Here is a 72,089-nt window from a genome sequence, read left to right on the forward strand (position 1 = left end):
CGTGACAACAACATGGACAGTGATACACCAGCGGGCGATCAATGGCAAAATTTCCACAACAAATATGTATTTTTATTAGGGGTCATTTTTATGCGTCTTAAAGGGAAACTGTCAAAAATGTGCCCTACTGGAGCCTACATTTTTATTTTTTTTAGACCACGGAGTACAGGCCACAGACATTAGGCATTCACCGGACAGAAAACATCAAGTGATTATGTGGCTGGAGGTATATTAGACGGTCATTGGATATCAATTTTACTGCAGGCCAGTGGACTATAGGCCACAAAAATAATTAATTCAATATAAAGAAAAGAACATTTGAGAATGTGGCTGGAGGTACGTTAGGCAGTCACCGTATAACAATTTTACTGTTGGCCAGTTAGTTTACAGGCCCCAAACATTATGCATTCACGGCACAGAAAAGACCAAGTGATTATGTGGCTAGAGGTATATTAGACGGTCAATGAATATCAATTTTACTGCAGGCCAGTACAAATACATGTTAAATACATATGTTTATACAAACCAGATTCCAAAAAAGTTGGGACACTAAACAAATTGTGAATAAAAACTGAATGCAATGATGTGGAGATGGCAAATGTCAATATTTTATTTGTAATAGAACGTAGATGACAGATCAAACGTTTAATCCGAGTAAATGTATCATTTTAAAGGAAAAATCCGTTGATTCAAATTTTCACGGTGTTAACAAATCCCCAAAAAGTTGGGACAAGTAGCAATAAGAGGCTGGAAAAACTAAATTTGAGCATAACGAAGAGCTGGAAGACCAATTAACACTAATTAGGTCAATTGGCAACATGATTGGGTATAAAAAGAGCTTCTCAGAGTGGCAGTGTCTCTCAGAAGCCAAGATGGGTAGAGGATCACCAATTCCCACAATGTTGCGCAGAAAGATAGTGGAGCAATATCAGAAAGGTGTTACCCAGCGGAAAATTGCAAAGACTTTGCATCTATCATCATCAACTGTGCATAACATCATCCGAAGATTCAGAGAATCTGGAACAATCTCTGTGCGTAAGGGTCAAGGCCGTAAAACCATACTGGATGCCTGTGATCTCCGGGCCCTTAAACGACACTGCACCACAAACAGGAATGCTACTGTAAAGGAAATCACAGAATGGGCTCAGGAATACTTCCAGAAACCATTGTCAGTGAACACAATCCACTGTGCCATCCGCCGTTGCCAGCTGAAACTCTACAGTGCAAAGAAGAAGCCATTTCTAAGCAAGATCCACAAGCTCAGGCGTTTTCACTGGGCCAGGGATCATTTAAAATGGAGTGTGGCAAAATGGAAGACTGTTCTGTGGTCAGACGAGTAACGATTCGAAGTTCTTTTTGGAAATCTGGGACGCCATGTCACCCGGACCAAAGAGGACAAGGACAACCCAAGTTGTTATCAATGCTCAGTTCAGAAGCCTGCATCTCTGATGGTATGGGGTTTTATGAGTGCGTGTGGCATGGGCAGCTTGCATGTCTGGAAAGGCACCATCAATGCAGAAAAATATATTCAGGTTCTAGAACAACATATGCTCCCATCCAGACGTCATCTCTTTCAGGGAAAGACCCTGCATTTTTCAACAAGATAATGCCAGACCACATTCTGCATCAATCACAACATCATGGCTGCGTAGGAGAAGGATCCTGGTACTGAAATGGCCAGTCTGCAGTCCAGATCTTTCACCTATAGAGAACATTTGGCGCATCATAAAGAGGAAGGTGCAACAAAGAAGGCCCAAGACGATTGAACATTTAGAGGCCTGTATTAGACAAGAATGCATTCCTATTTCTAAACTTGAGAAACTGGTCTCCTCGGTCCCCAGACGTCTGTTGAGTGTTGTAAGAAGAAGGGGAGATGCCACACAGTGGTGAAAATGGCCTTGTCCCAACTTTTTGGGGAATTGTTGACACCATGAAATTCTGATTCAACATATTTTTCCCTTAAAATGGTACATTTTCTCAGTTTAAACTTTTGTTCCGTGATTTATGCTCTATTCTGAATAAAATATTAGAAGTTGGCACCTCCACATCATTGCATTCAGTTTTTATTCACGATTTGTATAGTGTCTCAACTTTTTTGGAATCCGGTTTGTAAGAACTAAAAATATAAAATTGGATTAAAAACATGGCTAACGAAATCCCCCCTCTTGAGATAAAAAACTAATGGTAATAGTTGAAATTCGATAACACGTGGTTGTCACAGGTGTTGAATTCCTCCGTGGCCCCAAATATTAGGCATTCAACAGACAGAAAACGCTTTTTATGCTGCTCTATTTAAATAAGACAGGGACCATTATTTGTTCTAGGTAGTGGCGGATATGTGTGGCCTGGCATGAGGAAATTCAATTAAACGTGGTCGTCACAGACGTTGATTTCCTCCGAGATTCATGCTTCATTCATTTTTAGAAATGTGAGGTAATCAACACTGTCGTGAGCTACAGATGTAGCAGGGTTGACACACATGCTTTATGAGACATGTTATCTAAACGAAAAGCAGCTAAATGCGTTAAGCAATTGCTTTTTAATGGATTTTGTTTCAAGATAATGCGATGAGTTAAGAAATTTGAGTTAAGAGAGTGTGTGTTACCCCTGCTACATCTGTTGGTGAATGTGTTTATCGGTCACAATCCCCCCTGCTGTGCTGAATGTCCTTTCGGACAGGACACTCGACAAGGGGCAAGCCAAGAATTCCATGGCAAATTGTGCCAGCTCTGGCCACATGTCAAGCCTGCACACCCAGTAGTCAAGGGGTTCCTCACATCTCAGAGCATCCACATCGGCCGTTAAACCGATGTAGTCGGACACCTGTCGGTCTAGGGTTCCTTGAGGCTGGTTCAGGAGGGCAGCTGTCAATGGGTTGGCTGCAAGAATGTTCTCATATCCGAAGTGACTAATGCGTCTTCAAACCGCCCTCTTCTTGCATGCGCTGTAGGATTGGTACCCGCAACTGTTTCTCTGTGGGTGGAAATTCCTCTGCCAGTGCCTGCAAAAGCAGAATGCAGCATTTCTCGAAGCAAGGCCTGGAAATGCTGCATTCTGATAGCCCTCTGTGATGCTGGTAACATGTCCACCATTTTGTGTTTGTACCGGGGTCTAAGTACTTTGCCACCCAGTACTGGTCCTTTCCCTTTATGCTTTTTATACGGGGGTCCCACTTCAAACATTGGAGCATGAAGGCCCCCATTTGCACTAAATTGGAAGCGGTGGAGTGGCCTGGCTCCTGCTCATCGCCCAGGAGAATGTCGTCCTCTGTATCCTCCCCCCAGCCATGGACAACAATAGGGATCCAAGAAAAGTGTAAAGCCTGCATTTCTTGCTCCTCCTCCTCCCCCATGCACCATCTTTCTCTGACTCTTCTTCAGACTCCTGCTGACTTGTCTCAGATGGAGTAGCCTCCCCTTGAAATTTATTCAGCAATGCGACTACCTCATCTTCCTGCTCCTGCTCCTCAACGGCTTGATCAATGATACAACGCATTGCACGCTCCAGAAAGAAGGTGTAAGGTATGATGTCACTGATGGTGCCCTGGCTGCGACTGACCAGTTTGGTGATCTCATCAAATGGTTGCAGAAGTCTGCATGAGCAGCCACTGGTGTGGTGAAAAAAAACAAGCTCCCCAGAACCTGCTCTGCCGCAGAGTTCGTACAGGTAGTCATTAACTGCACGTTTCTGCTGGAGAAACCTATCTAGCATATACAAGGTGGAGTTCAAACACGTCGGGCAGTCACAAATCAGACGTCTGACGGGCAGGTAGTGTTGCCACTGAATGTCAGCAAGGCAAGCCATGGCCATGTGAGATCTTCTAAAATGGCCAGAGATTTTCCTGGCTTGCCGCAAGACGTACTGGCAGCGTATTTAGCAACGAATCTCTGCACGACTAAGTTCAGGAAGTGTGCCATGCACGGCACATGTGTCATTTTGACTTGTTTGAGCACGCTCAGCAGATTGACACCATTGCCGCACCACTTTATCAACTGTCAAATTGAGCAGGGTTAGCCACTGATCGGCCTGTGACCGCAAAGCTGAAAGGAGTGCAAGACTGGTGTGGCTCTTGGTTTCCAGGCACAAAAGACGCAGCACAGCATGGCAACGTTTCATCTGCACGTCAAATAGGTTCTGGGGAGCTAGGGGGTTGCAGAGGAAGAGGTGGTAGCAGTGGAAAAGGAGGAGTCAGCCGAGGAGGAGGTGGAGGATGGAGTAGGAGAAGAAGAGGCAAGCCTGCATGCAATCTGTGGAGGTGACATGCTTGACAGCCTTTAGACGGTTCATTCAGTGAGCAGTAAAAGTTATGTACCTTCCCTGCACGTTTTTGCTAGACCACGTGTTTGTGGTCAGATGTATCTTGGCACAGACACTGTGTGCCAGAGATACATTCACTTGCCGCTGACGGTGTTGCTCCCACTGGGCTCGGTAATGGGAGGCCAGGTGCCTTCTTATGGCGGCCATCTCAAGGTTTGTGTTGGGCTTACTGCGACTTATGAGTTGAAAGCACAGGTTGCAGATGGCAACGCTATTGTCAGCAGCTGAGACATAAAAAAAAAAAGCCCACACTGCGGAGCCATGTGCCGGCGTCCTGGGAGCGCTAGATGTGACCATGCAGGGTGGATGGCTCGCTCCAGAAACATTTCCAATCAGCTTTTTGCCTCTTGTGCATTGCAAGTTCTGCCTGCTTCTCCTCCTTCTCCTCTCTTTCTGCTGCTCTGTCTCTCCCTCTGAACTCCCCTCCTCTTCCTCTCTTGTGGGCACCCACGTGACGTCAATCGACACATCATCATCGTCACCTTCCCCACCACTGACATTAGAGATCTCGGAATAGGCACCCTACTTGGGCTCATCTGGGTACTGTCGTCAGACCGCTGTGTGGTGGCCATTGCTACCTCCTCTTCCTCATCCGATGCCAAGAATGGCTGCACATCGGTAATGTCTGAGAAAGGATGGGAAAATAATTCCTCTGACTTGAATGGAGAGGCTATGGTGGTGGTGGTGTCTTTGGGGGTGCACACAGCAGAGAGTGAGGAGGTTGCAGATACAGAGGATGAGGAGGGTGCAGAAGCAGAAGGCTGTGTGAGCCACTCAACCAAGTCTGGTGCGTCCTTTGACATAATTGCATGCACCTTCTCCAACTTCCCACTTAGGCTCGAGCCTGGTGCACCTGCCTGATCCCCTACAACCCCTACTGAATGGCCTGCCTCTTCTTCTGACTGTCATTTTCAAAATTACCCTGTGACAAAGTCCCTATAGAAGAGCAGTATTTCTGAAAGCAGGTATATCACAGGCCTCAAACAATATTTTGTGGAAGCTGATATAACAATCCCCTCTAGCAGTATTTTGTGGAAACCGGTATATAGAACCCAATAATGAGTATTTGCTGGAAGCTGGTATATCAAACCCCTAAATCAATATTTGGTGGAAGCTGATGTATCGCAGGCCTTAATCAATATTTGTTGGAAGCCGGTATATCAATACCAGTGATGGATGAACATCAGCCAGGGAACAGTGTCCGAACGCTATTGCGCAAACACGATAAAATGTTCGTAAACCGCATGTTTGCGCGGGCCCCATTCTCTTTAATGGCATGCAAAACTGAAAAACCTTCAGCTCATACTTGCAGCCATCAAACACTTACTAGAAGTAGACAAATAGTCCCACAACATGGACAGTGAAATACCAGAGAGGGATCATTGTCAAAAATTCCCACAAAAAATATGTATTTTAATGAGGGGCCATTTTTATGCTTCTTAAAGGGAAACTCTCATAAATGTGCACTGCTGGAGCCTCGAAAATGTTATTTCCTATCAGTTTGATGTATACAATTGTGCAGCACTCCACTACTCCTACTATGGAACTGTATGGTAAACGGACGCAACTGTACTGCATCAGTCTGAGGCATCTGTTAACACATACATTTTTGGTATGCATTAAATGGATGGCAAAAATAGGATGTGAACCCAGCTCTGGTGTCAGAATAAGCACCAATACATAGTGGAGCAGCGTTGCGGAGAGGGGAGGCCACCATGTACTGACAGAGCGCTACCTGGTCCTGGTGGTCAGGGATGAGGACTGTGTTTCCCAACCATCAGTTTCTACTGGAAAATACAGGGCACAGTATAATATACTAGAATCTAAACAATATATAGATATTCGCCCTACCTCCGAATAATAATACAATTAGGTGATCATTTATTATATAGAAAAAAGTCTTATGTTATGCGTATTTCTGACACAGATTGTGGCGCAAAGGTACTTAGCACCGCAATCTGCATATTTTTCCTGTTCATGCTAGGTCTAAAAAAGGATGGTGTCGGCAAGAAAAGGGATACAGTTATGACCATCCAGATATTGGCTACCACCACCATAAATTGACCGGATAACACCTCTACACAATGATCGGATAACAACGTCATACCATGTCCGGATAAAAGAGTATAAAGAGGGCACAATACTGGGAATGACTAGGGGCACTGCACAGGTTGTGGCAAGAGGGCACAATGCAGGGTATAAGAGGGCACAGCACGGGGTGAGGGGCACATTACGGGGTGGGGGCACAGTCACATGTCCCTGTGACATTAGAAGGTCCTTATGGTGAATGCGGTTCATACGCCACCATAATGAAAGGTAAAGGAGTGAGACAGGGGTGTGATTATGTGGCTAGAGATAAAATCTAACTGTTGGCCAGTACATGCCCCAAAAATTAGGCAATATGCAATCACCTGACAGCAAAGAACTTTGAATTTTGTGGCTGGAGGTACATTAGGCAGTCACAGGATAAAAATGTTATGGTCGTCCAGTACAGGCCCCAAAAATTAGGCAATAGGCATTCACCTGACAGCAAAGAACTTTGGATTCTGTAGCTGAATGTATATTAGGCGGTCACAGGATAAAAATATAACTGTCAGCCAGTGCAGGCATAAAAGGTCCTTTATGCCGCTGTCTTTACCTAAGACAGGGACCATGATTTGTTCTGGGTGGTGACGGATATTTCTGGGCTGTCATGAAGAAATTGAATCAAAAGTGGTCGACTCGTCACATGTGTTAAATTCCTCCGAGATCCATGCCTCATTCATTTTTAGAAATGTGAGGTAGTCCACACTGTCGTGAGCTAGGCGAGTGCGCTTATTGGTCACGATCCCCCCTGCTGCGCTTAACATCCAGGACACTCGACGAGTGGGAAGCCAACAGTTCCATGGTAAATTGTGCCAGCTCTGGCCACTGGTCAAGCCTGCACACTCAGTAGTACAGGAGTTATCGCTTCTCAGAGTGTCCACATCGGCCGTTAACCAGATGTTGTCAGACACTTGTCGCTATAGGCGTTCCCTGAGGCTGGATCTGGAGGACGCCTGTCGATGGGTTGGCTGCAAGAAGGATCTCATATCCGAAGTGACCAACACATCTTCAAACGGCCCTCTTCTTGCATGCGCTGTAGGATTGGTACCCCAACTTTTTCTCTATAAGTGGAAATTCCTCTGCCAGTGCCCACAAAAGCAGAATGCAGCATTTCTCGAAGCAAGGCCTGGAAGTGCTGCATTCTGACAGCCCTCTTTGATGGTGGCAACATTTCCGCCATTTTGTGTTTGTACCGGTGGTCTAAGTACTGGTCCTTGCCCTTTATGCTTTTTGTACGGGGGTCCTTCTTCAAATTCTGGAGTGTGAAGGCCCCCATTTGCACTAAACTGGAAGCGGTGGATTGGCCTGGATCCTGCTCATCATCCAGGATAATGTTGTCCTCCTTCTACTTCCCCCAGCCACGGACAACACCAGGGATCCCAGAAATGTTCAAAGCATGATAATCTTGCTCCTCCTCCGCCCCACCTCTATCCTCCTCTAACCCCTCTTCAGACTCCTGTTGTTGACTTGTCTCAGAGGGAGTAGCCCCCCCTGGGAATTCGTCCAGCATTGCGACTTCCTCATCTTCCTGCTCCTCGACGACTTGATCAACGACACAGCGCATTGTATGCTCCAGAAAGAAGGCGTAAGGTGCAATGTCACTGAAGGCGCCCTGGCTGCTAACCAGTTTGGTGATCTCATCAAATGGCCGCAGAAGTCTGCATGCGTCGCGCTTGAGCAGCCACTGGCATGCTGGAAAAAAAAAAAAGATCCCCAGAACCTGCCCTGCCGCAGAGTTCGTACAGGTAGTGCACGATTCTGCTGTAGAAACCGATCAAGCATATACAAGGTGGAGTTCCATCGATTCGGGCAGTCACAAATCAGACGTCTGACGGGCAGGTGGTGTCGCTGCTGAATGTTAGCAAATTGAGCCATGACCATGTAAGATCTTCTAAAATGGCCAGAGATTTTCCTTGTCTGCCGCAAGACATCCTTGACTCCGGGGTATTTGGCAATGAATTGCTGCACGACTAAGTTCAGGACGTGTGCCATGTCATTTTGCCTTGTTTCAGCACACTCAGCAGATTAGCACCGTTGTCACACACCACTTTACCAACTGTTAAATTGAGCGGCGTTAGCAACTGATCGGCCTGTGACCGCAAAGCTGAAAGTAGTGCAGGACCAGTATGGCTCTTGGCTTACAGGCATAACAGACGCAGCACAGAATGGCAACGTCTTACCTGGTACGTCGAATAGGTTCTGGGGAGCTTGGGGGTCACAGCGGAAGAGACTGTAGCAGCGGAAAAGAGTCAGCCGAGGAGAAGAGGGAGGATGGAGTAGCAGGAGGAGAAGAAGAGGCAGGCCTGCATTCAATCTGTGGTGGTAACACTAAATATACACTTGTGCCACAGGTTGCATGCTTGACGGCCGTCAGAAGGTTCACCCAGTGAGCAGTAAAAGTTATGTACCTTCTCTGCCCGTGTTTGCTAGACCACGTGTCTGTGGTCATATGTATCTTGGCACCGACGCTGAGTGCCAGAGATACATTCACTTGCCGCTGAACGTGACCATATACTGTAGCTCTGGAATGTCTTTCTGGGAGAAATATTTCCTTCCGTGGACCTTCCATTGCGGTGTGCCAATGGCCACAAATTTTCGAAAGACCTCCGAGTCCACCAGTTTATATGGAAGTAGTTGGCGGGCTAGCAGTTCTGATAAGCCAGGGGTCAGCCTTTTGGCAAGGGGGTTATCGGGCATCATCATCTTTTTTCCAGTCAAAATTATTGGTTTCCATAGCGTATGTCAACTTGTGTTTCTGCGGTAACGCAGCAAAACCGCAAACAAATTCTGCACTACCTAAATGCTCTCTATATAAACTATATTATTGATATAAAACACCCCTGCTTCAATTAATTTTTGGTGGGGCAACTGTTAAATCACACTAGTAGAAATTATTGGTTCCAATAGCGTTTGTCACTCTGTGTAGATGCGGTAACACAGCAAAACCGCAAGCAAATGCTGCGCTACCTAAATACACTATATAGAAAGTATATTATTGCTATATAACACCCTTGCTTCAATCAGTTTTTTTTTGGGGGGCAACTGGTATATCACACCAGTAGGAATTTTTGGTTCCAATAGTGTTTGTCACTCTGTGTAGATGCGGTAACGCAGCAAAGCCACAGCCAAATGCTGCAACTACCTAAATGCACTATATAGAAAATATATTACTGGTATATAACACCCCTGCTTCAATCTTTTTTTTTTTGGGGGGGGGGGGCAACTGGTAAATCACACTAGTAGAAATTATTTGTTCCAATAGTGTTTGTTATTCTGCGTAGATGCGGTAACGCAGCAAAACCGCAAACAAATGCTGCACTACCTAAATGTACTATATAGAAAGTATTTTATTGGTATATAACACCCCTGCCTCAATCAGTTTTGGGGGGGGGGGGCAACTGGTAAATCACACCAGTAGAAATTATTTTTTCCAATAGCGTTTGGCACTGGTCTCTTGCCTCATCCTACACTGGCAAAAACAAATTGTAAAATGGCTGCCAGATCGGGTTTATTTATAGGGTGGGGGGTGTCCATGTGCTGAAACGTCTCAATTGACTGTCCTGTCCCACCTGATGGATGTGTAATGGGTCAAGGTTATGCAAAATGCAAAACATATGGCGCCGACAGACATCGCCATATGTTCGCCTGTTCGGCGAACTGCGAACGAGCAAGGTTTGCAACGAAACGACCACCAGGCCATTTCTACTACTAAGTCATTTTTTAAGCAATCGATCACCGAAGCGATTGCCAAGAGACAACAGTATGCATGCACTCATCCAACGGCGCGGAAGCTGAACGTACTCCTGGTTAAGTTGCTGGTGCTGCAGTCACTCCCTTTTCAAGTGGTAGACTCTGCACCTTTCAGAGAACTGATATCTTGTGCCGAGCCGAGGTGGAGAGTCCCAAACCGTCATTTATTTGCCAAAAAGGCAGTAACAGTCCTGCACACATATGTAGAACAGAAGGTGGGCTAGTCCTTGAGCCTGTCAGTGTCTGCCAAAGTGCACAGCAGCACCGATATGTGGAGCTGTAACTACGGTCAAGGACAATGTATGTCCTTTACGACCCACTGGGTAAATGTGGTTCCTGCCCAGCCAAACCAGCAAATTGGTCAGGTGACGCCGCTTCTGTCTCCACGTTCTCACGTTTTTGGTCCTGCGACAATATCTGCCTTTGCCCCCTCATCCCCCACCTTGTCGTTAGCCTCAACTGCAAGGACAATTCACAGGGGCCCTGCAGCACACCACATGTGCAGGGCACGACAGTGTCACGCTGTTCTGCACCTCATTTCCCTGGGCGAACTTAGTCCCACAGGAGAGGAACTGCTTCCTGTCCTTCGTCAAGAAATTGAATCCTGGCTTTCTCCACAACAACTTAAAATTGGAACCATGTTGACCGACAACGGGAAGAACATTGTGTCGGTGCTGCGTCAAGGATGGCTGAGCCATGCGCCCTGCATGGCACATGAGTTTAATCTGGTTGTCAATGGTTCCTGAAGTCTTCCACCCATCTGCAAGACATCCTAAAAATGGACAGGAAACTTTGCATGCACTTCAGCCACTCGTACACCGCCAAGTACACCCTCCTTGAACTACAGCGGCAGAATGGCATCCCCCATAATAGGCTGATATGCAACGTTTTCACCCGTTGGAATTCCACAATCCATATGTTGGACCGACTGTACGAACAGATAAAGGCCATAAATTATTTATTGATGATACAGGCGGACAGAGGAACTCTCCTGTGTAACTTCGATGCTAGCCAGTGGCATCTTATGTGTGACACCTGCCGTTTGCTCTTGCCCTTTGAGGAGGCCACTTTATTTGTCAGTCGCCAGGACTACGGGATGAACAACGTCATTCCATTGATTCATAGCCTGGAAATTATGCTTGTAACTCTTGCTGTTCAGGGGACTGGAGACGTGGTGTCTATATCTCAGTGCGACATGAGCCCTGTGGCGGCTGAACTGGAGGAGGAGGACATTAGAGCACAAGCAATGTTTAGCGAAATCAGTGGTTTTTCTACACCGGTGACACGGTAGAGGAGGAGCAGGAGCAGCCGGAGGAGCAAGAGGGAGATGAGGAAGATGAAGCAGATGACCCAGACACACCGTGGCAGTATGCAGTGGAAATGGAGGCAGCGAGTCACTTGTGCAAATGGCCCGATGCATGGTCACTTGTTTGCATTGTCACCATTCGGCAGAGGGATGACCACTGGCTCTCCACAATGTTAAACCCTCACTACTGATCCAAAATGGGGGCCTTTTTTACCCCCGCTGAGAGGGAGGACAAACTGAACTAATATAGAGACATCCTATTTAGTCAGTTGGCTGTTGCCTATCTGTGCCATCGTCCATCCTCTCGCAGGTCTGACCGGGAGGGGGGGCCCTCTATGCTCACGTTGCCATGGCTGCTTGAGGGGGTGGCAGGAGCAGTACCAGCTCCATCAGCAGCAGCCTGAGTCTAGAGTCGCTGATGAGCAGCTTTCTTCACCTCCATAGTGAAGAAACTTCTCACCAGCAGCTATACATAGAGTAGGACCTAAACCAGCAGGTTGTGGCATTTTTGGAGTGCACCTTGCCAGCCATCATTGAAGATCCACTGGAGTACTGGGCAGCCAAACTGGATTTGTGGCCATAGCTGGAAAAACTATCCTGCCTGACCAGTAGTGTGGCATCAGAGCGGGTGTTTAGTGTGGCAGAGGCCATAGTTACCCCAAAGAGAACTCTCATGCGAACCCAAAATGTGGAAAGACTGAGCTTTGTCAAGATGAATCAGGTGTGAATCAGCCAGGATTTCCCCCAACCAATGCCTGAGGCATCAGAATAGATCATCCATGCTGCCTCACCCAAACCTTGACAAAAGAGACCAGTTTCTTCTAGATACCTGCCTCAGCTACTATTCTGATGCTGCCAACCGCCTGATGCCACACATCTGATCTTAAGTGCACCTTCTTACACCCACAATCGTCAGTGGGTACTGTTAGTGCCACACACATCCCTACTCTGTCACCGGGGCTTTGGTCTCCTGATTCTGCTGCCACCTCCGCAATATGTAACCTTGCCACTCAGTGGACTCCTGATGATGATGCTGCAACCTCCACACTATGTCACCTTGCCACTCTGTGGTCTCCTCATGCTGCTGCCAACTCTACACTATGTCACCTTGCGACTCTGTGGTCTCCTGATGCTGCTGCCACCTCTACACTACATCACATTGCCACTCTGTGGTCTCCTAATGATGCTGCTGCCACCTCCACACTATGTCACTTTGACACTCTGTGGTCTCCTCCTGCTACTGCCACCTGCCCACTATGTCATCTTGCCACTCTGTGGTCTCCTCATGCTGCTGCCACCTCCACACTATGTCACCTTGTCACCCTGTGGTCTCCTGATGCTGCTGCCACCTCCACACTATGTCACCTTGCCACTCTGTGGTCTCCTCATGCTGCTTACACCTCCACATCATGTCACCTTGCCACTCTGTGGTCTCCTAATGCTGGTGTCACCTCACCACTGAGTTCTCCTCATGCTGCTGTTGCCAATCCATACTTTGTCATTGTGCCACTTTGTGGCCTCCTCATGCTGCTCCCACCTCCACACTCTGTAAATGTGCCACATTGATCTCCTGACAGACCGGCTGACAGATGCTGCTGCTACCACACATTATGTCAACTTGCCACTCTCTGGTATCCTGATGCTGCTGCTGTCAACTTTACACTATGTCACCTTGCCACTCTGTGGTCTTTTGATGCTGCTGCCACCTCCACACTATGTCATTGGGCCACTCGGTGGACTTCTCATGCTGTTCCTATCCTCCTCACTTCATGACTGGGCTACTTTTTGGCCTTTTTGGCCTGGTTGACATCATCATTTGTTTGACCCTTCTTCTGATCTGTCAGAAGAAAGGAAAAATGAGACACACAACGGATCCTGTCTGCGTAGCAACTGTAAGGCCTGTATGGTCCCATCAGAATTGGCTAATGATTTGGTAGCCAAAAGCAAAAGTAGCCAAAATATTCCATTCTCTTGTCATCTCTGTTTTGGATCCACTCCAGTTTTTTTGGGGCATTAGCAATACTGATAGATTTATGACCAAATACTGACCAAGTGAAGGCGGATGCTTAACAGACAGGATACGTTTTTTGGGGGGTTATTGTTCTGACGGATTAGATGAAGGGCAAAATAATTAGTAGCGTCAACACAAACTTACTTCTGGCACCCTCTCCACTGTGTCAGGGGGGTTCTACTTGTATAAGTGTTTAATAGAACAGGTTCTGTAGACATCTATTTGGAATCAGCTTATGAAGGTGTAAAAGAATGCGCTCTTTCATGCTATAGTAGGATCTTGGACCTCTGAACGGTACCTGACTCTAACATCGACCTGTAAGGTTGAGTTTACACTTGAGTTATTTGGACAGATTTGGCCCCGTAACTGCCCAAATAATTGAAGTGTTAAGTGATTTTAAGAGTGACGCCTGTTATCTGCGTATCATACTGACTCACAGTATTGTTTTACTATCTCACAGTATTGTATTACTATCACAGCAGACTCACTATGCGTGTTGCTGCAAGGCACAGTGTTCTACAGCACTATATAGGCTCCCTGCAGCCAGGAAATAGCAGTTTTTTAATGTGATTTGCCACAAATTTGTTTTGGATCGAATCAAATCTTTTCGGAAAATTCAGCGAACCGAGCAAATCAAATTTTTTTGAAATTCACTCATCTCTACTTATGACAAGGCTGTTGTAAACATTACATTCTTATATACCCCACCTATCAATCACAACACATGTGAAGATAGGGAGACCTTTGGAATTATACAAAATACAGAATAAAAAATATAGAATAACATGAGAATTTATTGTATTACAGAATCAGGCTATATTTTTTATTAAGACCAGTCGGAAGAGTAGCCTACACTTTTCCATGGTTCATAAAGGAGATACTATATTGGTTGTAGCCCAAGGGGGAAACCACCGTAAAAAAAATACTCAGCCATGAATTATTTTGGATTTTCCGGGTGGATAGTTGAATTCCAACTACAACTGTTTTGGATTATACTCAGTGCCTGGTTCCAGGCTGATCTGTGCCTCCCCAAGTGATTGTAAGTGAGCTGAGCCATTTACTAATGTTGAACTTTGTAATGCTGTAAAAATATCTGTCTCTGTACAGCATTAAAAAATACGGCTCTAATGAACGGAAGTCAGTTATTTGCGAAGTCGTGGAATTACTTTGATGGTTGTTTTTTAATGTGGAAAACCACTTTAAAACTCAGAACTGAACTTGGCTTTGTTTCTGAGTTACCATTCGGGACTAAAGCCAAGTTTGGTTCCAAGTTTTAAAGTGGTTTTCCACTTTAAAACTCAACTACCGAAGTTATTCAGTCTTGCGCGACTTCGCAAATGACTGACTATGGCTCTTTGGAGCCTGTACATTCTAACGCTGTACTGAGACAGATCTCTGTACAGCATTAATCAGAATTTTTGAAAAAAAAAAAACTTTGGATGTAGGATCCGAAGCTCGCTTTGCTCATCACTAGATATGAGATGGTGTGGAAAAGGAGGAAAGGCAGATGGCAGAAGAAGGGCTCCTACCTGTAGGGCAGGAGAGAGCTGGGGTTGGAGAAGTGGGTATAACAAAGCTGATTAACATTCTCTGTTTGCTGTCAAATAACCTGCAGGAGATTGCAGGACAGAACAGCAATATTATGCATTTTTCAAAACTTCACTTATCTCTACATTACATATGCATTCTGCTACTTTTTCATTTAAGAATGTAGAGGCTGTGTACTCCTCATTAAATTCTAAAATGGATAGTAGTGCTATTGTTTGCTCAATTAAGAATATGGGATGTCACATGCCATTAATAGTTTTCAGTGTTTTCTGGTAATTACTGTTATCATTGCCAGGAATACTAAACTCAAAAGTGACTCCATAAAAGAATTGTAATGATGATATAACACACATTTTCCTTTTGCTGATTAAACATGAAAAACAGCAAATGTATTAAAAATGACCAATCATTCATAAACAGTGTTCATGTTCTCAACTTTTGTACAACATTATCTTACGTGCCTTCTTTCAATGTAAGAATTGCATGAGACCTTCCTCTTACCAAGCCTAGAAATATGATTAAGTATAATAATGATTTTGGTTCATGACCTTTCACTCTAACTGAAAACAGGAAATCTAAAAATTTATGTCATTAGGATACTTGGCATAATATAAAAATAGAGATATGTTTAATTAAATTGTATGCTATTGTTAAAAAGAAAGGTCATAACAAGAAAATGACATTTTGGAAGTATATTAGTATCAACCATCCAGTGTTATTTGCATCTAAAATGTATACTTTGTACTTGACATTTAGAGAGGAAATTGGAACTACTTATTATGGATGACTGAATGCTTTATTTCCCTGTGTACAGCTTGTTAACATCATATGTACAGTAATCAGATAGCTGTTACATGCAATTGTTGCTATGCACAAGCAAACATCTCATCTGAAGATCAGCAGAATAAATACAAAAAAACACACAAACTTGTCAAAGTCATTTATTATGAGAAAAGTCACATTTCATTAAAATATGTATATTTTAGAGTGTAAAAAGTATAATGTGTATACAACAGTGGTTAAACAACATGTTAAAGTTTTTTTGTCAATTACATTGATGACTTATTCTTACAATGTGATATCAAAGTAAAATTGGATGTGGCCCAATGCACCAGAGCTTCCAACAATAAGCAGAATTTAGGAGGCAGCAGTACATTTGGGCATTCAGCTGTGTTGGGTGCTGTTGATCACTCAGAACATAGCCCAATCCACTTGTACAGGGATGAGATGCAGTACTAGGCACATCCTCATCTAAAAAAAAATAAGCTTTCTGATACAACAGCGAAGAGACAGAGGCGCTTGAAAAAATTATATGTGAGGGCCTGCTGGTGAGCTGACCCTGTAAAACATTGTAGGTGAGGGTCTGCTGGTGAGCTGACCCTCAAAAAAATTATATGTGAGGGCCTTCAGGTGAGCTGACCCTCTAAAAAATTATATGAGAGGATCTGCTAGTGAGCTGACCCTGTAAAAGATTTTAGGTGCGGGCCTGCAGGTGAGCTGACCCTGTACAATGTTTTAGGTGCGAGCCTGCTGGTGAGCTGACTCTCTAAAAAATTATATATGAAGGCCTGCAGGTGATCTGACCCTGTAAAACATTATATGTGATGGCCTACTGGTGAGCTGACCCTCTAAATAATTATATGCAAGGTCCTTCAGGTGAGCTGACCCTGTAAAAGATTGTAGGTGAAGGACTGGTGGTGAGCTGACCCTGGAAAACTTTATATGCGAGGGCCTTCAGGTGAGCTGACCCTGTAAAAAATTATATGTGAGGGCCTGCTAGTGAGCTGACCCTGTAAAACATTATATGCGAGGGTCTGCTGGTGAGCTGACCCTGTAAAAAATTATATGTGAGGGCCTGCTGGTGAGCTGACCCTGTAAAACATTATATGCGAGGGCCAGTTGGTGAGCTGACCCTCTAAAAAATTATATGTGAGGGTCTGCTGGTGAACTGACCCTGTAAAACATTGTAGGTGAGGGCCTGTAGGTTAGCTGACCCTCTAAAAAATTATATGCGAGGGACTGCAGGTGAATTGACCCTGTAAAACATTGTAGGTGAATGGCCGCTAGTAAGCTGACCCTCTAAAAAATTATATACGAGGGCCTTTAGGTGAGCTGACACTGTAAAACATTTTATGCGAGGGCCTGCTGGTGACCTGACCATCTAAAAATTATATGTGAGGGCCTGCTGGTGAGCTGACCCTATAAAACATTATATGTGAGGGCCTGCTGGTGAGCTGACCCTCTAAAAAATTATATGTGAGGGGCTGCTGGTGAGCTCACCTGTAAAACATTATATGCGAGGGCCTGCTGGTGGGCTGACCCTATAAAACATTGTAGATGAGGGCCTGCTGGTGAGCTGACTCTCTAAAAAATTATATGCGAGGGTCTGCTGGTGAGCTGACCCTTTAAAACATTGTAGGTGAGGGCCTGCTGGTGAGCTGACCCCATAAAAAATTATATGCAAGGGCCTTCAGGTGAGCTGACCCTGTAAAAGCTTGTAGGTGAAGGCCTGCTGGTGAGCTGACCCTGTTAGAAATTATATGCAAGGGCCTGCAGGTGAGCTGACCCTGGAAAACTTTATATGTTAGGGGGTTTTCAGGTGAGCTGACCCTGTAAAAGATTGTAGGTGAAGGCTTGCTGGTGCTGACCCTGTAAATAATTATGAGAGGGCCTGCTGGTGAGCTTGCCCTGTAAAACATTATATGCAAGGGCCTGCTGGTGAGCTGACCCTCTAAAAGATTATATGTGAGGGCCAAATTATCTGCTGCCAGCGTTGTCAGATGGAAATTGTTCAATAAGGATCTTCTGGTATTGCACCGTTTTGCTTGTCCTCTCCACTGAAAGTTTTCTTTGTAGCGGGGGTCGAGAAGGGTGAACAAGCAGTAATCCATGTTGTCTAAAATGCGTATAGCGCACTGGTCACGGGAAAATGAAAATTACTTACGGGTAATTGGATTTTCCTGAACCCATGACAGCACCATGAGAGAGGATGGATCCGCCCCTAAAGACAGGAAACCTGCAGCACAAAAAGGCGGAGACTCCTCTCTACCCTCAGTATGACATTCCCACGGATTTGAGGAACTCCGCCGTATGCATTAGTTTACTTTTCTATTTTATTTTTATTTTATTTTTTGCGACACCCGTGAAAACACTCCACCACCCAGGATAACAAAAAAAGGGAGGGAAAATATAAGGGTGCTGTCGTGGGTTCAGGAAAATCCAATTACCCGTAAGTAATTTTCATTTTACCCCTCCCCCATGACAGCACCATGAGAGAGAGAGCCAAGGAAAACTAGGGTGGGATGACAGCAGATAGCACTGAAGCTCCAAAGAATAAATCAGAAGGAGAGTTCAATTGTAACTGGTAGTGGTTAAAGAAGGTAGAAATAGAAGACCAAACTGCCGCTTCACAGATGTCCTCAATAGAGACCACGGCTCTTTCAGCCCATGGTGTAGATACAGCCCTTGTGGTGTGCGCACACAGACCCTCAGGAGGTTTCTTCCCCAAGGAAGAGTATGCCAGAGTAATAGCTGACGTGATCCATCTTGCCAGAGTCTTCTTTGTCCCCTGAAAAAGAACAAATAGCGAGGTAGATTTCCTCCACTCCCTAGTCTCATTCAGGTACTGAATGAAAAATCTTCTGACATCAAGGGAATAGAAAACCTCCTCACTTTCTGAAGATGGATTATCATAAAAGGAAGGAAGAATAATTTCTTGTGATCTATGGAATTTTGTAGCTACTTTAGGTAAGAAAGCAGGGTCAGATTTTAAAATGACTTTGTCCTGAAGGATAGTTGTGTATGGGGGATTTATGGAAATCACCTGGATTTCGGAGACTCTACATACAGAAGTTAAGGCCACTAATAAACATAGCTTTAGAGAATTTTATATAAATCTGATGGATAGGCTCAAAGGGAGGGGCTGTCAGGGCCTGCAGAACCAGATTTAGGTCCCAAGGGGCTATTCTCTGGGAAACATTAAGGGAAGATCTGGAAACGGCTTTAAAGAAAAGCATAACCCAAGGGTTAGACACTAAGTGTTCATTAAAGAGGGCCGACAAGGCAGACATCTGGACTTTCAGAGTGCTTGGAGAGAGACCCATTTCTAGCCCCTTTTGAAGGAACTCTAGTACCTTATTTAAGGGTGGAGAGCCTGGAAGGTTTTTAAACTGAAGACCTACGAAAGACAAACTTCTGCAAGGTTCTGGCATAAATATACATAGTTATCTTTTGTTCTGCTACTTAAAAGGGTGTTTGTTAGGTTGACAGAAAATCCCTTACTCCTCAACAACTACCTCTCAAGTTCCATGCTGTCAGGTGGAGGTTGCCACCTGAGGATGGAAAATCAGACCCTGAAAAAGAAGATCCTGAGTTGCCGGGAGCACCCAAGGATCTGAAATCGATAACTTCCTCAGCCATGTAAACCATGGCCTCTTCGGCCAAAATGGGGCGATTAGTATTACTCTTGCCTGATCTTCCCTGATTTTCTTCAGTACTCGGGGAATCAGAGGGAAAGGAGAAAAAGCATAGGCCAGAGAAAAATCCCACACTGTGGAGGTAAGAATCCAGCCCACAAGGGGATCCCTCTGGAGACAGGGAAAAAACTTTTCACCTTTTTGTTCTGAGCCGTGTCAAACAGGTCTATATATAGAAGACACCATATTTTCGAGATCTGGGTGTACATCTTGTGGTCCAGACCCCACTCCCCTGGGAAATCTGATGACTACTCAGAAAGTTTGCCTGGATATTTTCCTTCCCCTTGATGTGAACTGCTGAAATAGACCTGCATTTGCCTTCTACCATCTGGAGGATGTTACTTAGTACTAGAATTGGGTCCTGACTCCTGACACCTGTTCCCCCCCTGCTTGTTTATGTAGGACATAATTCTTAGATCCTTGCCTACACATAGTGGAAGAGCTTCCTGAATTGCTTCTTTCACCGCCATGTTGGAGGAAGCCTTTATTAAGCTTCCCTCCTAAAGTTTCTGAAAAGATAACTTCTGAATGTGGGCCCCCAGCCCCACGGACTTGCGTCTGTTGGCAAACAAGCAATCTTGTTCTTTAGCCAATGAAGACCTTGATTTAAATTGTCTGTCTTTAGCCACCACCTTAGGTTGAGTAAGGTCTGGGAAGATATTGTGAATTTCATATCTAGAGGAAGACTCCCCTTCTGCCAAGTCTCTAGAATCTCCCACTGCAGCTCGCTTGTATGGAACTGTGCCCAAGTGATGGCTGGGATGCAGGAAGTTTAAACTCTCCAAGATCGACATACCTTTTCTCAAGGTGATCCGGGTATGATCTATTAAATTTTGTATCCCGGCTACCTTCTCTTCTGTCAAAAAACACTTTTGGTGTCTGGAGTCCAAGATTAGGCCCAGGAACTGCTGACGTTGAATAGGCCTAGACTTTGACTTCTTGTCATTCAGAATCCAACACAGCTTCTTCAAGGTGCAGATTACTTCCAAAACTGCCAACTCGCAAGCTTTCTCTGTTTCTGCCACAATCAAGAAATTGTCAAGATAAGGTATAAACAATTTGTCCTTTTCCCAGATGTGAGCTGACATTTCCGCTATCACCTTGGTGAAGACTCTGGGGGCCATTGCTAATTTAAATGGAAGCGCCTGGAACTGCCAGTATTTCAATACCCCTTCCATCTGAACTGCAAATCTCAGGTATTTCTGATAATCCTGATGGATCAGAACATGGAGATAGGCATCCTTCGAGTCCAGAACCGCCATGAAACATCCTGGGAAGAATAGATTTATAGTTGAATTGATGGTCTCCATTCTGAACTTTTTCTCTAAGAGAAAATGGTTCAGTTTCTTTAAATTGATTATGGTTCTGTAGGAACCATCTGGCTTTTTTTTTAACCAAAAATAGAGAGGAATAAAACCCCTCTCTTTCTTGATGCTTTGGGACTGCCCCTAGGACCTTTTTTTCTACTAATGACTGCACTTCTGACCTGATAGCCCCTCCATATTTTTGTGCTGCTTCCGTAACCACGAACCTTGAAGGAGGACTTAAACAAAATTCCAGCTTTAATCCCTCTTTTAATGTCTCCAGAATCTGAGGGCTGCTGGAAATCTGGGTCCATGCAGGCAGAAAGTGTTTTAACCTTCCCCCTACAAGGTCCCTGGCGTCATTGCTGTTGAGATTTCTTATCTCCTCTGGTCTGTTTGTTGAAGAAAAAAGCTCTTGCTGCTTCTCTCCGGGATCTTGGTTTGTAAGACTTTTTTTCCTTTGCAATTTCTCTGTTACTCCAAAAGGAACGGAAGGAGCAAAAGGATCGGTTGGACCTTTCCATGGAAAAAAAGGCGCCCTGTGTAGGAAATGTTTTCTTTTTGTCAGCAGCCTTATCTAGCAGGTCATACAGAGCTGGTCAGAAAATATACTCTCCTTCACAAGGTACCGCACATAGACTTTTCTTAGACTGTAGGTCACCCTTCCAATTTTTTTAGCCATAAGGCCCTGCGAGCGGAGTTAGCTAGTCATGCCAGGCGGGCGGACAATCTGATAGTGTCCGCAGATGCATCCACAAAAAAATCTACCGCCTTTTTAATAGTAGGAAGACTAGCTAAAAAGTCCTCTCTAGGGCTCTTCTTCTTTATTTGTTCCTCTAGATCTGACAACCACATAATAAGGGATCTGGCAGTACAGGTTGAAGCGATGGAAGGTCTGAAGGAAGACGTTGAGGCTTCCCAAGCTCTTTTCAGGAACCCCTCAGCTTTTTTATCTAAGGGATCTTTTAAGGACCTCATGTCTTCGAATGGAAGAGCCGACTTCCTTAGAAATGGCAACTTCAATCTTTGTCGTTTTATTCCACATAGCGGCTACGTCCTCAGAAAAAGGATATTTCCTCTTTAAATTTTTTTGAAATAAAGACTCTTTTGTTTGGTTTACGCCATTCTTCATTAATTAGGCTGATACATTTTTATGCAAAGGGAACGACCTAGACAGTTTTGTCTGCAGCCCCCCAAACATAATATCCTGCACCAATCTAGCCTCTTTTACGTCTTCTATTCCCATGGTTGCTTTGATCGCTTTCAAGAGTTTATCCACATCCTCCACGGGAAATAAAGCTCTCTTAATTTCATTATTATCGGAATCTGAGGAGAGGGATTAAGCGTCCAAGTTCAAACCGAAAGACTGGACCTCCTCCCCCTCATCTGAGTCCGAAGAAACCGCCTTAAACTCTTTTTCCTTTTTCTTAGATTTAGCTTCTCTGGAGGCTAAAGAAGCATTAATTTCACCTCTAGACAACTATAAAAGGATGGAGTCTCCTCAGCCACCGTTTTAACCTCTTGTTATATTCAGAAGCCAGAGAACATTTGCATAAGGCACATTCTTTGTGACTTCTCTTAGAAACAGCTTTTTTAGGTTTCCTGCAAGACACATATACATTTATACATCAAAAGATGGTCATAAAACATGTAGCTACACAAGCCTCTCACACCTCCCTGGTACCGAGGTTGGGTTGGCCGCCGGGTCCTCCATAGTCTCTTTTCTTTCTTCCTCCATGCTGCAGCTCTTGTTTCCAAACACTGTCAGCCCTCCGTATATTGCAAACGCTGGCAGCCATTTCCGGGTTCCAGTGGCTCCTTAATCCACACCCCCCACACGTGATGCACCAGCGCATCCGTGCGCTCCAGGCCTGAATCTCAACCCAGAAGCGGCGGATCAAGTGAGCAGAGCCAAAACTCCTCCCCCTGGCGAGATCTTCTGTCCTCTGCGCCGATGGATGCTTACTGGTGCTTGCTATCACACCAAGGCATTGTGCCCTCCTGCGCTCAGGAACACCGAACCATCGCACCTCCACTTGCCCCCCCGCGCACAGCATGCTGCACAAGAAAGGGGGCCACAGGTAACAGGGCAGCCTAGGGAGAGGAGGACGAACCACAGGCTTCCCCTCAAAGACAGGAAACCATACTGAGGGCAGAGAGGAGTCTCCGCCTTTTTTTTGCCACAGGTCTTTGGGGGCGGATCCATCCTCTCTCATGGTGCTGTCTTGGGTGAGGGGTAAAGGCAGCCTAACATGAAGTCAGCCATGTGTGCTAGAGTACCAACAGGCAAGACTTCACGGTCGTCATCAGGAGGATCACTCTCAATCTTCTCATCAACTTTCTCCTCTTCTGCCCACTCACACTGAACAGATGCAATTAAACTTTAATGGGAACTATGCTCTGTAGCGGAGGCAACCATCTCCTGCTCCTCCTTTCCGCCTTTTTATCATCCAATTCCCACTGAGAAGACGAACTGAGTGCTATCACCCTGTGTAATGTCTTCCCCCATTTCCACCTTTTCCACATGCAAAGCGTCGTCCTTAATTGTGAGCAGCGAGCGTTTGAGTAGACACAGAAGTGGGATGGTTACGCTGATAATAGCGTTATCGCCGCTCACCATCTGTGTTGATTCCTCAAAGTTTTTTGAAACCTCACAGAAGTCAGGCATTCATGCCCACACCTCGCTTGTGAACTGCGGAAGCTGAATGGAAAGGCAATGACCATGTTGCAGCTGGTATTCCACTACTGCCCTCTGCTACTTACAAAGCCTGGCCAACATGGAAAACGTGGATGTTCCAGCGCGTTCTCACATCGCAAAACACCCGGTGAGGTGGTAATTTCCAGCGCTGCTGCAGCATTGACAGACCAGCTAAAGCTGTCGTTGACTTCCGGAAATGTACACACACACGGCACACCTTCACCAGTAGATCAGGCAAATTGGGCTAGGTTTTGAGAAACCGCTGAGCCACTAAGTTTAAGACATGGGCTAGGCATAGGATGTGTCTGAGCTTGCCGATCTCCAAAGCCACCATCAGACACAACCATGCCTGGTTCTAGGTTGAGTGGCGAGAGCCACAGCTCAGTCTGGTCACTTATCCCCTGCCACAGCGCTACAGCGGTGGGTTGTTTGTCCCCTAAGCATATCAGCTTCAGCACGGCCTGTTGCCGCTTCCCCACTGCAGTGCTACACTGCTTCCAGCTACCGACTGATGACTGACTGGTGCTGCATGCAGATAATTCGAAGGTGGGAGTGGAGGAGGAGGCGGAGGAGAAGTGGGGGTTGGAGCCACTAACGTAGGATGGAATTAGGGCCCGCAATCCTTGGTGTCGGTAGCACCTGTGCCATCCCAGGGTACGACTCGCTCCCGGCCTCCACAACATTCACCCAGTGTGCCGTCAAGGAAATGTAGAGTCCCTGGCCGAATGCACTTGTCCATGTGTCCGTGGTTACGTGGACCTTCCCAGTAACTGTGTTGGTCCGGGCACGTGTGATGTTGCGGGACACATGTAGGTGAAATGGCACACCTTTAAAAATTGTGGCGGCTAGGGACTGTGTAACTCGGGCCGGCCGCCGACATCAGGCCGTGGAAGGCCTCAGTGTCTACAAGCCTAAATGGCAAAATTTCCAGTGCTAGTAATTTGGAAAGATGCACATTTAGTGCTATGGCCTGTGGGTGGGTGGATATTTGTGCTTGCATTCAAATTTCTGGGGTAAGGATATTTGTATGCTGCGCTGGGACACGGAAGTGGATGTGGTCGCTGATGGTGCTTGCGAAGGTCCAGGTGCAGGGTGGGAGGCATCCAGGCCTGCGTCTTCGACATGGGATTGGCCAGCACGTTACACAGGGGAAGAGGAGGCAGTGGTGTGACACAAAGACACAGATTGTGGACCCAGGCGTTCGTCCCACCTATTACAGTGCTTTGATGCTCATGTGGCGGATCATGCTGGTGATGGTGAGGTTGCTAATGTTCACGCCCCTGCTCATTTTTTCATGGCACAAGTTGCAAATTACAATTATTTTGTCATCCTCAAAAAAGAGCCATACTGCAGAACACCTATCCCTTGGCAAGGGAGATTTCTGCAAGGGTGTGCTACGGGGAACAGTTAGCTGTTTGGTGTGGCCCGCCTGCTCCCTTTTGCACACCCCACTGCCTCTTCCAGACTGTAGTAGGAATAAAAAAAATATAAAAAAAGGAGGAAGTTACTTTAAACCTGGAAGGATCACCAAATCCCACTGAAGAATGAAATAAAACTGGGCACCGACAGGGGTGTGGACTGGATTGTGAGGAGGTGGAAGAAGGTAGAGTTCCGGAAGGCAGCTCTGTAAGAAGTGTTCTAAATAATCAAGAACACTCTCAAATGGCAATGTCAGGAGTGAGGAAATTGGGTGGTGTTAGTGTGAGGGATTTCACAGTAGAATGTCACCCACCGCTAAAGTGAAAAGGAAAAAAGCAGAGAGAAGGAAAGGAGGGGGAGAAAATGAGCGCCACTCCGTCAATAGTACAGATATAAAAAATTGGCAATAGTACAATTAGGCAGGTACACGTGCAGTGACCAGGATGCGGGTATAATAGTCTATAGTTTGTTTGAGATGCCAATTGCAGTGTGTGCAGGATATTGTCACAGGGCCCTTCAAAGATGTTATAATAAATGTTCACTATATGTTCGTGTATGGTGGGTATGTTAGATACCTCCACCTGTACTAATATATAGAGATGCTTATAGACCTAAGCCCAGTATGGGTGAAAGCACGTCATCCTAATGAGATTCCTTGGAGGGAGAGATAAAAAGAACAAAAGGGCCTCAGAATACATTAAAAGTTGTGTGTCTCTACTGAGGCCTCATCCAATCTTTGTTTTGTGTATTCCTCTTAGGGTCTTAAAAATTGACGTACTCTAGTGACTCATTAAGGCTAAAAGGAACTAGAGTATTGAGTTTGTAGATCCAGATCATTTCTTTGCGGCACAGTGTCTGGTATGAGTGGGGCACCCACTCAAGGGGAGTTACTCTGAGAGAGCTAGGATCCCCGTCATGATGTGCAAAATAAATGGCAGGAGACGCTGTGGGTGGTGACTTTTCTGTTTTTGTTAGACCCATGTTCATTCATGCCTTCACACAATGTTTGGGTAGTGCGTCCCACATTGTAAATATTGCAAGAGCAGTGTAACAGGTATATCACATAAGAGGTGTTACAATTCATATTGTGTCTTAAGCAGTTGGGGTCCTTTAGGGTGATGACAGCCACTTCCTTGGTGTTATGGGAGATCATGGCGCAACACTTGCATCTTGACTTTCTGTACCTAAAGGATCCCCTTTTGCAATTGGTTTTGGGGCATTTGAGAATGGTAGTTTATCTCGGATTCCCTCTAATTTCAGGCAAGATGGTGCTAGTGTCTCCTTCAGAGTATTGAAGAATGTAGTGGATGGCACTCCTTATGTGTCGCGGTTGGTGCTCAGTGGGAAAGGTCAAATGGAATATATATAGACCACGGCACTCAAAATAAGGTTATCAAAAATTAATTCATTTATTAATTGTCCATCCCAGGTAGGATCATTTATAGTGCAAATGGCCAACAATATTGTTTCGGTCCAGCAGGACCTTGTTCACGGCCTAGGATAAGTACATCATAATTTAGTATTTCGATACATCATAAGTAGGGGCATATTGCATAACAAGGATGGGTAAAATAGTAAATTGACAAGGTAGATAAACAAGACGGTAAGGAGATGTCGAACATATACATATACATAAATCAATTGACATATAATCATATAGTCTAGGTGTCGTATATGGAGCAGATGAGAGGACAATGGCAAGAAAAGAGGATGACACGTGATTCCAAGATCATTATCTTCATATTGAGACTAGAACAAATGGGAGACCATATTCATATAAACGGTAATTAGTAAATGGTGGTTAACATGAGAAGTAAATATACGTAGAGGTATAAGGTATAATGTATAGGGTGGAGATAATGCCAGCGGACCAAAGAGATGGTGTAATATAGTCAAGTCATTAAATCAATTTGGACAAGTTTGCTATATGTATTTATCAAAATATCAGCACTGTAATATATGTAATATACAGTCAATGTAATATAATATAATGCACCATCTCTTAATAGTATTCCGGCACCATCTCACATAAAATGTCATTCTTAGAAATGGCAGTCGTAGGGTTAAAAATCATAATCCTGGTATACATAGAGTAAGATAGTTTTACAATATAGCAGACCTATAGGGGGTGGTGTCTCGTGGTTAAGAAGGATAAGTAGTAAAAGCGAGTACTAGTGATAGAAGATTTGCGCGCAAAAATATCAGAGCAGGCATAGATTATGCATAGAATATAGCGGTGGTAATTGGGAGCGCTGTAAACAAACCTTAGTGCGGTAGATCTGGAGGCATCGGGAGGACTCGTGGGCAAAGCGCGGCTTCCGGGTTTATATGGAGATCCCGGATGATTATGCGCATGCGCATAGATATGCGCAAGCGGTGGATGTCGTAGTCTCGCGAGGACCGCTACGTCACTCGCGCATGCGCAATGGAGCTTAGTATCGGGCATGGAGTGTACGGAGATCAGAGTCTGATGCGCAGACGCTTTACATAGTTCTAGAGTCGCTGCAATATAGGGTCAATGTAAAGATAGATCAAAAGCTAGATGAATCATATATTTTGTAAAGTATTATCAGCTAGATGGTTAATATGCTACATGGAACTCTATAATGGAAACCTATAGAAAAAAGCGCTAGTACTACTAATACTACTTGTATTGGCTCTATGTATGATGGTATACTACCTGTAGGGTACGACTATAATGGTCATTTGGTCTGTGAAAATAGGAAAAAGAAAGGAATTAGTACACGCATTTAGATATGCTTCTATTACATATAGCGTTACAACACTGTCAACAGATAACAAAGATTAACAAACAGCCAGAAAATAGACATAAGGATTTCAACATATGGAGGTAAAAATACGGAGGTAAAATTACGGAGAGAACGGTCCCAGTTTATTAGAGGCATGAGAAATCAAATATGAAAGTCAAAGTCCCTATTCATTCCGTAAGGTGAAAGAGTTTTTAACTCAAAAATCCAGAAGGCTTCGCGTTCCTTTAGACGTTTAATCCGATTACCGCCTCTTCTTGTTTGCGGTACATGTTCTAAAATCTGGAATTTTAACTGATTGATTTGATGGTTATTGGATAGAAAATGATGTGGAACCGGAAGCTCGGTTCTGTTACATCGGATGTCAGATTTGTGTTTTGATATACGATCACGTACACACTGTGTGGTTTCGCCCACATAGGCCAAACCGCAGGGGCATTTGATGAGATATACCACGAAGGATGAGTTACAGGTATAGAAGTCTCTGGCTTGATAGATTTTGCCCGAGTGGGGGTGTACAATCCTGTTTCCTTTGATAATGTTAGTACACTGGGCGCAATGGAGACATGGGTAACTACCTGTCTTACGGGGAGCTAGAGTAGTTTGTCTAAATTGTGGTGTGGAGGGGCCAATGTCAGCGCGTACTAGCTGATCTTTGAGATTAGTCGGACGTTTATAACACATGCGAATCGGATTTCTGAATTCAGGCACGTTGGGATATGATCTTGTTAATATGGACCAGTGTTTTTTAATAATGTTTTGAATTTTTGATACAAACGGATGGTATGTGGTAACAAACGGAATACGAACAGAGGGTGACATTCTATTGGAACGTTGGGGAATCTGTTGTGCTAAGGTAAGCTCTTCTTGAAGTAACTTGGTGGGATAGCCCCTAGCAGTGAATTTACTTGCCATCTCTTTAAGGCGTTGTTCCCGAAGAGAAGGGTCTGGTACTATTCTGGTTACTCGAGTGAATTGAGATCTTGGTAAGGAATGTTTGGTGTTCTGAGGATGACAACTAGAGTAGTGTAATAATGTGTTTCGATCAGTCGGTTTACGAAAGAGATCAGTGGTTAATGAGCCGCTATGAGTTTTGAATACCAGTGTATCTAGAAAGCTTATTTTATCTGGATCTGTATGAGAGGTAAAAGAAAGGTCTGGATCTTGCTTGTTAATATGGTCAATGAAACGAGAGAATGAGTCACAATCACCGGTCCAAACACAGAAGATATCATCGATGTATCGATGCCAAGTTAATGCAAACCGTTGAAAGAGGTCATTGGGATATATATTATCCTCCTCGAATTTTGCCATAAAGGCATTTGCATAAGGGGGCGCCACATTTGCCCCCATTGCTGTACCCCGTTTCTGAATGTAGAAGTCGTCACTGAACATAAAATAATTGTTATGGAGGACTAGTCGTAAAAGTGCGAGGCAAAAGGTTTGTGCATTAGGTGAGTAATTGGAGGTTGAGAGAAGTGAGGAAACGGCTTCTATGCCCTTCTCGTGAGCAATAGAAGTATATAGGCTATTAACATCTAATGTTACTAATATGCTGTCTTCCGGAATGTTTTGTAGTGAGGAAATAGTTGATAAAAAATGGGTCGTGTCAAGTAGAAAAGAGCGGGTATTTTTGATTAATGGCGTAAGTATTCGTTCTAGGAAGATAGAAAGTGGAGAAAGGATAGAATCCGTTGATGCGACTATAGGTCTACCTGGTGGATTTGTTAAATTTTTATGAATTTTTGGTAATGTGTAGAGAACGGGAGTAACGGGATGTTCATTGAGAAGGAAAGAGTAGGTTGATTTATCGATGGTGCCTAGCTGGAGGTAAGTGTCGAGTAGGGAGATAATTTCTTTTCTAATACGGAAAATAGGATTATTGGGCACCTTACAATAGGTTGCAGCGTCAGATAGTTGTCGTTTTATCTCCCCGACATATGCTGTGGTATCCATGACTACAATGGCTCCACCTTTGTCGGCTGGTTTTATTGTAATGTTTTTATCCTCCCTCAATGTGTTAAGTGCAATCCGTTCCTCACTTTTAAGATTCTGAGGTGTGTATAAAGATTTATCTTTTGGTTCTTTCAAGGTACTGTCTACGTCCCTTTTAACCAGGTCAATAAAGGCCTCGGCTGCATGGTGATTTTTAGGGGGCATGAATGTGCTCTTGGTCCTCAAGTTAAGGGATTTAATCGATAGGTCCGAGGCTATGGCCGTAGTTTGGGATATTGACTCCGGTGATTGCTGTTCAAAGTGGGCTTTTAATCGGATGGACCTATAAAACCGTTGTAAATCCTGCTCCAAGGAAAAGGAATGTAAAGAGTCGGATGGGCAAAAAGAGAGTCCCTTAGATAAAGTGTTTAGTTCTGCGGGGGATAGTGTACGGGATGAGATATTAACTATTATGTCCGTACCTGTGATCGGGTCTGTATTCCTGACGGATTCCGATTGACGTTTTCCCCTTCCTCGGCGTATGCGGCTGCTCTTCTCCTTCCTGGGCGATATCCGCGCTTGTGAAAAAAACGTTGATTTCGGTATCCCGATCCTCGTTCGCTCCCCGATGAGGATGAAGCGTAGCCGGTGTAGGTAGAGTAGTCGTTTCCCGTCGTAGAACTTTGCCACTGCCATCTATAGACTCGTTGTAATTGGTAATCCTCTGAATCACGGAAGAACTTGTTGCGTTTGGTAGTTTCAAGGAATTTTTGATGGTCGTTCAAGATTTGTTCTGTCTTCTGTTTAAGGGCAGCCCACTCTTCTGTCGGAATTGTGGAAACCAGTTGTGTCTCGATAGCTGTTAACTTTTCTTTGGAATCAGTGATGGATTTCTGTAAAAATTCTATGCTTAAGACAATAATGTCTAGAGAGCACTTGTTGATAATAGATTCAAACTTATTACAGTATTCGCTGTTATTCGGAAAAAGTGTTGGGCGAAGATGGACCCGAAGGCCCCTTGGAATTTTCTTCTGTTTGTAATATTCTGCCAAGGTAGTGCAGTGCAGTTCTGTTGCGATCAGCTTCTTTGACTCACGTTCCCAATCCCGTGACCGGAATTCACTGGGAAGTATGTGTAGAAAATCGCTCGAAATGTGCACCTTTGACACAATTTCTTCTGCAGTCGAATTTTCGTATGAGAAGGTGGATGTCGACATCTGGAGGGTGCTCAATCACACAGGAAACAAATCCAGAATATGAAGAATGTAGTGGATGGCACTCCTTATGTGTCGCGGTTGGTGCTCAGTGGGAAAGGTCAAATGGAATATATATAGACCACGGCACTCAAAATAAGGTTATCAAAAATTAATTCATTTATTAATTGTCCATCCCAGGTAGGATCATTTATAGTGCAAATGGCCAACAATATTGTTTCGGTCCAGCAGGACCTTGTTCACGGCCTAGGATAAGTACATCATAATTTAGTATTTCGATACATCATAAGTAGGGGCATATTGCATAACAAGGATGGGTAAAATAGTAAATTGACAAGGTAGATAAACAAGACGGTAAGGAGATGTCGAACATATACATATACATAAATCAATTGACATATAATCATATAGTCTAGGTGTCGTATATGGAGCAGATGAGAGGACCATGGCAAGAAAAGAGGATGACACGTGATTCCAAGATCATTATCTTCATATTGAGACTAGAACAAATGGGAGACCATATTCATATAAACGGTAATTAGTAAATGGTGGTTAACATGAGAAGTAAATATACGTAGAGGTATAAGGTATAATGTATAGGGTGGAGATAATGCCAGCGGACCAAAGAGATGGTGTAATATAGTCAAGTCATTAAATCAATTTGGACAAGTTTGCTATATGTATTTATCAAAATATCAGCACTGTCAATGTAATATAATATAATGCACCATCTCTTAATAGTATTCCGGCACCATCTCACATAAAATGTCATTCTTAGAAATGGCAGTCGTAGGGTTAAAAATCATAATCCTGGTATACATAGAGTAAGATAGTTTTACAATATAGCAGACCTATAGGGGGTGGTGTCTCGTGGTTAAGAAGGATAAGTAGTAAAAGCGAGTACTAGTGATAGAAGATTTGCGCGCAAAAATATCAGAGCAGGCATAGATTATGCATAGAATATAGCGGTGGTAATTGGGAGCGCTGTAAACAAACCTTAGTGCGGTAGATCTGGAGGCATCGGGAGGACTCGTGGGCAAAGCGCGGCTTCCGGGTTTATATGGAGATCCCGGATGATTATGCGCATGCGCATAGATATGCGCAAGCGGTGGATGTCGTAGTCTCGCGAGGACCGCTACGTCACTCGCGCATGCGCAATGGAGCTTAGTATCGGGCATGGAGTGTACGGAGATCAGAGTCTGATGCGCAGACGCTTTACATAGTTCTAGAGTCGCTGCAATATAGGGTCAATGTAAAGATAGATCAAAAGCTAGATGAATCATATATTTTGTAAAGTATTATCAGCTAGATGGTTAATATGCTACATGGAACTCTATAATGGAAACCTATAGAAAAAAGCGCTAGTACTACTAATACTACTAGTATTGGCTCTATGTATGATGGTATACTACCTGTAGGGTACGACTATAATGGTCATTTGGTCTGTGAAAATAGGAAAAAGAAAGGAATTAGTACACGCATTTAGATATGCTTCTATTACATATAGCGTTACAACACTGTCAACAGATAACAAAGATTAACAAACAGCCAGAAAATAGACATAAGGATTTCAACATATGGAGGTAAAAATACGGAGGTAAAATTACGGAGAGAACGGTCCCAGTTTATTAGAGGCATGAGAAATCAAATATGAAAGTCAAAGTCCCTATTCATTCCGTAAGGTGAAAGAGTTTTTAACTCAAAAATCCAGAAGGCTTCGCGTTCCTTTAGACGTTTAATCCGATTACCGCCTCTTCTTGTTTGCGGTACATGTTCTAAAATCTGGAATTTTAACTGATTGATTTGATGGTTATTGGATAGAAAATGATGTGGAACCGGAAGCTCGGTTCTGTTACATCGGATGTCAGATTTGTGTTTTGATATACGATCACGTACACACTGTGTGGTTTCGCCCACATAGGCCAAACCGCAGGGGCATTTGATGAGATATACCACAAAGGATGAGTTACAGGTATAGAAGTCTCTGGCTTGATAGATTTTGCCCGAGTGGGGGTGTACAATCCTGTTTCCTTTGATAATGTTAGTACACTGGGCGCAATGGAGACATGGGTAACTACCTGTCTTACGGGGAGCTAGAGTAGTTTGTCTAAATTGTGGTGTGGAGGGGCCAATGTCAGCGCGTACTAGCTGATCTTTGAGATTAGTCGGACGTTTATAACACATGCGAATCGGATTTCTGAATTCAGGCACGTTGGGATATGATCTTGTTAATATGGATCAGCTAGTACGCGCTGACATTGGCCCCTCCACACCACAATTTAGACAAACTACTCTAGCTCCCCGTAAGACAGGTAGTTACCCATGTCTCCATTGCGCCCAGTGTACTAACATTATCAAAGGAAACAGGATTGTACACCCCCACTCGGGCAAAATCTATCAAGCCAGAGACTTCTATACCTGTAACTCATCCTTTGTGGTATATCTCATCAAATGCCCCTGCGGTTTGGCCTATGTGGGCGAAACCACACAGTGTGTACGTGATCGTATATCAAAACACAAATCTGACATCCGATGTAACAGAACCGAGCTTCCGGTTCCACATCATTTTCTATCCAATAACCATCAAATCAATCAGTTAAAATTCCAGATTTTAGAACATGTACCGCAAACAAGAAGAGGCGGTAATCGGATTAAACGTCTAAAGGAACGCGAAGCCTTCTGGATTTTTGAGTTAAAAACTCTTTCACCTTACGGAATGAATAGGGACTTTGACTTTCATATTTGATTTCTCATGCCTCTAATAAACTGGGACCGTTCTCTCCGTAATTTTACCTCCGTATTTTTACCTCCATATGTTGAAATCCTTATGTCTATTTTCTGGCTGTTTGTTAATCTTTGTTATCTGTTGACAGTGTTGTAACGCTATATGTAATAGAAGCATATCTAAATGCGTGTACTAATTCCTTTCTTTTTCCTATTTTCACAGACCAAATGACCATTATAGTCGTACCCTACAGGTAGTATACCATCATACATAGAGCCAATACAAGTAGTATTAGTAGTACTAGCGCTTTTTTCTATAGGTTTCCATTATAGAGTTCCATGTAGCATATTAACCATCTAGCTGATAACACTTTACAAAATATATGATTCATCTAGCTTTTGATCTATCTTTACATTGACCCTATATTGCAGCGACTCTAGAACTATGTAAAGCGTCTGCGCATCAGACTCTGATCTCCGTACACTCCATGCCCGATACTAAGCTCCATTGCGCATGCGCGAGTGACGTAGCGGTCCTCGCGAGACTACGACATCCACCGCTTGCGCATATCTATGCGCATGCGCATAATCATCCGGGATCTCCATATAAACCCGGAAGCCGCGCTTTGCCCACGAGTCCTCCCGATGCCTCCAGATCTACCGCACTAAGGTTTGTTTACAGCGCTCCCAATTACCACCGCTATATTCTATGCATAATCTATGCCTGCTCTGATATTTTTGCGCGCAAATCTTCTATCACTAGTACTCGCTTTTACTACTTATCCTTCTTAACCACGAGACACCACCCCCTATAGGTCTGCTATATTGTAAAACTATCTTACTCTATGTATACCAGGATTATGATTTTTAACCCTACGACTGCCATTTCTAAGAATGACATTTTATGTGAGATGGTGCCGGAATACTATTAAGAGATGGTGCATTATATTATATTACATTGACAGTGCTGATATTTTGATAAATACATATAGCAAACTTGTCCAAATTGATTTAATGACTTGACTATATTACACCATCTCTTTGGTCCGCTGGCATTATCTCCACCCTATACATTATACCTTATACCTCTACGTATATTTACTTCTCATGTTAACCACCATTTACTAATTACCGTTTATATGAATATGGTCTCCCATTTGTTCTAGTCTCAATATGAAGATAATGATCTTGGAATCACGTGTCATCCTCTTTTCTTGCCATGGTCCTCTCATCTGCTCCATATACGACACCTAGACTATATGATTATATGTCAATTGATTTATGTATATGTATATGTTCGACATCTCCTTACCGTCTTGTTTATCTACCTTGTCAATTTACTATTTTACCCATCCTTGTTATGCAATATGCCCCTACTTATGATGTATCGAAATACTAAATTATGATGTACTTATCCTAGGCCGTGAACAAGGTCCTGCTGGACCGAAACAATATTGTTGGCCATTTGCACTATAAATGATCCTACCTGGGATGGACAATTAATAAATGAATTAATTTTTGATAACCTTATTTTGAGTGCCGTGGTCTATATATATTCCATTTGACCTTTCCCACTGAGCACCAACCGCGACACATAAGGAGTGCCATCCACTACATTCTTCATATTCTGGATTTGTTTCCTGTGTGATTGAGCACCCTCCAGATGTCGACATCCACCTTCTCATACGAAAATTCGACTGCAGAAGAAATTGTGTCAAAGGTGCACATTTCGAGCGATTTTCTACACATACTTCCCAGTGAATTCCGGTCACGGGATTGGGAACGTGAGTCAAAGAAGCTGATCGCAACAGAACTGCACTGCACTACCTTGGCAGAATATTACAAACAGAAGAAAATTCCAAGGGGCCTTCGGGTCCATCTTCGCCCAACACTTTTTCCGAATAACAGCGAATACTGTAATAAGTTTGAATCTATTATCAACAAGTGCTCTCTAGACATTATTGTCTTAAGCATAGAATTTTTACAGAAATCCATCACTGATTCCAAAGAAAAGTTAACAGCTATCGAGACACAACTGGTTTCCACAATTCCGACAGAAGAGTGGGCTGCCCTTAAACAGAAGACAGAACAAATCTTGAACGACCATCAAAAATTCCTTGAAACTACCAAACGCAACAAGTTCTTCCGTGATTCAGAGGATTACCAATTACAACGAGTCTATAGATGGCAGTGGCAAAGTTCTACGACGGGAAACGACTACTCTACCTACACCGGCTACGCTTCATCCTCATCGGGGAGCGAACGAGGATCGGGATACCGAAATCAACGTTTTTTTCACAAGCGCGGATATCGCCCAGGAAGGAGAAGAGCAGCCGCATACGCCGAGGAAGGGGAAAACGTCAATCGGAATCCGTCAGGAATACAGACCCGATCACAGGTACGGACATAATAGTTAATATCTCATCCCGTACACTATCCCCCGCAGAACTAAACACTTTATCTAAGGGACTCTCTTTTTGCCCATCCGACTCTTTACATTCCTTTTCCTTGGAGCAGGATTTACAACGGTTTTATAGGTCCATCCGATTAAAAGCCCACTTTGAACAGCAATCACCGGAGTCAATATCCCAAACTACGGCCATAGCCTCGGACCTATCGATTAAATCCCTTAACTTGAGGACCAAGAGCACATTCATGCCCCCTAAAAATCACCATGCAGCCGAGGCCTTTATTGACCTGGTTAAAAGGGACGTAGACAGTACCTTGAAAGAACCAAAAGATAAATCTTTATACACACCTCAGAATCTTAAAAGTGAGGAACGGATTGCACTTAACACATTGAGGGAGGATAAAAACATTACAATAAAACCAGCCGACAAAGGTGGAGCCATTGTAGTCATGGATACCACAGCATATGTCGGGGAGATAAAACGACAACTATCTGACGCTGCAACCTATTGTAAGGTGCCCAATAATCCTATTTTCCGTATTAGAAAAGAAATTATCTCCCTACTCGACACTTACCTCCAGCTAGGCACCATCGATAAATCAACCTACTCTTTCCTTCTCAATGAACATCCCGTTACTCCCGTTCTCTACACATTACCAAAAATTCATAAAAATTTAACAAATCCACCAGGTAGACCTATAGTCGCATCAACGGATTCTATCCTTTCTCCACTTTCTATCTTCCTAGAACGAATACTCACGCCATTAATCAAAAATACCCGCTCTTTTCTACTTGACACGACCCATTTTTTATCAACTATTTCCTCACTACAAAACATTCCGGAAGACAGCATATTAGTAACATTAGATGTTAATAGCCTATATACTTCTATTTCTCACGAGAAGGGCATAGAAGCCGTTTCCTCACTTCTCTCAACCTCCAATTACTCACCTAATGCACAAACCTTTTGCCTCGCACTTTTACGACTAGTCCTCCATAACAATTATTTTATGTTCAGTGACGACTTCTACATTCAGAAACGGGGTACAGCAATGGGGGCAAATGTGGCGCCCCCTTATGCAAATGCCTTTATGGCAAAATTCGAGGAGGATAATATATATCCCAATGACCTCTTTCAACGGTTTGCATTAACTTGGCATCGATACATCGATGATATCTTCTGTGTTTGGACCGGTGATTGTGACTCATTCTCTCGTTTCATTGACCATATTAACAAGCAAGATCCAGACCTTTCTTTTACCTCTCATACAGATCCAGATAAAATAAGCTTTCTAGATACACTGGTATTCAAAACTCATAGCGGCTCATTAACCACTGATCTCTTTCGTAAACCGACTGATCGAAACACATTATTACACTACTCTAGTTGTCATCCTCAGAACACCAAACATTCCTTACCAAGATCTCAATTCACTCGAGTAACCAGAATAGTACCAGACCCTTCTCTTCGGGAACAACGCCTTAAAGAGATGGCAAGTGAATTCACTGCTAGGGGCTATCCCACCAAGTTACTTCAAGAAGAGCTTACCTTAGCACAACAGATTCCCCAACGTTCCAATAGAATGTCACCCTCTGTTCGTATTCCGTTTGTTACCACATACCATCCGTTTGTATCAAAAATTCAAAACATTATTAAAAAACACTGGTCCATATTAACAAGATCATATCCCAACGTGCCTGAATTCAGAAATCCGATTCGCATGTGTTATAAACGTCCGACTAATCTCAAAGATCAGCTAGTACGCGCTGACATTGGCCCCTCCACACCACAATTTAGACAAACTACTCTAGCTCCCCGTAAGACAGGTAGTTACCCATGTCTCCATTGCGCCCAGTGTACTAACATTATCAAAGGAAACAGGATTGTACACCCCCACTCGGGCAAAATCTATCAAGCCAGAGACTTCTATACCTGTAACTCATCCTTCGTGGTATATCTCATCAAATGCCCCTGCGGTTTGGCCTATGTGGGCGAAACCACACAGTGTGTACGTGATCGTATATCAAAACACAAATCTGACATCCGATGTAACAGAACCGAGCTTCCGGTTCCACATCATTTTCTATCCAATAACCATCAAATCAATCAGTTAAAATTCCAGATTTTAGAACATGTACCGCAAACAAGAAGAGGCGGTAATCGGATTAAACGTCTAAAGGAACGCGAAGCCTTCTGGATTTTTGAGTTAAAAACTCTTTCACCTTACGGAATGAATAGGGACTTTGACTTTCATATTTGATTTCTCATGCCTCTAATAAACTGGGACCGTTCTCTCCGTAATTTTACCTCCGTATTTTTACCTCCATATGTTGAAATCCTTATGTCTATTTTCTGGCTGTTTGTTAATCTTTGTTATCTGTTGACAGTGTTGTAACGCTATATGTAATAGAAGCATATCTAAATGCGTGTACTAATTCCTTTCTTTTTCCTATTTTCACAGACCAAATGACCATTATAGTCGTACCCTACAGGTAGTATACCATCATACATAGAGCCAATACAAGTAGTATTAGTAGTACTAGCGCTTTTTTCTATAGGTTTCCATTATAGAGTTCCATGTAGCATATTAACCATCTAGCTGATAACACTTTACAAAATATATGATTCATCTAGCTTTTGATCTATCTTTACATTGACCCTATATTGCAGCGACTCTAGAACTATGTAAAGCGTCTGCGCATCAGACTCTGATCTCCGTACACTCCATGCCCGATACTAAGCTCCATTGCGCATGCGCGAGTGACGTAGCGGTCCTCGCGAGACTACGACATCCACCGCTTGCGCATATCTATGCGCATGCGCATAATCATCCGGGATCTCCATATAAACCCGGAAGCCGCGCTTTGCCCACGAGTCCTCCCGATGCCTCCAGATCTACCGCACTAAGGTTTGTTTACAGCGCTCCCAATTACCACCGCTATATTCTATGCATAATCTATGCCTGCTCTGATATTTTTGCGCGCAAATCTTCTATCACTAGTACTCGCTTTTACTACTTATCCTTCTTAACCACGAGACACCACCCCCTATAGGTCTGCTATATTGTAAAACTATCTTACTCTATGTATACCAGGATTATGATTTTTAACCCTACGACTGCCATTTCTAAGAATGACATTTTATGTGAGATGGTGCCGGAATACTATTAAGAGATGGTGCATTATATTATATTACATTGACAGTGCTGATATTTTGATAAATACATATAGCAAACTTGTCCAAATTGATTTAATGACTTGACTATATTACACCATCTCTTTGGTCCGCTGGCATTATCTCCACCCTATACATTATACCTTATACCTCTACGTATATTTACTTCTCATGTTAACCACCATTTACTAATTACCGTTTATATGAATATGGTCTCCCATTTGTTCTAGTCTCAATATGAAGATAATGATCTTGGAATCACGTGTCATCCTCTTTTCTTGCCATGGTCCTCTCATCTGCTCCATATACGACACCTAGACTATATGATTATATGTCAATTGATTTATGTATATGTATATGTTCGACATCTCCTTACCGTCTTGTTTATCTACCTTGTCAATTTACTATTTTACCCATCCTTGTTATGCAATATGCCCCTACTTATGATGTATCGAAATACTAAATTATGATGTACTTATCCTAGGCCGTGAACAAGGTCCTGCTGGACCGAAACAATATTGTTGGCCATTTGCACTATAAATGATCCTACCTGGGATGGACAATTAATAAATGAATTAATTTTTGATAACCTTATTTTGAGTGCCGTGGTCTATATATATTCCTTCAGAGTATTGACCCTCCTAAAGATTACTTTGGGGACGAGAGGGCCAAATCAAGGAATGGTGCTGAAAAGAGCTCCTCAGAATATCCGAGTGTGGGATCACTTGTTTGCCCAGACTCTCCATGGTGGGAGGAAGGAGGATCAGGGCGAGGATTGGGTTGAGCAGACTCTTGGCTACTGAGACTGGACTTGGTGGAAGACAGGGTGGTGCTTAAGCGACTGGAAGCATCATCTGCTGCAATCCAACCTACCACCTGGTTCCATTGGTGTTCTGCGCCGGGACATGAAGCTACGTATCGTGGATGCCCCGTCCCTTATTGCTCGCCTTCTTCATATTAAATGTTATATATGATTGAAAGTCTGTCACACGTACAGTAGCGTAGGATTTGGAAGTGCATGAGCAAACAAATTTAAAAAGGTATTTGAGATGTGGAAACGTCACAGGAGATATCCCCGCAGATAATGTCAATGCTGTCACCAGCACGTTACACGTTACACTTTAGCCCTGGTAAAGTCACTGTAAGAAGCTAACACCGTCTATTGACAAAGTACACAGTATGTCACAGATACATTTTTGAAGCGCACACATTACACTGCAGATGTGCAGCTGGTAATCTCACTGTCCGCAGCAGACACCGTCTACAAAAAAAGTATACTGTATGTCAGATACATGTTTTTCAGCACACACGTAACACTACAGATGTGGCACTGGTTATGTCACTGTCAGAAGAGGACACCGTCTATTGACAAAGTACACAGTATGTCACAGATACATTTTTGAAGCGCACACATTACACTGCAGATGTGCAGCTGGTAATCTCACTGTCCGCAGCAGACACCGTCTACAAAAAAAGTACACTGTATGTAAGATACATGTTTTTCAGCACACACGTAACACTGCAGATGTGGCACTGGTTATGTCACTGTCAGAAGAGGACACCGTCTATTGAAAAAGTACACTGTATGTCACAGATTTTTTTTGGATGCGCACACTTAACACCGGAGATGTGGCGCAGCTAATGTCACTGTCCGCAGGGGACACCATCTACAGAAAATGGACACTGGATGTCTTAGATATTTTTTAGATGCGCACACACTTTACACTGCAGATGTGGTGCAGCTAATGTCACTATCCGCAGCGGACACCGTCTACAGGAAAAAGTACACTGAATGTCACAGATATGTATGGAATGTGCACACTTTACACTGGAGATGTGGCGCAGCTAATGTCACCATCCACTGTAGGGCACTGTCTATGGAAAAAGTACACTGGATGTCACAGATATTTTTTATTGGATGCGCACACTTTACACAAGAGATGTGGCACAGCTAATGTCACTGTCTGTAGCGGACACCGTCTACGGAAAAAGTACACTGTATGTGACAGATAAAAAAATTAAGCACACGTTACACTGCAGATGTGGCACTGGTTATGTCACTGTCAGAAGAGGACACCGTCTATTGAAAAAGTACACTGTATGTCACATATATTGTTTGGATGCGCACACTTTACACAGGAGTTGTGGCGCAGCTAATGTCACTGTCCGCAGCGGACACCGTCTACGGAAAAAGTACACTGAATGTCGTAGATATTGTTTGTAATATATCAGGCTGGTTTAAAATCTGTAAAAAAACACAGATGGGCGCACCATAGGGTAATTCTGTGGGTATATATTGATATATGGAGAGAGATGGTAAGGCTCACCTTATATGGTTGTGCAAGGATAGGCACAACACTATTGTAGGTATTATCAAACAAGCCTGGATGTCTGGATAGGGCGGTCTGCAGCCACGGGATCACAGAAGATCTTCAAACGGAGAAGCCTGGAGCCCCCAAGAAGATAATAGTATAAAGGAACAAAAACACGTCCCACGGCGCGAATTACCGTCAGCCAGTCACCAGGATCAAGAAGAAATCTTTTTATTGCAGCGATACAACGCGTTTCGGGGAATCACTCCCCTTCATCAGGTACACAGAGCTGCACAAAGTAACAGCACAAGGCTACACATATTTATACTTACAAACATACCGCCCTTAAAGGGTAACAGGGTCAGAAGGGAGGAGATTTGGGTGTTGCCTAAATGATCAGTGGCAAATATAATGTGCATATCTGCAAGCTCTCATAATGAGCTGCCGATGTGCACATTAGAAACACATTTGTATTATATAAAGCTAGAAAAGCACACTGAAAATAGTCCGTTTTGTAAGTGACCTCAAAACAATACGCCCATATGGGGGCCGACCCTATGAGGTGTGCAATAGCAAACGCATCACAGGTTTCTAATCAAATAAGGCGATTGTAAAGTTCTATCAAGACTCTAGGACCTGTGTCACATGACCGGATCCCAGTCACGTGAGAGCCGTTGCTCGGTCACAAGGTAACAAAAGTGGTGAGGGGGCCGTCCTCTCTAAAGAAGCTAGCTCACGTCTTCCCAGGTGGTCTCCCATCCAAGTACTGGCCGAGCCCAACCCTGCTTTGCTTCTGAGATCGGACGAGATCAGGCGTACCCAGGGTGGCATGGCCAATAAATAAAGGAAGGGAAATATAAAATCTGATACTCCTTTTAAGAAAAGAATTAAATAATTTTAGCCACTTATTAGGTTTCTAAATGAGAAAGTCCTTCTACTAAAAGAATATTAATATTAAGAATTAAAAATATATAAAAATAATTTTTATGTGATTGGGACGTCATCCAATCAAATCACATAATAAATTGACATTAGTCATGCAGGATTTGGGGGATACAGGTGGGTGCATGCGTGCAGTTGGTAAAAGTACACACGCATGCCACCACTATCCCAAAATACCTGATGATTGACAAACATCACCAATTGGTGGCGTGGTTGTCACCCTATTATTTTATCAGAAAGAAGAAGTTCAAGACAGCAGTAATGTAGTTAAGGGTCTGGATCTAATAGAGAAAAGACAAACATCTATTACTCATATTTTCCCTTTCCAATGATGACAGGGTGTATATATCATCAATTTATAGATTGATTTCAAATGCCTCATTAAGACCCTGGGGGCTCAGGCTATTAAGTTTATAGATCCAGAACATTTCACGTCTTTTGATTGTTTGTGTAATGTTCCGGGTGTCAACATGAATTTTCTCTATAGGTATTACAAAAATACTTGAAAAAAGACCCTGATGTTTATCCGCAATATGTCTTGATACACTGTGCTGCATAAATTTCTTCTTAGTGTTTGAACGGTGTTTGTTCAACCTATTCCGTAACGTCTGTGTGGTGCGACCGACGTACTGTAATCCACATTGGCATTCCAGCACGTAGATCACATTATTTGACCCACAGTCCATTGGTTGCTTAATATTAAAAATTTCCCCAGTAGTATTACTACGAAAAGAGGTAGAGTTACGTATAGAAAGGCAACATAGACATTTAGATTGTCTACATTTAGTACTGCCCACTGGTCTAGATGGTATAAATGAACTAATGTTCGACCCAGTTGCTTTTTGATGGAATTTACGTAATTTAGTAGGTGCTAACAAATTTTTTAGGGTTTTAGCTCTCCTAAAAGTTAGGGGCGGGTGGCTTGGTAGGGATTTGCCTATGTATGGGTCTTTTTTAATAATATGCCAATATTTGGAAAGGATATTTCTCACGTCCTTATGATTACCACTATAAGTAGTAATAAAGTTGGTACCCCATTTAATATTTTGCTGTTTGTCCTTTGCCTGATCTTTCTGGTTGGCTAATAGGCAATTTTCTTGTGTAAGAGCCTTGGCTCGATTAAAAGCCGCCTCAATAACCCTATGAGGATAACCTTTTTTCTGAAATCTTCTCCGAATGATTTCACTCTGTGAGATGAAATCCCTAGTTAGCGAACAGTTCCTCCTTAATCTCTTAAATTGACTAAAAGGGATATTTGTCTTCCATTTTTTAAAATGGAGACTTGAATACTCAAGATAACTATTGCAATCGACCTTTTTAAAGAACGTACGTGTTATAATTTTGTCACCAACAGCATTCATTTCTAAGTCCAAGAATTCAATTCTTGAACGGTCATGTGTCCCGGATAAAGTGATACCCCAATTAGAGGAATTCAAGTATTGAATAAAGCCCATAATGGAATCAGAATCTCCATCCCATATGAAAAACAAGTCGTCTATATAACGACGATATAATACAATATTATCCGACCACTGGGTGGACTTATAAATGTACTGATCTTCAAACACTCCCATGAAAAGGTTCGCAAAACTGGGCGCGAAACGCGTACCCATTGCAGTACCTTTGCACTGGAGGTATAGTTGTTCACCAAAAGAAAATGTATTATGTGTCAGGATAAATTGAATGGATTTCAATATAAACGACTTTTGATCAACAGGTACAGAAGAATCTTTACCAAGGAAAGAATCAACACATTTTATTCCCAATTCATGATTGATATTTGAATATAGGGCCGCAACATCAAGGGCTATCCACGAATATGTCTCTTTCCATGTGATTCCTTGGAGTGTAGTTATTAAAGATATTGTTTGGATGCGCACACTTTACACTGGAGATGTGGCGCAGCTAATGTCACTGTCCACAGATGACACTGTCTTTGGAAAAAGTACACTGGATGTCACAGATATTTTTTGGATGCGCACACTTTACACTGGAGATGTGGCTCAGCTAATGACACAATCCGCTGCGGACACTGTTTACGGAAAAAGTACACTTTATGTCACAGATAAAAATTTTAAGCTCACACTTTACACTGCAGATGTGGCACTAGTTATGTCACTGTCAGAAGCGCACACCACCGTCTATTGAGAAAATACCCTGTAGGTCACATATATTTTTTTGGATGCGCACACTTTACATAGGAGATGTGGCGCAGCTAATGTCACTGTCCGCAGGGGACGACGTGTACGGATAAAGGACACTGGATGTTGTAGATATTTTTGGGATGCGCACACGTTACACTGGAGATGTGGCGCAGCAAATGTCACTGTCCACAGCGGACACCGTCTATGGAAAAAGTACACTGGATGTCACAGATATTTTTGGGATGCGCACACTTTACATAGGAGATGTGGCGCAGCTAATGTCACTGTCCGCAAGGGACAACGTGTACGGATAAAGGACACTGGATGTCGTAGATATTTTTTGGATGCGGACACGTTACACTGGAGATGTGGCGCAGCAAATGTCACTGTCCGCAGCGGACACCGTCTATGGAAAAAGTACACTGGATGTCACAGATATTTTTGGGATGCGCACACTTTACATAGGAGATGTGGCGCAGCTAATGTCACTGTCCGCAAGGGACAACGTGTACGGATAAAGGACACTGAATGTCGTAGATATTTTTGGGATGCGGACACGTTACACTGGAGATGTGGCGCAGCAAATGTCACTGTTCGCAGCGGACACCGTCTATGGAAAAAGTACACTGGATGTCACAGATATTTTTTGGATGCGCACACTTTACACAGGAGATGTGGCGCAGCAAATGTCACTGTTCGCAGCGGACACCGTCTATGGAAAAGGTACACTGGATGTCACAGATATTTTTTGGATGCGCACACTTTACACTGGAAATGTGGGGCAGCTAAGGTCGCTGTCTGCAGCTGCCTAACTATTGTACACTATTTAGCGCAGGATGTACTAAAAATAGATAGTGCTGCCACACACAATAGTCCTTAGAAGGACTTTTGAGTCTGTAAAGTTTTAGCTATTTAGCGCAGTTTGTGCTAAAAAAAGATATTGCTGCTGCCACACACAATAGTCTTTAAAAGTACTTTTGGGTCTGTTAACTTTTAGCAATTTAGCGCAGGTTGTGCTAAAAATATATATTGCTGCTGCTACACACAACAATAGTCCTTAAAAGGACTTTTGGGTCTCTGAAAAAAATTTCTAATAAAATTATTCCTATTTTCCTATTTCACTCCCTACTGTCTGTCCCTTCCTCAGCACAGCTCTCCCTGACTAAGAATGAGCCGAACATGCGTCATCGGGTGCTATATAGCAACCGATGACACGTTCCAGCCAGCGAATCACTGTAATGTCAGCAGCCAACATGGCTACAGCATTGCAGTGAAGGCAGTACTTACCTGCATGTTTATTGACTGCTACGCAGCCAAGAAACGTGCGGGGCGGAGACCTTAGCATTGCGCTCGAGCACATGTGGTATTTGGCCAAATACCGCCATTTGCCGAGCATCGAGATCTTTAAGCCGAACAGGTGTCCTGCCGAGCATCCTCAATCATTACCATCAGTAATTCATAGTTTGAGGAATGTAGTTTCTAAGGAGTTCATTTATTGGTGGTTTCTATTGTTTTAACCCCTCAAAGTGGTCCTTAAAAACAGTTTTGGTATTTATTTATTTTTGTTTTAAAATTTTCTTTTCCAATTCTAAGCCTTCTAACTTCCAAAAAAATAAATATAAAATGACAGTTGCAAACATATGCCAACATTGAACAGACATACGGGGAATGCTAAGCAATAACTATTTTATGAGGTATCACTATTTGTCTTAAAAGTTGAGAAATTCATATTTTGAAAATTGCATATCTTTCCAAATCTTCTGTAACTTTTTTTTAATAAATAAAGGTAAAACATCAAATCAAATTTAGGACTTACATGAAGTTTAATGTGTCATAACAAAATAATCTTAGAATGGCTTGAATAAGTAAAAGCATTCCAAAGTTATTACCGCATAAATTGATACATCAGATTTGAAAAATTTGGCTTGGTATTTGATAAATGGCTTGGTCCTGAAGGGGTTAATAAACTCTTTTAACTCTAAAAATAACTCCATATCTTTAGTTGCAGTACCCAAGTGACATAACTGGATATATTGAAAGTATAACCTTTTCACTTTGCTATAATGCAAACCAAGTGACTCAAAAGGTTTGTACTTTCCCTCTGGAAAAAAAATCCCTTTTAATTACAGTCCTTATCTATACCAATCTCTAATTTCTTCCAATTTGTTTATTTCTACTAAATAAATGTTTTAAAATAGAGATATACACCAAAGTACACCCTTACCCCTAAATACAGATCATATTTTATCCCACAATTGCATTATTAGTTCAACCATAGGATATTTTTTCAATCCAACTTTGTCCAACAGGCACAATTCCAAAAGTTGGAATATAACCTCAGTTAATACAACACTATTATGTAGCAATTACAATTTTTATGTTATTATTATAATTATTTTTTACTATTAAAGTGCCATTCATTTCATGGCACTGTACATATGAAAAGCGGCATACATGCATAATACAGACAATTGCATTAGGCATGAACAAGATGAGTTACAAACTGGTACAGAAACAGAGAGGACCATGCCTATGAGGGCTTACAATCTATAAATCTGATATGTTGGGGTAGAGAGTTCCAGAGTATGGGGGATGCAAGGGATAAATATTGGAGGCAATTGTGGGAAGAGGTGATGAGTAGGGATGAGCGAACTCGAACTGTATAGTTCGGGTTCGTACCGAATTTTGGGGTGTCCGTGACACGGACCCGAACCCGGACATTTTCGTAAAAGTCCGGGTTCGGGTTCGGTGTTCGTCGCTTTCTTCGCGCTTTTGTGACGCTTTCTTGGCGCTTTTTGAAAGGCTGCAAAGCAGCCAATCAACAAGCGTCATACTACTTGCCCCAAGAGGCCATCACAGCCATGCCTACTATTGGCATGGCTGTGATTGGCCAGAGCACCATGTGACCCAGCCTCTATTTAAGCTGGAGTCACATAGCGCCGCCCGTCACTCTGCTCTGATTAGCGTAGGGAGAGGTTGCGGCTGCGACAGTAGGGCGAGATTAGGCAGATTAACTCCTCCAAAGGACTTGATTAACTGATCGATCTGCAGCTGTGGATCATTGAGCTGCTGATCCTCAATTGCTCACTGTTTTTAGGCTGCCCAGACCGTTTGTCAGTCACATTTTTCTGGGGTGATCGGCGGCCATTTTGTGTCTTGTGGTGCGCCAGCACAAGCTGCGACCAAGTGCATTTAACCCTCAATGGTGTGGTTGTTTTTTGGCTAAAGCCTACATCAGGGTGAAGCTGTCACACCAAGTGCATTTAACCAGCAATAGTCTGTTCATTTTTTGGCCATATACAAAATCAGGGACAAGCTGCGCCTGTCACCAAGTGCATTTAACCCTCAATGGTGTGGTTGTTTTTTGGCTAAAGCCTACATCAGGGTGAAGCTGTCACACCAAGTGCATTTAACCAGCAATAGTCTGTTCATTTTTTGGCCATATACTAAATCAGGGGCAAGCTGCGCCTGTCACCAAGTGCATTTAACCCTCAATGGTGTGGTTGTTTTTTGGCTAAAGCCTACATCAGGGTGAAGCTGTCACACCAAGTGCATTTAACCAGCAATAGTCTGTTTATTTTTTGGCCATATCCCAGTCTAATTCTGTCACTAAATCCATACCGGTCACCCAGCGCCTAAATACTAGGCCTCAAATTTATATCCCGCTAAATCTGTCCTTAGTGCTGTAGCTGGGCGAGTTATTTAGTGTCCGTTCAAGCACATTTCTTGTTCTGGGTTGAAATACAATTCCCAATTTAGCAATTTCATAATTTAGTGGTTTCTGCTATATCAGAGCTATTTGAAATCTATCCCTAAAAGGGTATATAATATTCAAGGTGCACATTGGGTCATTCAGAATAACTTCACACACACCCGCTACTGTGTATTTCCAAGTCTAATTCTGGCACTAAACCCATACCTGTCACCCAGCGCCTAAATACTAGGCCTCAAATTTATATCCAGCTAAATCTGTCCCTAGTGCTGTAGCTGGGCGAGTTATTTAGTGTCCGTTCAAGCACATTTCTTGTTCTGGGTTGAAATACAATTCCCAATTTAGCAATTTCATAATTTAGTGGTTTCTGCTATATCAGAGCTATTTGAAATCTATCCCTAAAAGGGTATATAATATTCAAGGTGCACATTGGGTCATTCAGAATAACTTCACACACACCCGCTACTGTGTATTTCCAAGTCTAATTCTGGCACTAAACCCATACCTGTCACCCAGCGCCTAAATACTAGGCCTCAAATTTATATCCCGCTAAATCTGTCCTTAGTGCTGTAGCTGGGCGAGTTATTTAGTGTCCGTTCAAGCACATTTCTTGTTCTGGGTTGAAATACAATTCCCAATTTAGCAATTTCATAATTTAGTGGTTTCTGCTATATCAGAGCTATTTGAAATCTATCCCTAAAAGGGTATATAATATTCAAGGTGCACATTGGGTCATTCAGAATAACTTCACACACACCCGCTACTGTGTATTTCCAAGTCTAATTCTGGCACTAAACCCATACCTGTCACCCAGCGCCTAAATACTAGGCCTCAAATTTATATCCCGCTAAATCTGTCCTTAGTGCTGTAGCTGGGCGAGTTATTTAGTGTCCGTTCAAGCACATTTCTTGTTCTGGGTTGAAATACAATTCCCAATTTAGCAATTTCATAATTTAGTGGTTTCTGCTATATCAGAGCTATTTGAAATCTATCCCTAAAAGGGTATATAATATTCAAGGTGCACATTGGGTCATTCAGAATAACTTCACACACACCCGCTACTGTGTATTTCCAAGTCTAATTCTGGCACTAAACCCATACCTGTCACCCAGCGCCTAAATACTAGGCCTCAAATTTATATCCCGCTAAATCTGTCCCTAGTGCTGTAGCTGGGCGAGTTATTTAGTGTCCGTTCAAGCACATTTCTTGTTCTGGGTTGAAATACAATTCCCAATTTAGCAATTTCATAATTTAGTGGTTTCTGCTATATCAGAGCTATTTGAAATCTATCCCTAAAAGGGTATATAATATTCAAGGTGCACATTGGGTCATTCAGAATAACTTCACACACACCCGCTACTGTGTATTTCCAAGTCTAATTCTGGCACTAAACCCATACCTGTCACCCAGCGCCTAAATACTAGGCCTCAAATTTATATCCCGCTAAATCTGTCCCTAGTGCTGTAGCTGGGCGAGTTATTTAGTGTCCGTTCAAGCACATTTCTTGTTCTGGGTTGAAATACAATTCCCAATTTAGCAATTTCATAATTTAGTGGTTTCTGCTATATCAGAGCTATTTGAAATCTATCCCTAAAAGGGTATATAATATTCAAGGTGCACATTGGGTCATTCAGAATAACTTCACACACACCCGCTACTGTGTATTTCCAAGTCTAATTCTGGCACTAAACCCATACCTGTCACCCAGCGCCTAAATACTAGGCCTCAAATTTATATCCCGCTAAATCTGTCCCTAGTGCTGTAGCTGGGCGAGTTATTTAGTGTCCGTTCAAGCACATTTCTTGTTCTGGGTTGAAATACAATTCCCAATTTAGCAATTTCATAATTTAGTGGTTTCTGCTATATCAGAGCTATTTGAAATCTATCCCTAAAAGGGTATATAATATTCAAGGTGCACATTGGGTCATTCAGAATAACTTCACACACACCCGCTACTGTGTATTTCCAAGTCTAATTCTGGCACTAAACCCATACCTGTCACCCAGCGCCTAAATACTAGGCCTCAAATTTATATCCCGCTAAATCTGTCCCTAGTGCTGTAGCTGGGCGAGTTATTTAGTGTCCGTTCAAGCACATTTCTTGTTCTGGGTTGAAATACAATTCCCAATTTAGCAATTTCATAATTTAGTGGTTTCTGCTATATCAGAGCTATTTGAAATCTATCCCTAAAAGGGTATATAATATTCAAGGTGCACATTGGGTCATTCAGAATAACTTCACACACACGCTTCTGTGCATTTCCAAGTCTAATTCTGTCACTAAATCCATACCGGTCACCCAGCGCCTAAATACTAGGCCTCAAATTTATATCCCGCTGAATTTGAATACAATACATTGGGCCAAATAATATATTTGTTGTTGTGGTGAACCATAACAATGAGAAAAACATCTAGTAAGGGACGCGGACGTGGACATGGTCGTGGTGGTGTTAGTGGACCCTCTGGTGCTGGGAGAGGACGTGGCCGTTCTGCCACATCCACACGTCCTAGTGTACCAACTACCTCAGGTCCCAGTAGCCGCCAGAATTTACAGCGATATATGGTGGGGCCCAATGCCGTTCTAAGGATGGTAAGGCCTGAGCAGGTACAGGCATTAGTCAATTGGGTGGCCGACAGTGGATCCAGCACGTTCACATTATCTCCCACCCAGTCTTCTGCAGAAAGCGCACAGATGGCGCCTGAAAACCAACCCCATCAGTCTGTCACATCACCCCCATGCATACCAGGGAAACTGTCTCAGCCTCAAGTTATGCAGCAGTCTCTTATGCTGTTTGAAGACTCCGCTGGCAGGGTTTCCCAAGGGCATCCACCTAGCCCTTCCCCAGCGGTGAAAGACATAGAATGCACTGACGCACAACCACTTATGTTTCCTGATGATGAGGACATGGGAATACCACCTCAGCATGTCTCTGATGATGACGAAACACAGGTGCCAACTGCTGCGTCTTTCTGCAGTGTGCAGACTGAACAGGAGGTCAGGGATCAAGACTGGGTGGAAGACGATGCAGGGGACGATGAGGTCCTAGACCCCACATGGAATGAAGGTCGTGCCACTGACTTTCACAGTTCGGAGGAAGAGGCAGTGGTGAGACCGAGCCAACAGCGTAGCAAAAGAGGGAGCAGTGGGCAAAAGCAGAACACCCGCCGCCAAGAGACTCCGCCTGCTACTGACCGCCGCCATCTGGGACCGAGCACCCCAAAGGCAGCTTCAAGGAGTTCCCTGGCATGGCACTTCTTCAAACAATGTGCTGACGACAAGGCCCGAGTGGTTTGCACGCTGTGCCATCAGAGCCTGAAGCGAGGCATTAACGTTCTGAACCTGAGCACAACCTGCATGACCAGGCACCTGCATGCAAAGCATGAACTGCAGTGGAGTAAACACCTTAAAACCAAGGAAGTCACTCAGGCTCCCCCTGCTACCTCTTCTGCTGCTGCCGCCTCGGCCTATTCTGCTGCTGCCGCCTCGGCCTCTTCCTCCGCCTCTGGAGGAACGTTGGCACCTGCCGCCCAGCAAACAGGGGATGTACCACCAACACCACCACCACCACCTCCGTCACCAAGCGTCTCAACCATGTCACACGCCAGCGTTCAGCTCTCCATCTCACAAACATTTGATAGAAAGCGTAAATTCCCACCTAGCCACCCTCGATCCCTGGCCCTGAATGCCAGCATTTCTAAACTACTGGCCTATGAAATGCTGTCATTTAGGCTGGTGGACACAGACAGCTTCAAACAGCTCATGTCGCTTGCTGTCCCACAGTATGTTGTTCCCAGCCGGCACTACTTCTCCAAGAGAGCCGTGCCTTCCCTGCACAACCAAGTATCCGATAAAATCAAGTGTGCACTGCGCAACGCCATCTGTGGCAAGGTCCACCTAACCACAGATACGTGGACCAGTAAGCACGGCCAGGGACGCTATATCTCCCTAACTGCACACTGGGTAAATGTAGTGGCAGCTGGGCCCCAGGCGGAGAGCTGTTTGGCGCACGTCCTTCCGCCGCCAAGGATCGCAGGGCAACATTCTTTGCCTCCTGTTGCCACCTCCTCCTTCTCGGCTTCCTCCTCCTCTTCTTCCACCTGCTCATCCAGTCAGCCACACACCTTCACCACCAACTTCAGCACAGCCCGGGGTAAACGTCAGCAGGCCATTCTGAAACTCATATGTTTGGGGGACAGGCCCCACACCGCACAGGAGTTGTGGCGGGGTATAGAACAACAGACCGACGAGTGGTTGCTGCCGGTGAGCCTCAAGCCCGGCCTGGTGGTGTGTGATAATGGGCGAAATCTCGTTGCAGCTCTGGGACTAGCCAATTTGACGCACATCCCTTGCTTGGCGCATGTGCTGAATTTGGTGGTGCAGAAGTTCATTCACAACTACCCCGACATGTCAGAGCTGCTGCATAAAGTGCGGGCCGTCTGTTCGCGCTTCCGGCGTTCACATCCTGCTGCTGCTCGCCTGTCTGCGCTACAGCGTAACTTCGGCCTTCCCGCTCACCGCCTCATATGCGACGTGCCCACCAGGTGGAACTCCACCTTGCACATGCTGGACAGACTGTGCGAGCAGCAGCAGGCCATAGTGGAGTTTCAGCTGCAGCACGCACGGGTCAGTCGCACTACAGAACAGCACCACTTCACCACCAATGACTGGGCCTCCATGCGAGACCTGTGTGCCCTGTTGCGCTGTTTCGAGTACTCCACCAACATGGCCAGTGGCGATGACACCGTTATCAGCGTTACAATACCACTTCTATGTCTCCTTGAGAAAACACTTAGGGCGATGATGGAAGAGGAGGTGGCCCAGGAGGAGGAGGAGGAGGAGGAAGAGGGGTCATTTTTAGCACTTTCAGGCCAGTCTCTTCGAAGTGACTCAGAGGGAGGTTTTTGGCAACAGCAGAGGCCAGGTACAAATGTGGCCAGCCAGGGCCCACTACTGGAGGACGAGGAGGACGAGGATGAGGAGGAGGTGGAGGAGGATGAGGATGAAGCATGGTCACAGCGGGGTGGCACCCAACGCAGCTCGGGTCCATCACTGGTGCGTGGCTGGGGGGAAAGGCAGGACGATGACGATACGCCTCCCACAGAGGACAGCTTGTCCTTATCCCTGGGCAGCCTGGCACACATGAGCGACTACATGCTGCAGTGCCTGCGCAACGACAGCAGAGTTGCCCACATTTTAACCTGTGCGGACTACTGGGTTGCCACCCTGCTGGATCCACGCTACAAAGACAATGTGCCCACCTTACTTCCTGCACTGGAGCGTGATAGGAAGATGCGCGAGTACAAGCGCACGTTGGTAGACGCGCTACTGAGAGCATTCCCAAATGTCACAGGGGAACAAGTGGAAGCCCAAGGCCAAGGCAGAGGAGGAGCAAGAGGTCGCCAAGGCAGCTGTGTCACGGCCAGCTCCTCTGAGGGCAGGGTTAGCATGGCAGAGATGTGGAAAACTTTTGTCAACACGCCACAGCTAACTGCACCACCACCTGATACGCAACGTGTTAGCAGGAGGCAACATTTCACTAACATGGTGGAACAGTACGTGTGCACACCCCTCCACGTACTGACTGATGGTTCGGCCCCATTCAACTTCTGGGTCTCTAAATTGTCCACGTGGCCAGAGCTAGCCTTTTATGCCTTGGAGGTGCTGGCCTGCCCGGCAGCCAGCGTTTTGTCTGAACGTGTATTCAGCACGGCAGGGGGCGTCATTACAGACAAACGCAGCCGCCTGTCTACAGCCAATGTGGACAAGCTGACGTTCATAAAAATGAACCAGGCATGGATCCCACAGGACCTGTCCGTCCCTTGTCCAGATTAGACATTAACTACCTCCCCATAACCATATATTATTGGACTCCAGGGCACTTCCTCATTCAATCCTATTTTTATTTTCATTTTACCATTATATTGCGAGGCTACCCAAAGTTGAATGAACCTCTCCTCTGCCTGTGTGCTAGGCCTAAATATATGCCAATGGACTGTTGCAGTGGTGGGTGACGTGAAGCCTCATTCTCTGCTATGACATGCAGACTAATTCTCTGCTGACATGAAGACAGATTCTCTGTTACGGGACCTCCCTCCTCTGCCTGGGTGCTGGGCCTAAATATATGCCAATGGACTGTTGCAGTGGTGGGTGACGTGAAGCCTGATTCTCTGCTATGACATGCAGACTAATTCTCTGCTGACATGAAGACAGATTCTCTGTTACGGGACCTCTCTCCTCTGCCTGTGTGTGTGCTGGGCCTAAATATATGCCAATGGACTGTTGCAGTGGTGGCTGACGTGAAGCCTCATTCTCTGCTATGACATGCAGACTAATTCTCTGCTGACATGAAGACAGATTCTCTGTTACGGGACCTCCCTCCTCTGCCTGGGTGCTGGGCCTAAATATATGCCAATGGACTGTTGCAGTGGTGGCTGACGTGAAGCCTCATTCTCTGCTATGACATGCAGACTAATTCTCTGCTGACATGAAGACAGATTCTCTGTTACGGGACCTCTCTGCTCTGCCTGTGTGCTAGGCCTAAATATATGCCAATGGACTGTTGCAGTGGTGGGTGACGTGAAGCCTCATTCTCTGCTATGACATGCAGACTGATTCTCTGCTGTCATGAAGCCAGATTGTCTGTTACGGGACCTCTCTCCTCTGCCTGTGTGCTAGGCCTAAATATATGCCAATGGACTGTTGCAGTGGTGGCTGACGTGAAGCCTCATTCTCTGCTATGACATGCAGACTAATTCTCTGCTGACATGAAGCCAGATTGTCTGTTACGGGACCTCTCTCCTCTGCCTGGGTGCTGGGCCTAAATTTATGACAATGGACTGTTGCAGTGGTGGCTGACGTGAAGCCTGATTCTCTGCTATGACATGCAGACTGATTCTCTGCTGACATGAAGCCAGATCCTCTGTTACGGGACCTATCTCCTCTGCCTGTGTGTGTGCTGGGCCTAAATATATGCCAATGGACTGTTGCAGTGGTGGCTGACGTGAAGCCTCATTCTCTGCTATGACATGCAGACTGATTCTCTGCTGACATGAAGCCAGATTCTCTGTTACGGGACCTCTCTCCTCTGCCTGTGTGTGTGCTGGGCCTAAATATATGCCAATGGACTGTTGCAGTGGTGGCTGACGTGAAACCTCATTCTCTGCTATGACATGCAGACTAATTCTCTGCTGACATGAAGACAGATTCTCTGTTACGGGACCTCCCTCCTCTGCCTGGGTGCTGGGCCTAAATATATGCCAATGGACTGTTGCAGTGGTGGCTGACGTGAAGCCTCATTCTCTGCTATGACATGCAGACTAATTCTCTGCTGACATGAAGACAGATTCTCTGTTACGGGACCTCTCTCCTCTGCCTGGGTGCCGGGGCCTAAATATCTGAGAATGGACTGTTCCAGTGGTGGGTGACGGGAAGCCAGATTCTCTGCTATGGAACCTCTCTCCAATTGATTTTGGTTAATTTTTATTTATTTAATTTTTATTTTAATTCATTTCCCTATCCACATTTGTTTGCAGGGGATTTACCTACATGTTGCTGCCTTTTGCAGCCCTCTAGCTCTTTCCTGGGCTGTTTTACAGCCTTTTTAGTGCCGAAAAGTTCGGGTCCCCATTGACTTCAATGGGGTTCGGGTTCGGGACGAAGTTCGGATCGGGTTCGGATCCCGAACCCGAACATTTCCGGGATGTTCGGCCGAACTTCTCGAACCCGAACATCCAGGTGTTCGCTCAACTCTAGTGATGAGCGTAGAGAAGGAGCTCTTATGAGGATCAGAGATTACGTGTTGGGATGTATTAGGAAAGTAGCTCAGAGATGTATGAAGGGAACAGGTTGTGTACAGCCTTAAATGTATTTGTTAGTACTTTGAACTGAATTTGATGGGCAATAGGGAGCCAGTGAAGGGATTGGCAGCAGTCAGGCAGCAGAGCTGAGGATAGATTGGAGGAGTGTGAGAGTGCTAAATGGAAGGCCACAAAGGAGGATGTTACAGTAGTCTGTAGATGATGAGGGCACGTACAAGCATTTTTGCAGACTCTTGGTTGAGGACTGCGCGGATACAGGAGATATTTTTGAGTTGGAGGCGGCAGGTTGTGGAAAGTGCTTGGATGTGCGGTCTGAAGTAGAGGGCATAATCCAAGGTCACTCCAAGGCAGATGACTTAGTTGACTAGGGAGAGTGTGTAACCATTGATTGTGATAGGTAGGTTTGTTGGGGGGGTTAAGCAAGATGGGGGAAATATTTACCATCAAGCATATTTGAGTGTCTTATTCTTAACCACTTCAGCCCCCCTAGCTTAAACCCCCTTAATGACCAGACCACTTTTTACAATTCTGCACTACACTACTTTCACGGTTTATTGCTCGGTCATACAACTTACCACCCAAATGAATTTTGCCTCCTTTTCTTCTCACTAATAGAGCTTTCATTTGGTGGTATTTCATTGCTGCTGGCATTTTTACTTTTTTTCACTTTCACTTCTGTTGTAAAATATTCCAATTAAAACTACATTTCTATATACATTTTGCTCTAAATTTATTGTTCTACATGTCTTTGATAAAAAAAAATGCAATAAGTCTATATTTATTGGTTTGGGTAAAAGTTATAGCGTTTATAAACTATAATGCAAAAATGTGAATTTACATACTTTGACTTTCTGAGCACATGTCATGTTTCCTGAGGTTCTACAATGCCCAGACAGTAGAAACTCCCCACAAATGACCCCATTTTGGAAAGTAGACACCCTAAGGTATTCGCTGATGGGCATAGTGAGTTCATGGACATTTTTATTTTCTGTCACAAGTTAGCGGAAAATGATTTTAATTTTTTTATTTTTTCTTACAAAGTCTCATATTCCACTAACTTGTGACAAAAAATAAAATTTTACATGAACTCACCATACCCCTCACAGAATACCTTGGGGTGTCTTCTTTCCAAAATGGGGTCACTTGTGGGGTATTTATACTGCCCGGGCATTTTAGGGGACCTAAAGCGAGAGAAGTAGTTTGGAATCCAAATGTGTAAAAAATGCCCTGTGAAATCCTAAAGGTGCTCTTTAGAATTTGGGCCCCTTTGCGCACCTAGGCTGCAAAAAAGTGTCACACATGTGGTATCGACGTACTCAGGAGAAGTAGGGAAATGTGTTTTGGGGTGTATTTTTACATATACCCATGCTGGGTGAGATAAATATCTCTGTAAAAGACAACTTTTCCCATTTGTTATACAAAGTTGTCATTTTACAGAGCTATTTATCTCACCCAGCATGGGTATATGTAAAAACACATTGCCCTACTTCTCCTGAGTACGGGGATACCACATGTGTGACACTTTTTTGCAGCCTAGGTGCGCAAAGGGGCCCAAGTTCCAATGAGTATCTTTTAGGAGGGTATTTTTAGGCATTTGGATTCTCACGCTTTAGGGCCCCTAAAATGCCAGGGCAGTAAAAATACCCCACATGTGACCCCATTTTGGAAAGAAGACACCCCAAGGTATTCCATGAGGGGCATGGCGAGTTCATAGAATTTGTTTTTTTTGGCACAAGTTAGCGGAAATTGATTTTTTTTTGTTTTTTTCTCACAAAGTCTCCCTTTCCGCTAACTTGGGACAAAAAGTTAAATCTTTCATGGACTCAATATGCCCCTCAGCGAATACCTTGGGGTGTCTACTTTCCGAAATGGGGTCATTTGTGGGGTGTGTTTACTGTTCTGGCATTTTGGGCGGGGCTAAATTGTGAGCAACCCTGTAAAGCCTAAAGGTACTCATTGGACTTTCGGCCCCTTTACGCACCTAGGCTGCAAAAAAGTGTCACACATGTGGTATTGCCGTACTCAGAAGAAGTAGGGCAATGTGTTTTGGGGTGTATTTTTACATCTACCCATGCTGGGTGAGAGAAATATCTCTGTAAATTGACAACTTTGTATATTTTTTTTTTTAAGTTGTCATTTACAGAGATATTTCTCACACACACTATGGGTATATGTAAAAATACACCCCAAAACACATTGCCCTACTTCTCCTGAGTACGGCGATACCACATGTGTGACACTTTTTTTCAGCCTAGGTGCGCAAAGGGGCCCAAATTCTAATAAGTACCTTTTAGGAGGGCATTTTTAGGCATTTGGATTCCAGACTTCTTCTAACGCTTTAGGTCCCTAAAATACCAGGGCAGTATAAATACCCCACATGTGACCGCATTTTGGAAATAAGACACCCCAAGGTATTCCGTGAGGGGCATGGCGAGTTCCTAGAATATTTTTTTTTTTTGGCACAAGTTAGCGGAAAATGATTTTGTAAGAGGAAAAAATAAAAAATAAAAAAAAATTCTGCTAACTTGTGCCCAAAAAAAAATTCTAGGAACTCGCCATGCCCCTCATGGAATACCTTGGGGTGTCTTCTTTCCAAAATGGGGTCACTTATGGGGTATTTATACTGCCCTGGCATTTTAGGGGCCCTAAAGCGTGAGAAGAAGTCTGGAATATAAATGTCTAAAAAATTTACGCATTTGGATTCCGTGAGGGGTATGGTGAGTTCATGTGAAATTTTACTTTTTGTCACAAGTTAGTGGAATATGAGACTTTGTAAGAAAAAACAAAAAAAAATAAAAAAATCTTCTATGAACTCGCCATGCCTTTCAAAAATGATCTTTATAGCGCCACAGCGATTTTACGGTGTTTTTGCAGTGATCAGAAAAAATAAATAAATCTGTCACTACGGTGGGGCGGACTGAACGCAAGTGTACGCACAAGATCAGGCCTGATCGGGCGAACACTGCGTTTTTTGTAGAGCCTATAAAACATGTCCTATTCTTGTCCGCAATTGCGGACAAGAAAAGGCATTTTCTATATAGTTCTGGCAATGTGCGGATCCGCAAAATGCGGAAAGCACATTGCCGGTGTCCGTGTTTTGCAGATCTGCGGTGTCCGTGTTTTGTGGATCCGCGGATCCGCAAAACACATATGGACGTCTGAATGGAGCCTGCCAGGGGGGTGATCAATGAGAGGGGGGTGATCAGGGGTAAATAAGGGGTTAATAAGTGAAAGGGGGAGGTGTAGTGTAGTGTAGTGTGGTGCTTGGTGCTACTTATTACAGAGCTGCCTGTGTCCTCTGGTGGTCGATCCAAGCAAAAGGGACCACCAGAGGACCAGGTATATCAGACACTGTTAACAAAACAGCGTCTGATATACCTTTCAAGGGTTAAAAAAATCGCATCTACAGCCTGCCAGCGAATTATCGCCGCTGGCAGGCTGTAGATCCACTGGTTTACCTTGCGATCCTGTGAATGCGCGCTCCTGTGTGAGCGCGTTCACAGGAAATCTCGCCTCTTGCGAGATGACGCGCCGTCGCGTCTAGGAGGAACAACAGGGCCGCCGCCAGGACACAATCCTGTGTGCGGCGGTCCTGGGATGGTTAAATACACAAATGCCCTGAAATATATTAGTACAAAAAACATTCACTGTCATCATTTTTTACAATCTCTGTATAATTTAAAGTGGACTTCCACACTGTTTCTTTCTACTACTAAGGTAACATTTGAAAACAAGTTCTTCTTTGAAGTAAAAATTACTTAAACACGCTAGAGGCAAAGGTAAGTAGCTATTTTGTATTAGCTGTAAATTAGCTTTAGTCTTCAACTGTACAGTTCTAGCTCTATTTTTAAGTAAAGAAATGAAAAGGAAAAGTAAGAAATGAAATGAACAGTGTAGTTGATAGGAGATTGTGTACAATAGGCAGAATACGCCAATCATACTGTTTTAATAAAGTATAAAAGCAAAAGGAGAATTTGCTAAATATATTAAATAAGGAGAAATATAATTTTAGACATATACTAATGCAGGAAAAAGGACCTAAAAAATGCTGCCCTTTGATTGTGATGGACGAACATTGTCCGGGACCACTCGTGGCGGGCCCCATTCAATTTAATGGCAGGCCAACCTAAAAAAAACTTCAGGTCATATTTGCAGCCAGCAAACACTTACTAGAAGTACACAAATAGTCCCACAACATGGACAGTGATATACCGGAGGGGGATCATTGGCAAAAATTCCCACGAAAAATATTTATTTTAATCAGGGGCCATTTTTATGTGTCTAATGAGAAACTTTCAAAAATGTGCCCTGCTGGAACCTAGAACATTTTTATTTCCTATCAGTTTGATGTATACAAATGTGCAGCACTTTTTTTTTCTACCATGGAACTGTATGGTGAACGGACGCCACTGTACAGCATCAGTCTGAGGCATCTGTTAAAGCATACATTTTTGGTATGCATTAAACGGATGACAAAAATTGGATGTGAACCCAGCCCTAGTGTCAGAATAAGCACCAGTACACATCGGAGCAGCGTGGTGGAGATGGGAGGACGCCATGTACTGACAGAGAGCTACCTGGTCCTAGTGGTCGGGGATGAGGACTGTGCTTCCCAAGGATAATTTTCTACTGTGAAATACAGGGCACAGTATATTCCATTAGAATCTATATAATACAAAGCTATTAGCCCTACCCCCAAATACTAATACAATTAGGTGGTCATTTATTATATAGTAATACGTCTATGTTAGGCGTATTTCTGACACAGATTGTGGCACAAAGGTCCTTAGCACCGCAATCTGCATATTTTTCCCGCTCATGCCAGGTCTAAAAAAGGATGGCGTGTGCAGGGAAAGGGATGCAGTTATGACCATCCAGTTATTGGAAACCACTGCCATACATTGACCGGATAACACCTCTGTACAGTGACCAGATAACACCGCCATATTGTGACCGGATTAAAGGGAATAAAAGGCCACAGTACAGAGAATGACTATGACTAGGGGCACTGCAAGGGTGAGGTAAGAGGACACAATGCAGGTTATAAGGGGGCACAGTATGTGGTGAGGGGCACAGTACAGGGTGGGGGCACAGTCACATGACTCTGTGACATTAGAAGGTCCTTATGGTGAATGCAGTTCATACACCACCACACATCACAGGATAAATATGTAACTGTCGGCCAGTACAGACCCCAAAAATTAGGCAATAGGCTTTCACCTGACAGAAAAGAACTTTGGATTCTGTGGCTGGAGGTACATTTGGCGGTCACAGGATAAATATGTTACTGTCGGCCAGTACAGGCCCTACAAATTAGCCAATAGTCATTCACCTGACAGAAAAGAACTTTGGATTTTGCGGCTGGAGGTACATTAGGCGGTTACAGGATAAATAGGTAACTGTCGACCAGTACAGGCCCCAAAAATTAGGCAATAGGAACTCACCTGACAGCAAAGAACTTTGGATTCTGTGGCTGGATGTACATTAGGTGGTAACAGGATAAATATGTAACTGTCGGCCAGTACAGGCCCCAAAAATTAGCCAATAGGCATTCATCTGACAGCAAAGAACTTTGGATTCTGTAGCTAGAGATACATTAGGCGGTCACAGGAAAAATATGTAACTGTCGGCCAGTGCAGACCACAAAAATTAGCCAATAGACATTCACCTGACAGCAAAGAACTTTGGATTCTGTGGCTGGCGGTACATTAGGCGGTCACAGGATAAATATGTAACTGTCGGCCAGTACAGGCCCCAAAAATTAGCCAATATGCATTCACCTGACAGCAAAGAACTTTGGATTCTGTGGCTGGAGGAACATTAGGCGGTCACAGGATAAAAATTTAACTGTCGGCCAGTACAGGCCCCAAAAATTAACCAACAGGCATTCATTTGACAGCACAGAACTTTGGATTCTGTGGCTGGAGATGCAATAGGCAGTCAAAGGATAAATATGTAACTGTTGGCCAGTATAGGCCCCAAAAATTAGGCATTCACCTGTCATAAAAGGCCTATTATGCCGCTGTATATACATGCGGCAAGGACTTTGTTCTGAGTGGTGGCAGATATGTGTGGGCTGGCATGAGTAAATTCAATCACACATGGTCATCACAGTTGTTAAATTGCTCAAATATCCATGCCTCATTCATATTTAAAAATGTGAGGTAGTCCAAACTGATGTGAGCTAGGCGAGTGCGCTTATCGGTCACGATTCCTCCTGCTGCACTGAACGTCCTTTCGGACAAGACACTTGACAAGTGGCAAGCCAAGAGTTTCATGGCAAATTGTGCCAGCTCTGGTCACAAGTCAAGCCTGCACACCCAGTAGTCAAGGGGTTCCTCGCTTCACAGAGCGTCCACATCGACCGTTACCTGATGTAGTCGGACACCAGTCAGTCTAGGCGTTCCCTTAGGCTATATCCGGAGGGCGGCTGTTGATGGATTGGCTGCAAGAATGATCTTATATCCGAAGTGACCAACAAATCTTCAAACCACCCTCTTTTTGCAGGCGCAGTAGGATTGGTACCCGCACCTGTTTCGCTGTGGGTGGAAATTCCTCTGCCAGTACCCGCAACAGCAGAATGCAGTATCTCTCGCAGCAAGGCCTGGAAATGCTGCATTCTGCCAGCCCTCTGTGATGCCGGTAACATGTCCGCCATTTTGTGTTTGTTCCGGGGGTCTAAGTACAATGCCACCTAGTACAGGTCCTTGACCATTATGATTTTTATATGGGGTTCCTCTTTAAACACTGGAGCATAAAGGCCCCCATTTGCACTAAATTGGAAGTGGTGGAGTGCCCTGGCTCCTGCTATTCGCCCAGGAGAATGTCATCCTCAGTCTCCTCCCCCCAGCAACGGACAACACCAGGGATCCAAGAAAAGTTTAAAGCCTGCTCTTCTTGCTCCTCCTCCTCCTTCTCCTCCCCCAGCCACCATCCTCCTCTTACTCCTCTTCAGACTCCTGCTGACTTGTCTCAGATGGAGTAGCCCCCCCTGGAAATTCATTCAGCTTTTCGACTTCCTCATCTTCCAGCTCCTACTTGCTCCTCGACGGCTTGATCAATGAAATGACACAATGCACGCTTCAGAAAAAAGGTGTAAGGTATGATGTCACTGATGGCCCCCTGGCTGCTAATGGCCAGTTTGGTGATCTCATCAAATGGCTGTAGAAGAGTGCATTTGTTGCTCATGAGCAACCACTGGCACGGTGAAAAAAAGACAAGCTCCCAGAACCTGTCTTGCCGCAGAGTTCATATAGGTAGTCGTTAATGTTAGGGTTGAGCAAACTCGAACTGTAAAGTTTGGGTTCGTACCGAATTTTAGGATTTTTGGACCCCGGACCCGAATCCGAACATTTCTGTAAAAGTTCGGGTTGAGGTTCGGTGTTCGGCGCTTTCTTGACGCTTTTTGAAAGGCTGCAGAGCAGCCAATCAACAAGCGGTTAACTGCCTGACCTTAGAAGCCATCACAGCCATGCCTACTAATGGCATGGCTGTGATTGGCCAGAGCAGCATGTGACCCAGGCTCTATATATGCTTGAGTCACGTAGCGCTGCACGTCACTCTGCTGTTACAAGTGTAGGGAGAGGATGCTGCTGGACTTCTGATTTCAGGGAGAGAATAGGAGAGAATCTAACTCAGCGATCTACAGAGAAATAGTTGTGTGGGTGCAGGGCACAATGCCCTGAGGCCATTGACCAAAAAAAAATAACTTTAATAATACTGTTTGTTAGGTGGGCGGTGGCAGCGGCCATTTTATGCAAGCTCAGCGCACCAGCACTGCATCTGAGCTTTTGGGACATTGCAAATCACAATTTTTTGGGCAAACTACAACATCTGGATTAGTCAGTGTGCAATTTAAGGTAGAAATACACCAATCATTTTCTGGGGTTTTAAAAACACACTTTTTGTAAAAAAAAACTGTATTTTCCTGATCTGCAAGTGTTAAAATCAAGTTTAATATATACAGCTTTCATATTCTGTTACCCAAAAAACTATTTTTTGGGCAATCTACAACATCTGGATTAGTCAGTGTGAAATTTAAGCTAGAAATACACCCAGCATTTTCTGGGGTTTGAAAGTTCCTTCACATTGTCTCCCACCCAGTCTCCTGCTGAAAGACCACAGTTAGCCCCTGCAGCCGATTTCCATCAGTCTTTCACCTTAGCCTCTTGCAAATCAGCCAAGCAGTCTGAGCCCCGAATCATGCAGCAGTCTCTTCTGCTTTTTGATGACTGTTAGCAGGGTTTCCCAGGGCCATCCACCTAGCCCTTCCCCAGAACTGGAAGAGATTGAGTGCACCGATGCCCAACCACTTATTTTTCAAGATGAGTACATGGGAGGACCATCACAGCACGGATGATGACGAAACACAGGTGACAACTGCTCGGGCTTTCGAAAGTGTGCAGACCGACAAGGAAGGCAGGGGTGAAGACAGAGTTAAGATGGTTTGGAGGACGATGAGGTCCTCGACCCCACATAGAATCAAGGTCATGTGAGTGACCTATGTAGTTCGGAGGAAGAGGCGGGGGTCGCACAGAGCCACCAGCACAGCAGAAGAGGGAGCAGGGTGCAAAAGCAGAGCGGCCATCCTATAGACAGTACGCCTCCTACTGCCGCCCACCGCAGCAAGGGACCGAGCACACCAAAGCCAGCTCCAAGGAGTTCTTCAGACAATGTGATGACGACAAGACACGAGTGGTTAGCATACTGTGCAATCAGAGCCTGAAGTGAGGCATAAACGTTCTCAACCTGAGCACAACCTGCATAACCAGGCATTTAAGTGCAAAGCACCAGCTGCAGTGGAGTAGACACCTCAAAAACCAAGAAAGGTCTTTGGCTCCTCCTGCTTCCTCTTCTGCTGCAGTCTCTGCCTCTTCATCCACCTCTTGAGTGACAGTGCCACCTGCCACCCCGCAAATAGAGGATCTGCCAGCAACACCAACACCAACACCTGGGTCACCAAGCATCTCCACAATGTCTTACGGAAGCATTTAGCTCTCCATATCCCAAACGCTGGGGAGGAAAAGGAAGTACCCCCTGCCCACCCGCGATCCCTAGCCCTGAATGCCAGCATTTCTACATTTCTGGCCTTTGAAATGCTGTCATTCCGTCTGGTGGAGACGGATAGTTTTAAAGGCCTTATGGCGGTGGCTGTCCCACAGTACGTCGTGCCCAGCCGCCACTACTTTTTCAGGCAAGCCATCCCTTCCCTGCACAACCAAGTAGGGGACAAAATCAGGTGTGCACTGCGCAACGCCATCTATGGCAAGGTGCACCTGACTACGGATACATGGACCACTAAGCACGGTCAGGGCCGTTATATCTCCATAACAGCACACTAGTTAAATGCAGTGGTGGCTGGGCCTGAGGCGGATAGCAGTTTGGCGCATGTCCTTCCACCACCAAGGATTGCAGGGTGCTTCAGCTTACTTCCTGTTGCTTCCTCCTCCTTCTCTGCTTCCTCATCCTCTACCAGCTCCTCATCCGGTCAGCGTAAAACCTTCACCACCAACTTCAGCACAGCCAGGGGTAAAAGACAGCAGGCAGTTTTAAAACTTTTCTGTTTGGGGGATAAACCCCACACCGCGCAGGAGCTGTGGACGGGCCTTGAACAACAGACCAATGAGTGGTTTGTGCCAGTCAGCCTCAAGCCCGGCCTGGTGGTGTGTGATAATGGGCGAAATCTCGTAGTAGCTCTGGGACTAGCCGTTTTGACGCACATCCCTTGCCTGGCACATGTGCTGAATTTGGTGGTGCAGAGATTCCTTAAAAATTACCCCGATATGTCAGAGCTGCTGCATAAAGTGTGGGCCGTCTGTCCGCGCTTTCGGTGTTCTCATCCTGCTGCAGCTCGCCTGTCAGCGCTGCAGCGCAACTTCGCTCACCTTTCTGCTCACCTCCTCATATGCGAACGTGCCCACAAGGTGGAACTCCACCTTGCACATGCTGGCCAGACTGTGCGAGCAGCAGCAGGCGATAGTGGAGTTTTAGCTGCAGCACGCACGGGTGAGTCGCTTGGCGGAACAGCACCAATTCACCACCAATGACTGCGCCTCCATGCGAGACCTGTGTTCCTTGTTGCGCTGTTTCGAGTATCCACCAACATGGCCAGTGCCGATAACGCCATTCTCAGCGTTACTATCCCACTTCTATGCCTCCTTGAAAAAACACTCCTGGTGATGATGGAAGAGGATGTGGCACAGGAGGAGGAGGAAGAGAGATCATTTTGTAAGGTTTCTGGCGAGTCGTTTCCAAGTGGCTCTGAGGGTGGGTTCCTGCACCCACAAACCCAAGGTACACAATTGTCCAGCCAGGGCACAGTTCTGGAGGATGAGGAGGTGGAGGATGAGGAGATGGAGGAGGAACCATGTTCACAGCAGGGTGGCACCCAGACCAGCTCATGGCCATCACTGGTGCGTGGATGGGGGGATACAGAGGACACAGACGATACACCTCCCACAGAGGACAGCTTTTCCATGCCTCTGGAAAGCCTGGCACACATGAGCGATTACATGCTACAGTGTCTCTGTAACGACAGCTGAGTTGCTCACATTCTAACTTGTGCTGATTACTGGGTGGCCACGCTGCTGGATCCCCATTACAAGGGCAACGTACCGTCCCTAAATCCGTCACTGGAGAGTGATCGTAAGATTCACGAGTAAAAGCGCACGCTGGTAGACGCTGCTGCTGGTGGCATTCCCACCTGGCAGAGGGGGCACAGTGGAAGCACAAGGCGAAGGCAGAGGAAGAGGTCGCCAACGCAGCTGGGGCACCGTCAGCACCTCATAAGGCAGGGTTAGCATGGCCGAAATGTGTAAAAGCTTTGTCAGCACGCCACAACAACCAGCACCACCAGCTGATATGGAACGTCTTAGCAGGAGGCAGCATTTCACCAACATGGTGGAGCAGTATGTGTGCACACGGCTACACGTACTTAATGACGGGTCTGCCCTCTTCAACTTCTGGGTCTCCAAATTGGGCACATGGCCTGAGCTTGCCCTTTACGCTTTGGAGGTGCTGGCCTGCCCTGCAGCCAGTGTATTATCTGAACGTGTGTTTAGCACGGCAGGGGGCGTCATCACAGACAAGCGCAGCCATCTGTCCACAGCCAATGGGGACAAGCTCACGTTTATTAAAATGAACCAGGTATGGATCCCTCAGGACTTGTCCACACCTTGTCCAGAATAGACATGTATACTGGCACTAACCAGCCATTGTTATACTGCAGGAGCAAATTGCTCATGTTTGTATTTTGGATATTTCACACTCTTTTGGAGTGTACCTTAATTTAAAAAAATTAAATTTAAACCAAAAACCTGTGGTGGCTATCTCGTCCTCCTCCACCGCCGCTTTCACCTACTCCGTTACGTCCTCCGTCTCCTCCATATGGAACTCCACCTCATGAATATTATTTTTTTTGTACATGTTTTATTTTATATCATTTCACTACATTTTCTGGTGAAGTTAACCAATTTTTGCGTGTATGGTATCACTGCTATACCTAGTAGGCCGGTTAAAAAATAAATAATTGTCATTAACATTTTCTGGTGAAATTAAGCAATTTTTGGGTGTATAGTACCACTGCTATACCTAGTAGGCCGGTTAAAAAAAAAAAAAAAAAAGTCATTCTAATTAATTTCCCTATCCACATTTGTTTGCAGAGCACTTGCCATGCTCTTAACCACATTTTGGCGACATTTACAGCCCTTTCCATGACATTTTTACAGCCATTTTGGTGCTCAAAAGTTCGGGTCCCCATTGACTTCAATGGGGTTCGAGTTCAGGGTCAAGTTCGGGTCAAGTTCGGGTCCCGGACTCGAACTTTTTTCCAAAGTTCGGCCGAACCCGAACATCCAAGTGTCCATTTCTGCTGGAGCAGCCTATTAAGATGGACTCCCAGCGCGTCGGGCAGTCACAAATAAGACATCTGACGGGTAAGGGGTGTCACCGCTGAACGTCAGCAAGGCGAGCTATGTCTGTGTAAGATCTTCAAAAATGGCCAGAGATTTTCCTGGCCAGCTGCAGGACGTCCTGGACCCGGGGTATTTGGCAATAAATCCCTGCACAACTAAGTTCAGGATGTGTGCCATGCATGGCACATGTGTTATTTTGCCCTGTGTCAGTGCGCTCAGCAGATTGGCATCGTTGTCACAGACCACTTCACCAACTGTCAAATTGAGCAGGGTTTTCCACTAATTGGCCTATGACTGCAGAGCTGAAAGGAGTGCAGGACCGGTGTGGCTCTTGGCTTCCAGGCAGGACAGCCGCAGCACAGCATGGCAACGCCTCAACTGGCACGTCAAATAGGTTCTGGGGAGCTTGAGGGGTGTAGCGGAAGTCAGCCGAGTAGGAGACAGAGGATGGAGTAGGAGAAGAAGAAGCAGGCATGCATTCAATCCATGGCGGTAACACCAAATCCACACGGGTGCCATGGGTTACATGCTTGACGGCCATCAGAAGGTTCGCCAAGCGGAGGTCAGTAAAACTTATTTAACCTCCCTGCCTGTGTTTGCTAGACCATGTGTCTGTGGTCAGATGCATCTCGGCACCAACACTGTGTGCCAGAGATATATTAACTTGCCACTGAACGTGGCCATATAGTTTAGGGATGCTCTCCTGGGAGAAATATTTCCTCCCCGGGATCTCCCATTGCGGTGTGCCAATGGCCACAAATTTTCTAAATGCCTCAGAGTCCACCAATTTATATGGCAGTAGTTGGCGGGCTAGCAGTTCCGACAAGCCAGCGGTCAGCTGTTGGGCAAGAGGATTATCCAGCGTCATCATCTTTTTACGTTTTGGGCCACAGTAGCCTGCCTTGTGCCAGATGAAGACGACAACGGCGCGGTGGAAGGTGGAGTGAAGGACAAATGGGAGGAGAGAGAAGAAGGAGAAGAGGCAGGACGTGGAGCGCCGCGAGTGTGGCTTTGTGGGTTCTGACATCGTTGCTCCCACCGGGCTCGGTGATGGGAGGCCAGGTGCCTTCTTAAGGCTGCCATCCCTAGGTGAGTTTTGGGCTGACCGAGACTTATGCGTTGACACTACAGGCTAAGATGGCAACACTATTATCAGCAGCTGACACGTTAAAAAAAAAAGCCAACACTGCGGAGCCATGTTCCAGCATCCTTGGAGCACTCGATGTGACCATGCATGGTGGATGGCTCTCTCCAAATACATCTGCAGTCTGCTTTTTGCCTCCTGTGCACTGAGAGTTCTGCCTGCTTCTCCTTAGGCTCCGGCCTGGTGCACCTGCCCGATTCCTACCATCCCTGCGGAACGGTCTGCCTCTTACTCTGCCTGTCATTTTCTAAATGACCCTCTGCCTAAGTCCGTAGAGAAGAGCAGTATTTGTGGAAGAAGGTATATTGCAGGCCTCAATCAATATTGGCTGGAAGCTGGTAAATCAATCCCCTTAATCAATATTGGTGAAAGACGGTGTATCGCATGCCTCAATCAATATTTGGTGGAAGCTGGTATATCAATCCCCTCTATCAGTATTTTGTGGAAACTGGTTTATAGAACCCCTAAATCAGTTTTTTGGGGGGCAACAGGTATATCTCACCGGTTCCAATAACGTTTGTCCCTCTATATAGCTGCAGTATCTCAGCAGAACCACACACAACTTCTGCACAATACAAATGCACTATAATATACTTTCTATGTTAGAAGGCATATTATAGGTATATCACACCCCTCTATCATTTTTTTTTTGGGGGGGGGGGGGGCAACAGGTATATTAGTCCTGTTGCAATTACTTATTCCAATAGCGTTTGTCCCTCTATCTAGCTGCAGTATCTCAGCAGAACCGCACACAACTGCTGAACAATACAAATGCACTATAATATACTTTCTATGTTAGAAAGTAAATTATAGGCAGTGGCTTACCTACCATATAGGTAGACCATGCAGCTGCTATATGGCCCGTGACATGGGGGGCCCGGAGCGCATGGAAGGTCCCTGCCCCCTACATCTGCCGACAGTTTATCGGGCATTGAGGCAGCCGGCCCACTTGTCTTCCGTTCAGTCCTGGCCAGGCCCTGCTTGCTTTCCCTATGCTTAGTCAGGGCCCCTCTCCGAACCTCCAAGTCCCCTCATTCTGTACACAAAGGGAGCATACGCTGCTGATGTCCCGACCCTTCCCAACAGGCTCAATCAGACAGAACTTCACCAGCCACACCCACTTCCAAGAACCCCCGCCCCATGAAGCCACGTTCCCCACTGCCAATCGGGAAAAAATACTGCAGAATCTCAGATAGGAATCTAGCTGTCTGCCACCCCCCTTTATCCTGCTGTTGCTACCTATTATCTCCCTCCTGGCCCCCACAGAACCTCTCTTGTATGTCCCTCCATTACTCTCCCCACAGAATAGCTGCAACCATCTCCAGCCACTATTATCTTCTATGTTCCCTGAAGTCCCCAGAGACACCTTGCCACCTTCTGTGACCCAAAGAACCTGTACCAGTTTCTGTGTCCCCTTCTCATAACAAAGCCCCTGCCACCTTTTGTATTCCTTGTCACCACCACCCACTCACAAAGACTATGGAACCCTCTGTCCTCCTCCAATATGTTTCTATTCATCCATCAGTAACTAAGCCCCTATCACCTATTGGACTTGATGTGCCCAATCGCTTAGGACAAAGCCCTTGTCAACTTCTGCCCCCTGATCTAACATCCATGCCACGTCCATGCCACCTGCTTCTTTCCCCTTTCATATAAAGGTGCTGCTAACCTCCCTCTAATAAGAGATCTTCTCCATCTCCTTTTGTCTTTTAACTCTCCCCTCATAGAGCATCTAGCAGCTTCTAATCTCCCACCCACTGCAGTGTCCCTGACATTTGCCTCCTCTAACAGTGCCTGGTGGCACTGACTCTGTGGCAATTATGAGACAAAAAAAAATGCTAATAACTGCCCTGTCCAGCTGTGTGCAGGATATGGTGGCTTTATCTGTGTACATTCTATAAGGGTCCATTCAGACGTCCGTTGAATGGGTCCGGGTCCATTCCGCAATTATGCAGAACTTGTGCAGACCTATTTATTTTCAATGGGGCCGGAAAAGATGCGGACAGCACACAGTGTGCTGCGTGTGTGGGTGGAGTTAGGGGGCCCTGTTTAGATTCTTGCTATGGGGCCCAATGATTTTTATGTACGCCCCTGATTATAGGTATATCACACCCCTCAATCAGATTTTTTGGGGGGGCAACAGATATATCACACCAGTTGCAATTAGTTATTCAAATAGCATTTGTTGTATCTCACAACTGCTGCACAATACAAATGCACTATAATATACTTTTTATGTTAGAAAGTATAAGTATATCACACCCCTCAGTATGTCACAACTATCGATAGCACACCTATACCAGTCCCTAAAAGGTCTTTTGTGGCTCTATTAGCTAGCGTTTTGTGTCCCTAACAGTCTGTCCCTGCTCCACACAGCAACCTCTCCCTACACTGACAAAAAACTGAATGTAAAATGGCTGCCAGATTGGATTTATTTATAGGGTAGGGAGTGTGTCCATGTGCTGAAAGGCCTCAATTGGCTGTCCTGTCCCACCTGATGGATATGTCATGGTTCAAAGTTTGGCGCTATGCAAAAAAAAAAAGGCGAACGATCAAAGTTCGCCGCAAAATGACAGCCGGGCGAACCGCAAGGCCATCTCTATTAGCAGCTGCATGCTAAACGTGCAGCTTTAGGAGCATATACCATCTGGGTTTTCTTTACTGAGCCTACCTTCTTCATCACTCTGCACTTAATTCTAAATAAGCATCACTTCCTGCTTCACTACCAGGAATCATGTGATCACTAGGCACCAAGTATTTGCACAAGCTACAGCATCTTAGCAGATCCAGCTCTGTGCTGATGCCATATCCATTGCTGTATACACAACACTAAATGAGCATTGTATATACAGATATATTTCCTGCTCCGGTCCTAGCCATCATGTGATTGCTGAGTAATAAAAGTTTTGGAACCGCGCTGCTTTAGACTAAATTCCCCGGTCAATGGTGGATGGCATTGGGCTCCGG

At 44.6% G+C, this 72,089-nt stretch overlaps 1 pseudogene; it reads right to left on the minus strand.

Moving 5' to 3' along the window:
• Positions 1-42,174: 42,174 nt before the first annotated feature.
• On the minus strand, positions 42,175-42,292 carry LOC122925326 (annotated as a pseudogene).
• Between the last annotated feature and the right edge of the window lie 29,797 nt (positions 42,293-72,089).

The sequence above is a fragment of the Bufo gargarizans genome, chromosome 1, assembly GCF_014858855.1.
Source record: "Bufo gargarizans isolate SCDJY-AF-19 chromosome 1, ASM1485885v1, whole genome shotgun sequence".
NCBI classification, from domain to species: Eukaryota; Metazoa; Chordata; class Amphibia; order Anura; family Bufonidae; genus Bufo; species Bufo gargarizans.